The following is a 69032-nucleotide window of genomic DNA, read 5'->3' on the forward strand; positions in this document are numbered from 1 at the left end:
CCAAGCCAGGAGCGATTTCTGAGCGCATAGCCAGAAGCCTGAGCATCACCAGGTGTGGCCCAAAAACGGAAGGAAGGAAGGAAGGAAGGAAGGAAGGAAGGAAGGAAGGAAGGAAGGAAGGAAGGAAGGAAGGAAGGAAGGAAGGAAGGAAGGAAGGAAGGAAGGAAGGAAACTGAAGGGGTTTTTTTTAGAGAGTAGTGCTTTTTTTCTTTAAAAAAAAAAAAGAAAGAAAAGAAAATTAACCATACCAACAATGCTCAGAGATTACTCCTAGTTCTGCACTCATGAATTATTCCTGGAGGTGCTTGGGAGATCCTATTGGATGCCAGGGGTCGAATTTGGGTCAGTCACATGCAAGGCAAGTGCCCTCCACGATGGACTATCGCTCCAGCCCCCAAACAGTCCTTTTCTGAAAAAGGAGTGCTTGGCCCAGTAGGTTCTGAAACCTTGACCCAGGAAGGCAAATAAGCTGCCTGCACTATGAATAGAGGATACAGGGCAGAAATAAAGAACTCCTTCTCCAGAAGTGAAAGAGGGAAACACTTGTGCACCCTAATCTCCAAATAACTGAACAATGTAGGTGCAGGGGTAGGGTGGGGGCAATTTTCCAACCCAGTGGGAAAGTGTCTGAGGGAGCCTCTGCTTCCCAGAGGGCATGGAGCAGCTCAGGAAACTTCTGGAAGAGTCCAGAAGCCTGGGAAGGAGCAGGAGAGAAGAAATGGCAGAACCTGAGGGTGGTCTAAGTGATTTGGGAAAGGCTTTGCACAGCAAGGTGAACATATCTGCCTTGCAGGTGTCTGAACATGCTCTGAGAGCTGGAGTGGTGGGTGCTCTGTATGTGGGAGCCCTGGGTTTATTTAACCCCTCGTACTGTCTGATCTCCCAAGCGCTGTATCAGAAGTATCTCTAGCACTGTGAGTCTCCCCCACAACCCAAAATGGATCTGACTTGGGATTATTTCCTAATTTGGGTTTTTAATTAAATCCACCTGCTCACTGGTCACTGGCGTGAGTGTGTGTGTGTGTGTGTGTGTGTGTGTGTGTGTGTGTGTGTGTAAGGTTCTGGAAACAAAGGAGCCAGTGTGTGTGTGTGTGTGTGTGTGTGTGTGTGTGTGTGTGTGTGTGTGTGTGTGTAAGGTTCTGGAAACAAAGGAGCCAGCAGCTTGCTGACGGGTGAAGACTGGGAGGGAAGAGGAGTCTACTGGGAATGGGAGCTAAGAGCCTCTAAGGAGGTAGCCATGATTTCTGGGAATAAGTGGAGGCAGAGTGGGGTGCAGAGGAGACAGGAGGGGGTCTGAGTCTGTTCCCACGGTGGAAATATTCAAGTACAGGCAGTTTGCGAACTCTCAGAGAAGGGAGCCTGGGACCAGTCAGAGTGATACCTAACTGGAACTGTGAGCCTGGGGAAATGTCTGGAAGGACAGAGGACGGGATGGTGTTAGTCGGGGGGACTGAGAAGATGCCAGGGAGGAAGAAAGTAGGCTAGGAAGAGGCAGCACCCAGCATGTTTTAGTTTGTTTATTTGGTTACTCTCCAATAACTCCTAAATGTCTTCTGGGGTTACTTCTAGAGCTGCTCGAACATTGAACTGGCTTTATGCAAGGCCAGTGCCTGAAGCCCTATGACCTCTCTGGTCCCCCACTGTGTGGATACTAACAAGGGGTGAACGGGGATCTCTCAGAGGTTGACTTTTCCTCATCAAGACAAGTGAGAAGGGGCCGGGCGGTGGCGCTGGAGGTAAGGTGCCTGCCTTGCCTGCGCTAGCCTAGGATGGACCTCGGTTCGATCCCCGGGCGTCCCATATGGTCCCCCAAGAAGCCAGGAGCAACTTCTGAGCACATAGCCAGGAGTAACCCCTGAGCGTCACAGGGTGTGGCCCAAAAACCAAAAAAAAAAAAAAAAAAAAAAAAAGACAAGTGAGAAGGGGGCCAGAGAGATAGCATGGAGGTAAGGCGTTTACCTTTCATGCAGAAGGTCATCAGTTTGAATCCTCTCGTCCCATATGATCCCCCGGGCCTGCCAGGAGCAATTTCTGAGCACGGAGCCAGGAAAAACCCCTGAGCACTGCCGGGTGTGACCCAAAAACCACACAGACAAAAAAAGTGAGAAGACAGGAATGATGGTCAGGAGTTCAGCTCTTTCTGTCTATATTGTTGTGGGGCCCATCCCAGGAATGCTGCGGGTTCTTGTAAGGCCGAGGAGGTTGACTTTGGGGCACCATGCCAGAGATGTGCTTGAGCCCTTGAGTGAGGAAGTAGGGGTGGGAAGGCAATGCAGTCCCTAGTGGGAGGCAAAGTTCATCCCAAGAAATAAACAAAAATGGGAACCCAGAATTACCAAGGCCAAGGCAGGCATTTAGGGAGCATGCAGAGAAGGCAGGGGGTGCTCCCTGGTGCCTGGATAAAACAAGTAGCTTTGGCCTACACAGCATGAAGGGCACTTCTCGAGGCCATAATTCTGGAAGGGAGGCCAGCGACTCAGCTGGGCTGGGAGCCAGATGCAGTGCTTTCGTGTCCCCACACACAGCAGCCAGGCCGCCAGGCCAGTCTTGAAATGAGCCACATCTGGCTGCCCTTGGATAATTTAACTGGTTTGGTCTGCTCAGGGTTCTCAAAGCTGCTCTTCAGGCTGGTGTTTTTATGGAAGGTGCTAATTAAAGCCACATGCTGTTTCTTTCTTAGCTGCTTCTTTTATTTTGGGGTGTGTGTGTGTGTGTGTGTGTGTGTGTGTGTGTGTGTGTATGTTTTCCTTTACAGGGTCACTCCAGGTGTGTGTGTGTGTGTGTGTGTGTGTGTGTGTGTGTGTTTTCCTTTACAGGGTCACTCCAGGCTATGCTTAGAAGCAATTATGCGCTCAGTTCTCAGGGCTTACTCTTGGCTCTGCACTGAGGCTTCAATCCTGGTAGGCTTTGGGGACCATCTGGAGTGGAAGGGATTAAATCTGGGTCAGCTGCATGTAAGGCAAGTACTCACCCCACTGTCCCACCACTCCAGCTGTCATATAAAGCCTTTTAATTTGTTGTTGTTGTTTTGTTTTGGTTTTGGTTTTTTTTGGATCACACCTGGCAGTGCTCAGAGGTTACTCCTGGCTCTACACTCATAAATCGCTCCTAGCAGGCTTGGGGATGCCGGGATTCGAACCACCATCCTTCTGCATACAAGGCAAATGCCCTACCTTCATGCTATCTCTCTGGCCCCAAGCCTTTTAATTTTTTTTGTTTGTTTGTTTTTGTTTGTTTTTGTTTTTGTTTTGGGGTCACACCCGGCAGTGCTCAGGGCTTACTCCTGGCTCCAGGCTCAGAAATCGCTCCTGGCAGGCTCAGGGGAATATATGGAACACCTGGATTCGAACCAATGACCTTCTGCATGAAAGGCAAACGCCTTACCTCCATGCTATCTCTCTAGCCCCCAAGCCTTTTAATTTAATCCTCAAAATTTAGAATTTTAAGGGTCCGAAGCAGTGATACAAGCGGACCTCGGTTCAATCCCCCAGGGTCCCATTTAGTCCCCCAAGCCAAGAGCGATTTCTGAGCATATAGCCAGGAGTTCCTGAGCATCACAGGGTGCGACCCAAAAACAAAAACAAAAAAAAATAAAAATTTAAATTTATTTTTATGACAAATTAAAAAATATTTTTCAAATTTTCATTCTTTTTTGGGGGGGTTGGACCACACCCGACAGCGCTTAGGGGTTACTCTGGCTCTGTGCTCAGAAATCATTTCTGGCAGGCTCAGGAGACCCTATGGGATGCTAGAGATTGAACCCAGGTCAAGACAAATGCCTTACCACTGTGCTATCGCTATAGCCCCTCAATTTGTCATTCTTTTTTTTTTTTTTTTTGGTTTTTGGTTTTTGGGCCACACCCTGTGCCGCTCAGGGGTTACTCCTGGCTATGCGCTCAGAAGTTGCTCCTGGCTTCTTGGGGGACCATATGGGACACCGGGGGATCGAACCGCGGTCCGTCCTAGGCTAGTGCAGGCAAGGCAGGCACCTTACCTCCAGCGCCACCGCCCGGCCCCAATTTGTCATTCTTACTTCCTGTTTTTCTATGTTATTTCCTGCTCCCTTCTATCCTGGAACTAAAAAATTTAGCTTAGGGCCCGGGAAGGTGGCGCTAGAGGTAAGGTGTCTGCCTTGCAAGCGCTAGCGTAGGACGGACCGCGGTTCGATCCCCGGGCGTCCCATATGGTCCCCCCAAGCCAGGGGTGATTTCTGAGCGCATAGCCAGGAGTAACCCCTGAGCATCAAACGGGTGTGGCCCCAAAACAAAACAAAAAAAAAAAACAAACAAAAAATTTAGCTTAGCTTTAGGGCCAGAAAGACAGAACAGTGGGTAAGACACACTTGCCTTGTACATAATCACAGAGTTAAATCCCCAGCACTACATACTTGTCCCCTGACTACTGCCAGGAGTAATCCTTGGATACAGAGGCTTGAGGTTAAGCCCTCTGTGTGTCACCAGATATGATCAAAAACCCTGCTGTGCTCAGGAATTACTCCTTGTGGTGTTCACGAGACCATATGGGATGCCGAGGCTTATATATGAACCTGGGTCAGCCATGTGTAAAACAAATGCCCTCCGTACTATGCTATCACTCCAGCCCCCAGGAAAATAAATCTGAAACATGGAACCAGGGTTGTGGTTACCTCTAAAGTACATGCTTAGTATGTGTGAGGCCCTGGGTTTGAGCCAGGGAAGTGCATGGCAACCCAGTCCCACAGGATATGATCCTGGTGACCTCTGAGACTTGCGGTCTTGATGTAAACCAAAGAAAAATTGGAAGATGTCACAAACAAGCAGTCACCAAGGCATAGGTCTGACCGCAGAGACACGCTATGATGAAGTCACCATGACAGAACATGAGGAAACATGAGGAAACATGAAACATGTGTGTTGGCATTCAGGAATCCTTATCTTAGGCTTCTCTCTCTCTCTCTCTCTCTCTCTCTCTCTCTCTCTCTCTCTCTCTCTCTCTCTCTCTCTCTCTCTCTCTCTCTCTCTCTCTTTCTTTCCAGGAATCACTCCTGGCAGTGCACAGGGAACCAAATGGGATGCCAGGGCTTAAACCCGGGTGGGCCACATGCAGGGCAAACGCCCTCTCTGCCATACTATTGCTCCTGCCCCTAAGCATTTCTAAGCCAGCTTAGCAGCTCTGGGTCACTTCCCTGGTTTGCTCACATGGCTCTTACCCCATCCACCTGGAGAGTTCTTATTGCAAAACTGACATCCTGTTTGCATCACACACAGGGTTTCTCGCTGCCACCACAGCCCACATTCATTCTAGGCACATTGCCTCTCCACTTCTAAGATCACCACACTCCAGAGCTGGAACCATAGTACAGCAGGAAGGCACCTGTCTCGTAAGAGACTGACCAGGATTTCATTTCATATGCTCACCAAGGACTGCCAGGAGTGATTCAGGAGTAACCCTAAGCATACCGGATGTGACCCCTAAACCAAAACCACAACAAAAAAAAATTCCAGAGATGGGAGGGATTAAGGCTCTTGTTTTACCTGTGTCCAACCCCCAGTTCAGACTCCTGAGCATCTGCAGGAGTGAGCTCTGAGTTCAGAGCCAGGAGTAGGTCCCAAATATCACCAGCTGTGACCCCCAAAACTGTCCACGAGAAATAAGTAAATAAAAGAAAACCAATCTATTCTTTTGTCTGTTTGTTTTGTTTTTGGGCCACACTCAGGGACACTCAGGGGTTACTCCTGGCTATGTGCTCAGAAATCGCTCCTGGCTAGGGTGACCATATGGGATGCCGGGGATCAAACCCAGGTCCATCCTGGATTGGGCATGTGCAAGGCAAACACCCTACCACTGTGCTATCATTCCACCTCCCTCTTTTTCTTGGGGGGCCACACCTGGCAGTGCTCAGGGGTTACTCCTAGATCTGTACTCAGAATCACTCCTGGCAGGCTTGGAGGACCATTGGGGATGCTGGGGATCAAACTTGGGACCTTCCTGTGTTGTCTGCCTGCAAGACAAATGCCCTACCGCTGTGCTATCACTCCAGCTCCTCCAATTTATTCTTTTTTGTTTTGTTTTTAGGCCATACCCAGCAATGCTGGATCTGAGTTCAGGGATCACTCCTGATAGTGCATAGGGGACCCTATGGGATGGATGCAGAGGATCAAACCCAAATTGTCTGTGTGCAAGGCAAACATCTTCCCTGTGGTACCATGGCTACAGCCCATTTCCATTTAACTTTATTATTTTTTTTGTTTGTTTTTTGGATTTTCAGGCCACACTTGTTTGATGCTCAGGGGTTACTCCTGGCTAAGCGCTCAGAAATTGCCCCTGGCTTGGGGGGACCATATGGGATGACGGGGGATCGAACCGTGGTCCTTCCTTGGCTAGTGCTTGCAAGGTAGACACCTCACCTCTAGCGCCACCTCGACAGCTCCTCCATTTAATTTTGAATGCTCAAACCAGAAATCTCATGTGGGCCGGAGCAGTGGCGCAAGCAGTAGGATGTTTACCTTGCACGCATTAACCTAGGACAGACAGTGGTTCGATCCCCCTCGTCCCATATAGTCCCCCAACCCAGAAGCGATTTCTGAGCACATAGCTAGGAGAAATCCCTGAGCATCACTGGGTGTGGTTCAAAAATACAAAAAAAAAAAAAAATCTCATGTGACTTAGTCCATTTAAGCCTTTTTTTTTTTTTTTTTTTTTTGGTTTTTGGTTTTTGGGTCACACCCGACAGCACTCAGGGATTACTCCTGGCTCTGTCTGTGCTCAGAAATCGCCCCTGGCAGGCACAGGGGACCATATGAGATGTCAGGATTCGAATCACCATCCTTCTGCATGAAAGGCAAATGACTTACAAGCCTGTACATTCTTTTTGGATTTGGGGCAATATCTGTTGGGGGTGACTCCTGGGGTGCTGGTGGGCAGACAGTGCTGGGAATTGAACCCCAACTTCCTGTTGGCAAACACACTGCTCCAGTGCTCTGAGCCATGGGCCTGGCCTCTGACCAACTCTTTGTTTTCATTGTTGTTTTGGGGCCACACTCTGCAATACTCAGGGCTGACTTCTGGGTCTGTGTTCAGAGGGCTCAGGGGGAACCTGTGGTGCTGAGGATCAAACCCGGGTCATGTGCACAAAACAAGCACCCTGCCTACTGTCCTATGACTCCGGCTCCTGACCAAATCTCTTAAATATGACTCAGGGTTTCCTTGTCCGGAGACACTGAGGTCAAGATTGGCTGGTACTGAGGCCTCTTTCATCATCTCTTCAGCAATAAGAACTCCAGCTGGGATGGGGTGATAGCCCATGAACCTGGGGTTCCAGTTACCTAATTTTCCAATGAACTAAAGAATGAAAACACCCTCTGTCCCCACCCAGGTTTCTTCATCTCTGAACTGGAAACAACTTTTTTTTTTTGTGGGGGGGGTCAGGAGAAGGGAATGAATTTCTGGTAGTGCTTGGGGGAGCCTGCAAATTAAACCCAGATTGACCACAGGTGAGCTAGCTGCTTTAACCATTGCCCCATCCCTCTGGTCCTCTTTAGAGGGTATTTTTTGTTTTATGGACTACACCCAGTGATGCTCAAAGGTTGCTCCTGGCTCTGCACTCAGAAATCACTCCTGGCAGGCTTGGGGGACCATATGGGATGGAACCTGGAACCAAGGCTCAAACCTGGGTCAGCTGTTTGCAAGGCAAGCACCTTACCCACTGTGCTGTCTCTCTGGCCCTTGTAGTGGTTTGTTTTGTTTTGTTTTTGTGTGACTGTTCTGTCATTATTAGCAGTGTTAATTTCCTGCCATTTCTTTTTTTTTTTTAATGACAGACATTTATTAGAATATATAATGGCAATTCTTACACAGTGATATTTTTTTGCGGGGGTCACACCCGGCAGTGCTCAAGGGTTACTCCTGGCTGTGTGCTCAGAAATAGCTCCTGATGGGCACGGGGAATCATATGGGACACCGGGATTTGAACCAACCACTTTTGGTCCTGGATCGGCTGCTTGCAAGGCAAACACTGCTGTACTATCTCTCCAGGCCCTTACACAGTGATATTTAAGGTACACAGTGACATTAAATGAGGGCCTTTCCACCAGCAGTGTTGTCCTCCCTTCATCCCTGTTCCCAAGCATATATCCCTTATCTCCCTTCTTTATCCCCCAGAATGCTAGTGCATCTAAAAGCATGTATGTTAACACTAATGTAAACCTTTTTTTTTTTTGCAGTTCCAGATATTTTTACTAGTGGTTTCTTAAAGGTTTGGAGTCAAAGGAGCACTGTAAAAACAATGTTAGTGTGGCAATTATCGTTTGCATGGGCCCACCAAAGTATGGGGGGCATGGAAAGGAAAAACTTTGGCCTAAGTACAAGGAGACCCTACCCCTGAAGTTTCCTGACATAAGACCATTTCTACACTTGATCTTAGCCAAAAGGCCGAGAAGCGATGACATAAGACCATTTCTAGGCTCCAGGCAAACTAGTTTGTCCAATCCCGGTCATTGTCTGTAGTACCCATACAGTTATATTTTTCACAGTCTCTGTTGCTGATCTCACGTTTCTGTACTGAAGGTCCTGGAATCTGTATATCCTACATTGAAGTCAGGATGGTGTGGAGTGGCGTCTAATTTCAACTCACAATTAATGGGCAATGCAGAAAGCCCTGTCCAGTACGCAGGTTGTTGTTGTTTAAATCTTCTCAGTGTTAAAGGAAGACTCTTTTGAGTAAATTGATGTCAGAGCAGCAGTAGGGTCTTCCCTGGTAGAGGATTGCTTCCAGGTGATGTCATAAACAACGTTGGATGTTTCATAGATAGCTTCCCTGGTTTAGGGGTGACTGGAAAATACCCAAACCTCTGAGGCCTGTGCCAGGTCATCATGTCAATGTTCAGGGTTTGTAAGGTTCCATTGCACCACAAGATTTGTGTGTTCCTATCTCTATTAGATAAGAACTTATTTGTATATATAGTATTTTCCATTTTAATGTGCCCATGCAAACAAGGAATAATGCCACTTGGCGTTATCAGCGCCTAAGGGGGATGCAAGAACAAGCCCAACAATCCAGTGACCTGGTTCAAACATAAGAATTAAACTGAGGGGCCCGGAGAGATAGCACAGCGGCGTTTGCCTTGCAAGCAGCCGATCCAGGACCAAAGGTGGTTGGTTCGAATCCCGGTGTTCCATTTGATCCCCTGTGCCTGCCAGGAGCTATTTCTGAGCAGACAGCCAGGAGTAACCCCTGAGCAATGCCGGGTGTGGCCCAAACCCCCCCCAAAAAAATTAAACTGAGGGACTCTATCACTAAAATTCCTTATTGAACAGTTCACAGCAAGATTGGTGCCTATGGGGATGCTAGAACAAGTCCAACAATCCAACTGACTTGGTTCTTATATAAACGTTAAATAGAGGGACACTTCTACAAACTTCCTTATTTAACAAATAACAAAGGGAAGGAAAGATAGAGAGGGACTCATCTCCTGCCATTTCTAACTCAGAACTTAGAACTGTGTTTGAAAGGAAGACATGTACTCATCCTCACCTCTGGTTCTTCCAGAGTTCGATCCCCTGGAGGTCTCAGAATGTCCATCCCCCAAACCTCTTGCAGATCACAAGACCTGCCATCTAGAGCCACAGAGGTAGCAACTGGAATGCACATGTGTGGCTCTCAGCAGAGTGTAGCCCAATGGAAACCTTTGGAGCCTAAGAACTGCTCTGTGTCAGGGAAGGAGCAATAGCACAATGGGAGGGTGTTTGTTTTCCTTGCAGACAGCTGACCCAGATTCGATCCCCAGCTTCCCATATGGTCCTGAGCCTACTAGGAGTGATTCTTGAGTACAGAGTCAGGAGTAACATCTGAGCATGGCTGGATGTGGCAAAAAAAAAAGGGGGGGTTGTGGAGAGATAGCATGGATGTAGGGCATTTGCCTTGCATGCAGAAGGACAGTGGTTTGAGTCCCAACATCCAATAGGGTCCCCTGAGCCTGCCAGGAGAGATTTCTGAGCATAGAGCCAGGAGTAACCCCTCAGCACTGCCTAGTGTGACCCCCCCCAAAAAAAAAAAGGACAAAAAAAAAAGCACTGTGTCTCTCAGGGCAGCTGGCCTTAGCCATCAATCTGTCCAGGCTGGCTGGACACAAGACCCTGGAACAAGGGACAGTGAGGTTTCAGACCAAGATCTCAGGCCACAGTGTGGACCCCTATTACCCTCTATCAAAGAAATGGTGGCAGAGCAGAGGAAGGCAGTGAAGCCAAGAGGATCTCATGCATCTCATGCAGATGGGTAATCTGACTGGGTCTGGCCCCAACGTGGCGATGAGTCAGAGGCGAGGCGGCCACAAGGGAAAGAACGGAGGAAACGGTCACTTTCCGCAGGTGCCAGATTCAGCTAAAAGCTGAGCTAGAGAAGTTAGGCAGGAAATTGCATGGTAACGGCCCAGAGGAATGGAGCAGGGGGCCCTGAGTCCCCTTGACCCCCATCTGCAAGCATGTGGGCCCAAGTTCAAGCCAGGAAATAACCCATGAGCGTCACTGGGAGTGGCTCAAAAAAAAAAAAGTGGCCGGAGTGATAACACAGTGGTAGGGCGTTTGCCTTGCATGAGGCTGACCCAGGATAGATCTGGGTTCAATCCTCAGTATCCCATATAGTCTCCCAAGCCTGCCAGGAGTGATTTCTGAGTGCTGAGTCAGGAGCAACCCCTGAGTGCCACCAGGTGTAGCCAAAAACAAACAAACAAACAAACAAACAAAAAAATAAAAAGAAAAATGCTACTGAAGGGCTAGAGCAAAAGCACAGCAGAGGGTGCTTGCCTTGGGTTCAATCCATGGCACTCCATAAATCCCCAGAGCCCCACCAGGAGTGATCCCTGAGCCAGGAATAACTGCCAGGAGTGACCAAAAAAAAAACTTAAAAAAGGAAGAAGGGGAGCTGGAGAGATAGCATGGAGGTAAGGCGTTTGCCTAGCATGCAGAAGGATGGTGGTTCAAATTCCGGCATCCCATATGGTCCCCCGAGCCTGCCAGGAGCGATTTCTGAGCATAGAGCCAGGAGTAACCCCTGAGCACTGTTGGGTGTGACTCAAAAATAACAACAACAAAAAAGCCGTCCCCCTCTTTCTTCCCTGACTCCAGGCCTTCCCTGGGTGCCAGCTCAGATGGCCAGAAGTGGGTTCAGGTGGACTCTTAGGGGTCCTCAGGCTTCCCCCTCCCTCCGTACTCCAGGGGGGAGGTGCATGGGGAGGAGGGCAGGCAGATATCTGGCTTCCAGTTTCCCCTGTGATTCTGGAAGCAAGCTCTTGCCAGGTATGGGGTTTGGGGAGTCCCCATGCCAGAGGCCTTCTCCCTAGCCTGGGGAGTGCTGGGATGCTTGACAGGCCCCCAGCCATCCCCCTTTTTCTCCCCTGGACTCCAGACCTTCCCTAGGTGCTGGTCTAGGTGGACTCTATAGGGGTCATCAGGCTTTCCCCCTACCTCTCCCTATACTAATGGGAATGCACTTTGGGAGGAGAGTGGGCCATTCTAGCACTGGTTTATGTTGGGACAGTCACTGGAAATTTTTTCTCCTGTTTTCCTATTGATAGTATTTATGCATATATTTTATATATCCATAATATCCATCTTGTATTGTGACCTTGATACTGCCCTACAAAGCTCATTCCTAATCTTTTACTGCCTCAGTCCCAACCTTTATTTCCCCCCATCTTCCCCTGTAGGTGCAGCTCATGACATGACGCTCACCACATAGATGAGTGCAGTTAGAGAAATAACTACACTGAAAACTATCATAACTATGTGAATGAATGAGGGAAAAAGAAAGCCTGTCTCGAGTACAGGTGTGGGTGGGGTGGGGAGTAGGGAGATCTGGGAAACTGGTGGTGGGAATCTTGCACTGGTGAAGGGGGGTGTTCTTTACATGACTGTAATCATACAACTACAATTATATTTGTAATCACGGTGTTTAAATAAAGATAATTAAAAAAAAAAAAGGAAGAAGGATCGAACACATGAGCCTAAGGCCCCTTTCCTGAGGACACAGAACCTTGTCTTAAGCAGAGAAGTCAGTCCGTGGGGCCCTGCAGGGTACTTGTGTTTTGACTGTCCTTCCACTCATCAGTAGCTCTTGCTCAACAAGCCCAAATGGGCAGGAGACCTTCCTTGGGCCACCCCTGCTCTTTGACCGGCTTGTGAGTGTAAAACTGACCCAGGCCTGGGGTGACTTGCTCCATTGAGAGCTGAGAGTTGCTCAAGAGTTGGAAGATCAGAGCCCGAGTCGGACCCACCCACAGATTCTTGCCTTCCCCATTAGCTACCTTTCAGGAACTGGGGACAAAATAGAGCTAGAGCTGTGTCTTTATCTGCCAAGGGCATTAGGCCAGAAAGGAGAAGGAAGCCCCAAACATGGGTGTTCTTCCCCGTTTTCCTTCGGTAAGACCCAGGAGGAGAGTGAACCCTGAATCATGTAGGACTGGGAGAGGGTCCCCTGCAAACAAGGGTAATAGTAGTGGGGACAATGGATCCTGCATACAGCTTCTTTCATAGCCACTGGCTTCTCTCTCTCTCTCTCTCTCTCTCTCTCTCTCTCTCTCTCTCTCTCTCTCTCTCTCTCTCTCTCTCTCTCTCTCTCTCTCTCTCTCTCTTTCTCTCTCTCTTTCTCTCTCTCCCTCCTTCCCTCCCTCCTCTCTTTTTGGTTTTTGGGTGACACCTGGCAGTGCTCAGGGGTTACTTCTGGCAGGCTCGGGGGACGATATGGGATGCCAGAAATTAAACCACTATCTCCTGGGTTGTCCGCATGTGCGAGGCAAACACCCTACCACTGTGCTATCTCTCCAACCCACTACTGGCTTCTCAACACTGACTGTCTGTAGCTCTGCCATCAAGGTCACAGTGGGCAGATGTTTCCCCCAGAGACTGCTGCGTGCCCACCAGCCACTAAGTCAATGTCACGCTCACACCCCTGCCAAACCAGCTGCCTTCTGCCTTGTTCCCGGGTCTCACCTTCCTCGTGCTGAGTGGAGTGGCATGGCTGTTCGTCCTCTTGGATGCCCGAGTTGTAAAACAAATTAATCTTCAGTAACTCCTGAACAGCGCTGTTATGTTTTTAAACATAAAAACTTCTGTGGGGGGGGGGGACACACCCCAGGGGGCTCTGCGCTAGGAAATCACTCCTGGTAGGCCTTGGGGGAACCACATAGGATGGTAGAGATCGAACCCTGATCAGCCACGTGCAAGACAAACACCCTCCTCTCACTGTACTATTACTCCGGCCCATAAGACAGAAACATTTTAAACCTGCAGATGGAATTAAACCTGCTTGTGGAAAAAAAAAATCCTTTTCCTCAGGAGAAGGTAGAGGGAGAGGATGCAGTGAGTGGTTAAAAAAAAAACAGATGGGGCCGGAGAGATAGCATGGAGGTAAGGCATTTGCCTTTCATGCAGGAGGTCATCGGTTCGAATCCCGGCGTCCCATATGGTCCCCTGTGCCTGCCAGGAGCAATTTCTGAGCACGGAGCCAGGAATAACCCCTGAGCACTGCCGGTGTGACCCAAAAACCACACACACACACACACACACACACACACACACACACACACACACACACACAAACAGCTAAATTTTGGAACATCTCTTCCAGGCCTGGTGCTCTAGATGCAGAGGAACCTCAGAAGACCAGGGACCAAACCTTCATGCTAATCCCCCAGTTGGGGCAATAACTCCCAGCCCTCAGGATGTGACCTCTCTGGAAGAAAGTGTCATGCATTGAGCATGGACTGAGGGGGACCCACATGCAGAAACAGGAAGGCTGAGGCTGGAATGCTGGCCTTCCCCAAACTACCAGCAATCACCAGAACATTCTAGAACATTAATCCTGGCAGCCTGAGGATGAACCCAGTTGACTTGACCAATGCTGGTCTTGGCTTTCTACACATAGAGACAAAGGGGGGGGGTGTCTTTGCTACTGTCCCATGAAGCCCCTGTTTTGAATCTCATTGGGGTGTCCCACCCACCCAGACTCTGGTTATTTGGAGGGTAAGGCACACCCAGTGTTCTCAGGAATTAATCCTGGGGGGGCTCAGGGGATCATTATGGGGTACAGGAAATTGAACCTGGGTCAGCTATGCACAAGGCACAAGGTCCTCACTGCTGTCCAACTGTTCTGGTCATGTGGCTACTGCGTGGAGCCTTTCCCACTGCTATAGAGGCAGGACATTCCCTGTGGGGTCTCTGCTTGTCAAGGGTGATTCCGGATTCCTCCGGGAGTGGCTCAAAAGGAATTTTCTGAGTCCACTTGGCCTACCTAATGTCAGAATGCTAGATTTTGGATTCTCTTCTCTCGTTTCCACTTTGGGGACACTCCTGGTAGTGGTCAGGGCTGATCCCTGACTCAATGCTTGGGAGGGACCATGTGGTGCCCTGGCTAGAAGCTGGGACTCCTCTTGTGAAAGGTGTGCTCTACCCTCCGAGCTCTCTGGCCCTGATTGCTCAAACAACTCTGGTCAGTTTTGTTTTTGTTTCTCAAGACTTTATTAGGTTTAAACTCCCTTCTTTCTGCTGTTGTGCACACCTGGTTGCAGGGCTTCCTGGGTTGTGATGTAAAGGGCAACTAACTGTTGTTTGTACATGAAGGGCGATATTCCGAAGGCAGATTTGGGGTGATATTCAGGGGCCCAGAGGATTATTCCTGGCTTGGAAATTGGGGATCACTCCCAGGGAGGTTTAGGGGACCAACAGTGCTTGAGATCAAACCTGGGGCCCCCACATGAAAAGCATGTGCTAAGGCCAGAGCCATAGTACAGCGGGGAGGTCCTGTGCCTTATCTGCACCAACCTGGGTTCAATCTCCTGCATCCCACATGGTCTCCAGAGTCTGCCAGGAGTGATTCCTAAAAGCAGAGCCAGGAGTAACCCCAGGCCATTGCTGGGTGTGGCCCCAAAACACAATAAATCAAGACAAAAAAAAAAAGCAAAGAATGTGTTTCAGAGGGCCAGAGAGAGGATTCTGGGCTAATCGCATATTTTGCATGCAGGTCCCAGGTTCAATCCCTTGCATTATATGGCCCCTGAACCAGGAGCAGTCCCCCAGCATGGCTAGGTGTTACAAAACAAAAAGCATGCATATGTCCCAGCCCTTTGAGCCAGTTCCCTGAGCTATAGACTTTTAAGAATAGTTATCATGGGCAGGGCCTTAATACACACCAGACCCAGGTATGATCACTGACACCTTAGAGGGGGCCCAAATACCGCCATGATTGATTCCTGAGCACAAAGCCAGAAGTGGTTCCTCAAGTACCAGTGAGGGTGGCCCCCAAAACAAAACAACAGAAAAGTTACAATCTAGAAGTCTGGGTGGGAGGCACAGGACAGACACAGCTGTGCTCTCAGACCTCATTTCTTACACAGCTGGATCATGTATTATTTACAGCAAATGAATCCACTAAGAATTAAGTTGCTGGGCCGGAGAGATAGCATGGAGGTAGTGAGTTTGCCTTGCATGCAGAAGGATGGTGGTTCGAATCCCGGCATCCCATATGGTCCCCTGAGCCTGCGAGGGGCGATTTCTGAGCATAGAGCCAGGAGTAACCACTGAGCGCTGCCGGATGTGACCCCCCCCCACAAAAAAAAAAAGTTGCTGACTTATCAGTAGCTCAAATCTAGAGCAGCTTCAGTTTATTGCTTCAGCCGGGTTCTTCTGCTGGCAGACCTGCACTCCAGGCTGCAGTGTCTCTGTGGGCCCTTTACAGCATGGCCGATGCCCTAGAAAGCTTTGAAACTTAGTGGTCAAGATTTTTTGTTTGTTTATGGGCCATACCTGTGATGCTCGGGGGTTACTCCTGGCTATGCGCTCAGAAATTGCTCCTGGCTTGGGGAACCATATGGGACACCAGGGGATTGAACACAGTCTGTCCTTGGTTAGCCGCATGCAAGGCAAATGCTCTACCGCTTGCGACACCTCTCTGGCCCCAGTGGTCAGGATTTTGCAGTTCACTGGGACTCTGGGTGGATGCCAATTTGAGCACCCAGGACAATCCCTTTCACCTTGCTCTGGACACCTGGCTGAGGAGTGTGGTAAGAGGAACATCAGGTGATGGCAAGGCCTCTCACTGAGCCTGGGCTGGCTTCCTGCCAGCCGTGGTACAGGGGACAGCACATAGGCAGGCACCTCAGGCTTGTTTTTGCTTCCTTTAGGCAGATGGAACTCGGGGCATCGCATGTGTAACACAGACCATCTCGGAGCCACCTTCCTGGCCAGGACCAAGGCTGCTTTGGTCTGTCATACATACTGGCACCAGGTGAGAACCATGCTTTCGAGGCATGGTGGGAAACTCCAGGCTCCCAAGTAGAGAGGTCCTTGCCCAGGCCACCAACAGGCCACGTGCCAACCAGAGCAGTCCTTTGGGGTCCAAAATGGAGCCCTGCCCACTGTGTTACCATCACTCCACCTCCCAGAGTTTTGAAATTTGTGGCCACACCAGAATTTCTGGCCCCCACTTTCTTGGCAGTGTTGGGGAGTGTGCAGTACGGTGGCTTGTGCACGCAAAGCCCATGGTGTGGCCCTTCACACTGACTGTCCTCCTATAACCCTAGTTTTAGAGCCTTTTGGCCCTGGGAGGAGAGAACTTCCTACAGTTCTGACTCTGGAAGCTGCTTGTCTCTTTGGTCACTTGGATTAGGGAGTTGTGAGGTGCTCGGTTCGGACTTCAAGTTCTCCTTGAGCAGTGTGGCCACGTGTGGGGCAGAGTCCTTGATGGCCTTCTGGATGCTGTGCAGGTCCCAATGGCTGCGCAGGAGGGCCTGGGCCAGAGTGAAGCAGCCATCACGCGTGCGCCGTACCTGCGTGCAAACGGCGCTGCTCTTTAGCTCCAGGCCCAGCTCGTGTACCAGCCGGCGCAGCTCCTTCTGCGTCTCGTGCATGCACTGCACCTCTGTGGAGACATGCAGCTAATGACGTTCAGTCAGTGACCCTGCCACGCTGCCAACCCACCCGCAGTTCATGGGTGTCCGGGAAGCCAGTAAAGGGGCTCAGCACCACCCAAGTCCCTAGAGATCTGCATCTATCGAGTTGGAGAAACACTGCTCTGGGGTTTGTGTGAAAGAGAGTTGGGAGGCATTATCAGTGATCAGGGACTCAGCATCTAGCACCAGGAAAGTCTGACTTAGTGCTAAAGAGAAAGTCTGGAGAGCCAGAGTATAGCAGGAAGGGTGTTTGTCTTAAACACAACCAGCCCAGGTTTGATCCCTGGCATCCTGTATGTCCTGGATGGGCATCCCTGAGCCTACCAGGAGTGATTTCTGAGTGCAGAGCCAGGAGTAACTCCTGAGCATTGGCAGGTGTGGCCCCAAAATAAAAGAAAAGGTGCTAACTGTGGGATCAAAAGAGGAGGAAGCAGCAAGGGGGAACAGAGAAAAGGAATGGAGACACTTAAGCCCATGACAGCACTGGGGAATTCAGTGGTTTTGTTTCTTGTTTTTGGTGGACTTGGGACCCTATGGAGAGTCAAAGGTCAAACCCTGGTCACCTACATCCAGGCAAAAACCTTGCTTTTTGGTTTTTGGGTCATACCTGGCAGCACTCAAGGATTACTCCTTGTTCTGTGCTCAGAAATCGCTCCTGGCTCAGGGGACCGACCATACGGGTTGCTGGGATTCGAACCACTGTCAGTCCTGGATTGGCTATGTGCAAGGCAAACGCCCTACCTCTGTGCTATCTCCTCTCCCCCCCCCCCCCATAAAAGCTTACCCACTGTATCATCTCCCTGACCTGCTTTTTTGGGTCCTTTTTTTTGTGCTCAGGGACTAGACCCAGGTCAACTGCAGAGCATGTAAGATGTAAGTTGGGTCAAAAGACTGGAGTGTAAACCATTGTGCCAGGGAAGCCTCTGGACACAGTCTCTGTTCACTAAGCTCTGGCCTTGGGAGAGATGGCCTAGGGACACTGACAGCAGAGGTCAGGGCTGTCCCAAGTCAGCCTCTGCCAGGGTCATCCCCTAAGACTGCCAAGACCAAGGATCCCATCTTGCTGCTCCAATTTCCAGTGGGGACCACATACCTAAGATGAACTCTGGAGGTGCAAAGTGGAGGCAGCGGATGCCGGTTATCAGCATCGGCGACTCGGTCATGGGCCGGACAAGGCCCTTCACGGCCATCTCATAGGCCTCCTGCGTCTGAAGGTCTAGGTTGGAGTACCTGGAGGTGAGGAGGGGTGAGATGGTCTGGGCTGACCAACTGCCCACACAGATACCTGGCCTGAAGGTCCCCACTTCCTGTACCCCCATCTCCTCCAAACAGCCTTTTCCACAGCCCCTCCAGCACTCCCTATGCACACCCACCACATGCACAGTCCCTCCCTCATCCAGCCCAGTTGTCCGGCTCCTTGTAGCATCCCCAGAGTCTGGCCATGTCCTCTGAGCTGCAGGTGCTGCTGTATGGCTCTGAGAGGGCCCGAACACCTGCCAGATGGCCTGGAGTTCTGTGGGCAACTCAGGTTCTTGCAGTGTGGTGGGATGGGATCCACTTACTTCACCAGCGCCTTTTGGTGGGAGCCCTGGACCATAGCCAGGATTCGGTCCAGCTTCTCTCTGGTTATGTGGTCTGGAAAAGCACGAGGGAGGGAGTCAGTCAGCACACAAGTGCATGCTGAGGATGGGGAAAACCCCATTTCTCCAATCTGCACTGGGGAGAGGGTCACAAGCACCCTCTGAGCATTGAGTTGATTTTTTTGGGGGTCACACCCGACGTTGCTCAGGGTGTGTGTTGCTCCTGGCTGTCTGCTCAGAAGTAGCTCCTGGCAGGCACGGTGGACCATATGGGACACTGGGATTCGAACCAACCACCTTTGGTCCTGGATCGGCTGCTTGCAAGGCAAATGCCGCTGTGCTATCTCTCCAGGCCCCCCTCTGAGCATTGAGAGTCCAGTGAGAATTTTTCTTTTTTTTTTTTCTTTTTGGATTTTGGGTCACACCCAGCAGTGCTCAGGGGTTACTCCTGGCTTTACACTCATATATCACTCCTGGAATGCTTGGGGAACCATATGGGATGCCGGGATTTGAATCACCATCCTTCTGAATGCAAGGCAAATGTCCTACCTCCATGCTATCTCTCCAGCCCCTTGTTTTTGTTTTTTTGTTTGTTTGTTTGTTTGTTTTTTGGTTTTTGAGGCCACACCCGTTTGATGCTCAGGGGTTACTCCTGGCTAAGCGCTCAGAAATTGCCCCTATGGGGGGACCATATGGGACACCGGGGGATTGAACCGCGGTCCGTCCTTGGCTAGCGCTTGCAAGGCAGACACCTTACCTCTAGCGCCACCTCACCGGCCCCTGTTTTTGTTTTCTGACCTAGCCATGCTCAGGGGTCACTCCTGGTGACAGGGAACCCTATGGGATGCCAAGGATTGAACCCGGGTTGGCCGCACGCAAGGTAACCACCCTTCCCCACTATCACTGTGGCTCCTGCGAGAATCTTAGAGAGGATCCGTAATCTCCTCTCATAAAGAAACTCATGTACTCAGAGAGGTTTTATTTGTCTGTTTTGAGGACATGCTAAGAGGTTACTCCTGGCTTTGCTTTGGGGTCACCGAGGACCAGCAGGACCTGGGATGTCTCATATTCACATTGGATGAACAATCCTGAAAACTATTTCACAGCTCTGAACTCAATGCTATTTGGGGGGCCGGAGAGAGCACCGAGGTAGGACGTTTGCCTTGCACGACACCAATCCAGGATGAACGGCAGTTCGAATTCCAGCATCCCAGAGGGTCCCCATGCCTGCCAGAAGCAATATCTGAGCACAAAGCCAGGAGTAACCCGAGTGCCGCCAAGTGTGGGGGAAGAGGTGGGACATACCCACTGTGCTCAGGAGCCAAAACTAGCTGTGTACTCAGGGGTAGCTTTTAATTTTTAATTTTTAATTTTTGTTTGTTTGTTTGTTTTTGGGCCACACCCGGTGATGCTCAGGGGTTACTCCTGGCTGTCTGCTCAGAAATAGCTCCTAGCAGGCACGGGGGACCATATGGGACACCGAGATTTGAACCAACCACCTTAGGTCCTGGATTGGCTGCTTGCAAGGCAAACACCACTGTGCTATCTCTCCGGGCCCTATTTTTAATTTTTATGGGGCCACACTGCAATGCTCAGAGCTTACTCCTGGTGGGAATCGGGGAACTCTATGGAGTAGTGGAGACTGAACTTGGGTCAGCCACATCCAAGTACAGCCCTCCCGGCTGTACTATCTCTTAGGCTCTCTCAGTACTCACTTCCGAAGGTTTTGGGGGGGACACCATATGCACAATCAGGAAAGGAATTGGGGCCGAGTGCATAAAAAAACAAGTGTCTTACGCTCTGTACTTTCTTCCAAGCCATTAAACTAAACTGTTTTTGAAGATATTTGAAGGCTGTAGAGATAGGCTGGAATGATAGTACAGTGGGTAGGATGTTTGCCTTGCACGCAGCCAACCCAGGTTCAATCACCAGCATCTATGGTCCCTGAGTACCCTTAGGAGTTATCTTTGAGTGTAAAGCCAGGAGTCAGCCCTGAGCATCACTGGGTGTGGCCCAGAACCCAAAAAGGGTGCTAATGTCCAACTGAATTCTATCCTTGAAACCACACCTGGTCTTCCCAAGTTCCGCCAGGAGGAACCTCTGAGTCCAGAGCCAGGATGAGCCCTGAGCACAGATGTGTGCTACCCAGCCCCTCAAATAAAGCCCAGAAAGAAGGCGGACAGAATGTGACTGCCCCAGTGGTCTCAGGTTGGGCTCCAAGGTCTCAGTTCAACACTTTTTTTTTTTTTTGCTTTTGCTTTTGTGCTATACCTAATGGTGCTCATGCTTTCATGGGGCCTAAACCTGGATTCTTTTTTTTTTTTTTTTTTTTTTTGGTTTTTGGGCCACACCCGTTTGATGCTCAGGGGTTACTCCTGGCTATGTGCTCAGAAATCGCCCCTGGCTTGGGGGAACCATATGGGACGCCGGGGGATCGAACCGCGGTCCTTCCTTGGCTAGCGCTTGCAAGGCAGACACCTTACCTCCAGCGCCACCTACCCGGCCCCTAAACCTGGATTCTTTAAGTAAAGCAGACAATTCTGCCATGAGCTATCTCCTTGCCCCATGTTCATAGTTTTCTATAAAAGATACAGAGGTGGGGCTGGAGCAGTGTCGCAGTGGTGGGGCATTACCTTGCATATGGCTGACCTAGGACGGACTGCAGTTTGATTCTCTGATGTCCCATATGGGGTCCCCCAAGTCAGGAATAATTTTTGAGCACATAGCCAGGAGTAACCCCTGAGCATCATCAGGTGTGGCCCCAAAACAAAAACAAAAATGACAACAACAACAACAACAAAAAAGATATAGAGGTATCCATATGTACTGCCTGGCAGACAATCTTTATTGAGACTGGGGACCCCATCTGATTCACTTATGGCCCCTCAAATGTTGGGCACATGCTTAGTGGTTCCAAAGACTGTCAAAAAAAAATCTTGTCCAACCATCTACCCATCATCCACTCACCTATCCACCATTCATCAATCCATCGAGCTACCCACTCACCCATTATCCATTTATCCACCTACCTACCCCCTCATCCATCCACCTAACTCATCTACCCAGTAATCATCTATTCATCCACTTATTCATTTACCTATCATTCAAAAATTCAATATTCATCCATCCATCCACTTGTCTACCCAGTATTAATCATCCACCCACCCAGTATCATCAACCCCTCCATCCACCCACCCATCTACCCAATCACCTACTCAGTATCCCTCCATTCACCCATTATCCATCCTATCCTCCATCCCACCCTATGAATCCAAGCATCCACACCAACCCGACCCCACTCACCTCTCCTTCCCTCTCACCATCCATTCACACCAATTCATGTGTCCCCCTGTAACCCCTCTGCCTATGCTTTGGTGCCCCTGGGGATGAAGAAAGGGATCATGAGCAGGTCGTGACTAGCATCCTTCCAGCTTACAGATGAGGCCAGAGAAGCTTCCCCGGGTGAGAAGGCACAGATGCTTGAAAGGCAGAAAGGACTGTCCAAAGGCCCTGAAGCCATTCTGGACTTGGGGTGTAGGGGATCCCTGAGAAGGGCTGTGCCACTGAGATCCTGCAGCCCCTGCTCTCACCGTACGTTGTCTTCTCCACCAGCCGCCCAGTCTCACTGAAGTCATCAGTGGCTTTGCCCAGGAGGCCGCGCACAGTATAGTCCTGAGGAATGAGGAGTGATGCTAAGAGGCCTGCTGCGTGGGATGCACAGAATGGGACAGGACGGAGGCTATGGACAATGGGGTCTTCCCTCAGGAAGCTCGGCCTTCGCCCCTGGGAAGGACACCAGCTTCTCCCAACTCTATACCTACCACCTGGTCACACAGCCATGGCCACCCTCAGTCAACCAATGCTGTCATATTTGATGGCATCTCCTGGGACCCCTCCAAGAGGATCCTGGCAGTGACTTGCTTCTGCCATAAGTGCCAGCAGGACACTGACACATCAGTCTGAGCCAGGTGAGCCTTGACAAGATGCCAGAGATGACCTGAGGGCTAGTCACCAGATCTATTTTCAAAACAGCCTCTGGGGTCCTATATCTAGCCTTCTGGATCTTTCCACTTTCATTTGTCTCTCTCTTCTTTTTTTGGTTTGTTTTTGGTCCACACCCAGTGGTATTCACAGGATTCACTTACTCTTGGCTCTGTACTCGGGGATCATTCCTGGCAAGGTTCTGAGAAACATATGGAATGCCGGGGATTGAATCCAGATCGGCCATATGCCAAGGCAAGCACCTTCCCCCAGGCACTGTCTCTCTAGAGGGCCCCATAATTTACAACTGGTTTCTTGTATTTTTGTTTGTTTGTTTGTTTGGGGACCTCACCAGTGGTGACTGGTGCCAGGGACCAACCCAGAGCCCTGCTCAAGGCCAGGTACCAAGCCAGCCCTTTGAGCTACTTCTCCATCTTTATTCCCATTTGAGACGAAGAAAGGCGAGGTCAGCTAGATTTTGTGTCATTGGGTCTTGCTGCAGAACCTGTACTTGTGGCTACAAGTGCCTGTGTCTGCTCCATCTGCTCAAGGCTGTGCCGGCAGGGACAGGGCACCCTTGGAAGCCAAGATGGGACTCCCAGCATTGCAAAGACACAAACCTGCCATGGCTGAGTGGGGTGGGGTGGGGTACACAGAACTCCTGGGTACTCAGTCTTGGGCCCAGAAAGAGGATGTGGTAAACAGAGACCTAATAGAGACCCTACCTTGGTGACGTGAGCATCATGAAGATGTGTGAGGAGCCGGCATCCATGTCCCACGCCGAGCACTGGAAGGGATGGGGCTCAGGTCACATCGGCTTTGGGGCCAGCAGTGGAGATGGGGGGCTCCTCCTGCATGGGGGCCCAGACTGAGTCCCAGCAGACAAGAAAACGTGGGACCCTGGGCTCTGGGCCTGCAAGCATTTGCACCATGGCCATCATGTAAGCTGGGACCTCCACACACCCCTAGCGGCTGCTCTGACCCTCAGGTGTCATGGAGACCCAGGGCAGTGGGAGCAGCTAGCACCACATCGAGGGGCCAGGGAGGTGACTCAGAAGTATAGGACCCGGGGTTGGGTCCCCTGGTCATGACTAGAATGGGTCCTGAGGACACCGAGCTAGGAGCAACCCTGATATGGACCCAAAACAAAAACCCACTAAAAAATGGGGGGGAGGGAAGAGAAAGGGGAGGGAGAGAGAGACAGAGACACAGAGAGAGAGAGAGAGAGAGAGAGAGAGAGAGAGATCTAGTTAATGAGAACAGAATGGACTGCATGGGGAGCCTCAAGTTCATGTGTCTCCAGAGAGCAGGACAAAGGACAGAAACCAGAACACATGAGCAAGCCGGGGACAAGGTGGCTCATGACTCAGGGCTGTGTTGGGGACCTCAAAGTGATGCCCAGAGCCCACAGTGTGGCCAGCATCAGGCCCAGGAAGGCAGTTGGAAATATTCCCATGCACACAGCCCTGGACACAGCTCTGAAAGCCCAGAACCACATTCTTCATCTATAAAATCCACATTGTGGGGCCCAGAAAAGGGCACAATTGGCTGAGTGCAAAGGGTTGGGTACAAGGACCTGTATAATTAGCATATGGGATGCCTGGGCACCATCCTCAACACCACCCTGAATGATTCCCCCAGCACTAAACTAAACTCAATAACCCCCTAACTACACACCAAGTCTGTGGAGGTGAATGCAGATGCCAAGAAGCTTTGAAGCCTCAGAACAGCAGGAATCAGCCCTAGATACAGATGGGGCTGGGGATACCCCGTTGTACCAGTCACCTCTACTCTGACAAGACTAGGAACAGGGAGGAGGTGGAAAAAAGCTGGCTGCCGGGTCAAATCCTGCTAGTCCCTCACATATGTACCACTCCACCCCCAGGGTTGCCACCATACCCACCAAGCACCCCTGAAGAGGGGGTGTCAAGCCGGTGTCCCACACCAATCTTCAGGCTGGTGAAGGCTGGTCCACGCACTGTGGAGAGAGAACTTTCTTTGTCCTGGCTGAGGTACCTTTGGATGAGGCTAACACACACTCTTGGGGTCCCCCACTGTGAACAGGGCACCCAGACTATGAGGAGGTGATCAGGAAGGGATATACCTCTCTCTAATGTCCTAATACCACCAATGTCTATTGTGAAAAGGGGTCCCCTTGGAGCTGGAACAACAGCACAGGGAGTAAAACATCTGCCTTGAAAGTGGCTGACCTGGTTTCAATCCCCAGCATCCCTTATGGTACCCCAAGCCTGTCAGGAATAATTTCTGAGTGTAGAGCCAGAAGTAACCCCTAAGCGCTGCCAGGTGTGGCTCAAAAACAAACAAAACAGAGGTCGGAGAGAGGGCACAGTGGTAGGGCATTTGCCTTGCATGCAGCTGACAAACAGTGGTTCGATTTCTGGCATCCCCCAAGCTTGTCAGGAGCGATTTCTGAGTGCAGAGCCACGAATAACCCCTGAACGCTATTGAGTGTGACTCAAAAACCAAAAAAAAAAAAAAAAAAAAAGGAGGTGGCTCAGGACACTGGCCAGAGAGCCGGTCTCATCAGAAATGAGAGGAACAGGGGCCAGAGAGATACCATAGAGGTAACGTGTTTGCCTTGCATGCAGAAGGATGGTGGTTTGAATCCCAGCATCCCATATGGTCCCCCGAGACTGCCAGGAACAATTTCTGAGCCTAGAGCCAGAAGTAACCCCTGAGCGCTGCCGGGTGTGACCCATAAAAACAAAAAAAGGAATGTGATGAGGATCAAAGAAAATGCCAACACAAGTCCTGGAGCCAAAGCAACAACACAGCAGGAGGGGCGCTGGTCTTGCAAGGGGCCAATCTGGGTTCAATCCCTGGCACCTGATGTGGTCCCCTGAACCCTACCAGGAGTGATCCCTGAGCACTGCCAGGCATGTCCCCAAACCTGACATGCTTGTTACATGCTGACACAACTTCCAGGACTGAAGATGGTGATGGGGCAGCAGGGAAGGCACCAGACCCTAGTTTAGAACTTTGGCACAACACCCGAAGCCCAGGAGGCCCCCAGCACCGCTGAGGGCTGTTATTAATCCCAACTCCTCGGGGTCCCCAGGGCCATATCTTCGGGTTCTCACACTAAACCACTGGGCGGCTAAATTTGAAACCCAAAACGGCTCCCAAAGCAGCCTGAGGAGCTCACTATTGAGAACACTGAGGACAGCCACACCCTGTCTCTGCTCTGCTGTCTCCCACTGCTTTAGGGCCCAATATTCCTTTCCTCTGGAATCTCCTGAATATAATTGTTCATTTCACCAGCTCCTACTCCAGCTCCTAGTGAAAATAATGGTGGCAGATACATCCCAGAACGTCTGGCTGATACCTTGTGACATTGTCAGGAAAGGAGGGTGCTGGAGTATTAGCACAGTGGATAGGGCACTTACCTACATGCAGCTGATCTTGGGTCCTCCCTGGCATCCCATATCCCAAGTCCTCCAGGAGGCATTCCTAAATACAGAGCTAGGAGTAACCCCTAAGCACCACTGGTAGAGCCCAAAAAAGGAAAAAAAATAATGGGGAAGAAAGATTCCCCTTTTCGGCATGAATTACTGCAGACCAATGCCACTTTCACTACGCTACAGCAGAAAGGAAATGGCGCAGCTCCACAACTTCACCTTATTTCAAGCCACCAAATATTTTTCAGATTTATAAATCCTGAACTGTAAGGCCACACGTGGCTGTGTGACACTTCGATATTTTAGAGTCGTGTCAGTTCAGTAGTATGCCAGAAAATATGATGGGAAAGTTCCATAGTAATCTGGCAAGTTCTGGAAGCCTAAACAGAAACACAGAAGCTCGACAAGCACCAATCACAGCCCAACAAATCCTTAGAACTGACTTTGATTACTCCATGGAGAGTTAGAACAATCACTTCAAATTTACCTTGGTTTTATTTATTTACTTTTTTTTTTTTTTTTTGAGTCATATCTAGTAGTGCTCAGGGCTGAGCATAGGGCCAGGAGTAATCCCTGAACGCTGCCGGGTGTGACCCAAAATGAAGGAAGGGAGGGAGGGAGGGAGGGAAGGAGAGAGGGAGGAAGGAAGGAAGGAAGGAAGGAAGGAAGGAAGGAAGGAAGGAAGGAAGGAAGGAAGGAAGGAAGGAAGGAAGGAAGGGAGGGAGGGAGGGAGGGAGGGAGGGAGGGAGGGAGGGAGGGAGGGAGGGAGGGAGGAAAGAAGGGAGGGAGGAAGGAAGGGAGGGAGGGAGGGAGGGAGGAAAGAAGGGAGGGAGGAAAGAAGGGAGGGAAGAAGTGAGGAAGGGAGGGAGGGAGGGAGGGAAGAAGGGAGGAAGGGAGGGAGGAAGGAAGGAAAGGTGGGTGGGTGGGAGGGAGGGAGAGGGAGGGAGAGAGGGAGAGGGGGAGAGGGAGGGAGGGAGAGAGGGAGAGGGGGAGAGAGAGGGAGGAAGTGAGGGAGGGAGAGAGGGAGGAAGGAAGGAAAAGAAATTACTTGGGGCTAGCGAGGTGGCGCTAGAGGTAAGGTGTCTGCCTTGCAAGCGCTAGCCAAGGATCAGGACCACGGTTCGATTCCCCGGTGTCCCATATGGTCCCCCAAGCCAGGGGCAATTTCTGAGCACTTAGCCAGAAGTAACCCCTGAGCATCAAACAGGTGTGGCCGAAAAACCAAAACAAAAAACAAAAAACAAGGGACTGAAGAGATAGCATGGAGGTAAGGCATTTGCCTTTCATGCAGAAGGTCGTTGGTTCAAATTCCAGCATCCCATATGGTCCCCTGTGCCTGCCGGTGGTTATTTCTGAACATAGAACCAGGAGCAACCCCTGAGCACTGCCGGGTGTGACTTAAAAACAAAACAAAACAAAACAAAAAAAAAAAACCGGGCCGGGCGGTGGCACTAGAGGTAAGGTGCCTGCCTTGCCTGCGCTAGCCTTGGATGGACCGAGGTTCCATCCCCCGGTGTCCCATATGGTCCCCCAAGCCAGGAGCGACTTCTGAGCGCATAGCCAGAGTAACCCTTGAGCGTCACAGGGTGTGGCCCAAAAACCAAAAAAAAAAAAAAAAAAAACCAGAAATTACTCCTGGCGGTGCTCAGGAGTCTATATAGGATGCTGGGTATCAAACCCAAGTTGGCTGCAAGTCAAATGCCCTACCTGCTGTACAATCAATCACTCTGGCCCTGTCAAATTTACCTTGTTGATCTAAGTTTTGATACTTCCATTTGCTTTGGTATTATAATAAAAAACGTGAAGTAATTAATTTGTGGTTGCAAGGGGGTAGGATAGGGTGATGGGTGGGAAATAGGGGACATTGAAGGGAAGGTCACACTAGTGGTGAGATTGGTGTTGGAACATTTAATGCCTCAAACAACTGTATTATGAACAACTTGGTAATACACAATGTTATAATAAAATGAGAAAAAATTGTTCAATTTATTTTGTTATCTCCAGAAAAAAAATTTTTTTTGAGAGGCAGAGTTCTGTTCTCTGGGATCACTCCTGGCAAGCTCAGGGATGGCTGGAGACAGCCATGCACAAGGTAAGCACTTTCATCTCTGTGCTAGCTCTCCAGGCCCTACTTTTCCTCCTTTATTTTGGTTTTTGGGCCACACCCGGCAGCGCTCAGGGGTTACTCCTTTTTTTTTTTGGGGGGGGGTCACACCCAGCAGCGCTGAGGGGTTACTCCTGGCTCTATGCTCAGAAATCGCTCCTGGCAGGCTCAGGGGACCATATGGGATGCCGGGATTCAAACCACCGAACCTTCTGCATGAAAGGCAAACACCTTACCTACATGCTATCTCTCCGGCCCCTCAGGGGTTACTCCTAATTCTGTGCTCAGAAATCGCTCCTGGCAGGTTTGGGGGGAGCATATGGAATGCCAGGGATTGAACTGAGGTGGGCTGTGTGCAAAGCAAACAAATACCCTACCTGGCTGTGCTATCTCTCTGGCCCCTGCCTTTTCTTCTTTTTATTCTTCCCTTTTTCTTTTTTTGTTTTGTTTTTGGGCAACACCTGGCAGTGCTCAGGTGTTAATCCTGGCTTTTCGCTCCGAAATCACTCCTAGCATTGCTCAGGGGTTGCCAGAAATTTAACCTGAGACTGCATACAAGGCAAACACTTTACCCTCTGTGTTATCATTCTGGCCTCTGAACCACTGCTTTTTGTTTGTTTTACTTTTGTACCACAGCCTGTGATGCTCAGTGGTTACTGCTGACCCTGCACTCAGGAATCAACCCTGACAGTGCTCAGGGAACCATATAAAATGCCCAGAATCAAATCTAGGTCAGCTGAGTGCAAGGCAAGTGCCCTACCTGCTGGGCCATTCATTCCTCCCACCCCTGAGCCACTGCTTGGTTGGTTGGTTTGAGGCCATACCGAGAGGTGCTCAGGCCTTCCTGCCTTCCCATGTAAATATGCCTTACCCAGCGGATGGTTGGTGAGGGAAGGCACACTGGTGGCCGTGAGTGTGAGCTCCTTATCTTCGCTGCCCTCCAGGGGACCTAGTAGGAAGCGCACGCGCTGCTGGGGTTCAGGAGGTGGAGCCCCAGCATTGAGACCTGAAAACAAACAAGGAAGGGCAAGTCTGGTCAATTGTGGCAGTAGGTTAAGGAGGAGAAAGGCAAGAGCCAGAAGCAAGCCTGCTGAGTAGGAAGGGAATGACAGCCCCAAGGAAACAGCCAGCAGAATTGCTGGGAAAGGCTCAACAGGGAAGGGTTTGCAATAAGTTTTGCAATACAAGACGCCTATTTGCAACAGGTTTCATTCCCGACCCAGAAAAGGGAAAGGAAAGGAAGATCCAAAGGGAAGGCAGAAGGAACCTAGATTCAAATCCAGCCTCTACCACCTATCCAGTCACGTGGCTCCACTTAATGGGGTCGGAGCCTGGTTCCAGGTGCTCACCCTTCAGAAGCTGCAGCTCCACGGTCTCCCGCAGGTGTTCCCATTTCAACCCGGGGGGCTTGTAGGCCGCGAAGAGCCCGTGGAGTTTCGCCAGGCCAGAAAACCCCATTCCTGCAGCCTGGCTCACAGCAAAGCAGGCCCTGAACGGAAGTGCCGTACGGTTCCCACTACCACAATGGCCGCCTACATATGGAGGCCGCCATGTTCCGAAACCGGAAGTGCGCCCGTTTTAGCATCCCGGTGGGAAACTTGTAGCGGCAAAGGAAATAGGGTCCGGCTCTGAACTCTCAAACAAACTATACTTCGCGTCGTCTAGGGAAAACTTTGAGTTCTGTCAAGTAAGGATAAATGTTATATCTGTGGAAGTCAGTAATAAACAGGGCAGCAGGATTTCCTTTTCATCTTTAGAGGGAAAAAATTCCTTTTGTGTCCATCAGTATTTGTCTTCCCGCTGCACGGTAATTTCTCAACCCGAGAGGGAGCTATGCTATTTGATCCTTCCGGCGATCCGTTCCAGCTTGGCCCCGCCCACACTCGCTGTCATCTGTAGAGCTACCTGCAGGCATGGCGACGTTGCTCCCCGGGGTCCTGCGCCCCTGGTTCGTACTCCGGGGCCGCAGCCGCTGGGCTCCAGGCAAGTTGGTGGAAGAGACTGGTTGGAAGTTTTGGGGCTCCCCGGGAAACCCCTGTTTGACATTTGACCTTTGACCTCTGCCTTTATCCTTAATCCGCAGAGGTGCCCATCCGAGCTGCGAGCTTTGCTGCGGCCCAGCTCTACCCCGATCATATTCCCACCTCGCCGCTGCAGAAGGCGCTGCTGGCCCTGGGCTCGGCTGGCATGGCCCTCTACGACCCCTACCGGCACGGTGAGGTTTGGCATTAGAAACCCTAATAGTAAAATAAAAATAAAAGTTCTAAATGGCCCGGACCAGTGGCACAAGCGGGGGTGTCTGCCTTTGCATGAGCTGACCTAGGGCAGACCTGGGTTCGATTCCCCCGGCTTTCCAGATGGTCCCCTCAAGTCAGGGGTGATTTCTGAATGCATAGCCAGGAGGAACCCCTGAGTGTTACCGGGTGTGGTCCCTAAACAACAACAACCCAATAGGTTGCCCACCTGAACGTCACCGGGTGTGGCCCCAAGACAACAACAAACAACAAAAACCCATAGGTTGCCCACCTCTGGATGAGCCTCCTTGACCACCTGTCAGTGGGTATCTGGAAGAGCGAGTTGGCACAGGGTCCCCAAGCCTGGCTGCAACGCATCGCTTCATCCCAGGCCACTAGGGTAAAAGTGCAGCCCTCCCTCGGGGGCCGCGGATTTGAATTTGCTCATGGGGAGGCACCAGAGGAAGGAGCGTGTCGTTGCGCTTCTGTGTTTTTAAACTAGTTCCAGACAAGAGGAGAAGTCCTGGAAGAAGCAAATGTCTTGGCAGCATTCCACTGCTAACATCTCACTAGGAATCAAACGTGATAAAGGCAAGGATTGTTCTATTCTCTTAGGGGAGACCCTGGCCCTCCAGATATGCTCAATAATGTTAGTTGCTTGTGGGAATCCTGGGATTCTACAGTCCCTTCCGGAATTAAGCGTGGAAAGACTTTGCTCCTAATAAAAATCATCACTTATAGAGCACTCACTTACTTTGGCCATTGAACTCCCCCACCTCTTTGGTTTATGGGCCACATCTGGCAGTGCTTCAGAGTTAGTCCTGGCTCTGTGCTCAGGGATCACCCCAAGTGGTGCCAAGGATCAACCTAGAGTCCCTTCTTGCTCGATACTCAATGCTTGCAAAGCAAGCGCCTTAACCCTTGTAACTAATACTTCACCCCACTACTATTTCAGTGAATGATGCTCTTGGCTTCCTACGCCAACCCTTAAGAATGGCATTCAGTGTACTTCATAAAGTAGGACATCGAGGGTTAACGAAATAGTACAATGGGTATGCCTTGTTTGCAACTGACCTGGGTTTAATCCCTGGCATCCCAGATGGTCCCCTGCACACCATCAGGAGTGATTGCAGAGCCTCCTAGAAGTAAGCCCCGAGCATCATTTGAGTGTGACCCAAAAACTAAAGAGAAAACAGAAGTGGGACATCAAGGCTGGGATAGGTGGAACCTTTTGCACAACATTAACTGGAAAAACAATTACAACCTAACCTTGGTCCCACACTGTTATGTCATCACTTGATCTGTCATAAGTCTGTTGGGACAATGGCTGTGAAAGTGATTTCCAATACCTTTGAGTATTCAGCACTGTCCCAGGGAACCTAATATTCTTAGTGATCTGAAGTAGATTCCCTGATTTCCTGCAGTGCTCATGGCTCAGAAGCCCAGGTCAACTGTGCCCCACTTTACTATCTGGGCAGCTGATTCTCAGTCCGGCCAACTCTCCCCTCAGTCCTTCCTGTGATTTTGCCTTTTTCAGATATGGTTGCAGTTCTAGGAGAAACCACAGGACTCCGAGCCCTGAAGGTGCTCCGGGAACAGATGAGGGGGCACCCAGAGGGTGCTCAGATCCTGCAGTAAGTGCTTGGTGTCCCTGGGTTGGGAACCCTGCCCTCTGGGAGAAATGACACAATCTACTGGGGTGCAAGTGGTAGTGTAGTTAGGGTCCCGTGAAATTTCAGTCATTGTTCACACTGACTCTGGGGTACAGTGCCATGGCTTCCCACAATGCCTTTTGTGGGAACCTCATCGCCATGGGGGCCTCTTGCCTCAATTGTGCCCTGCAGGCTGGAACCTTGTCTGTGGTTTGCATTATTATGGTCTAGGGCCTTTTCCAGTGTTCAGGATGACCACAGCAACACTTACCCTAACAGTTCAGTGCTTACAATATGGCGTCGCTCAGGCTTGGTGGTGCTGGAGACCTCCAAGGTCTTTGGTGGCCTATATGGTGTTGGGCTTAGGACTTTTGTCCTGTTATGTGCAAAGCAGGTGCCCTGACTGGTAAACTTTCTCCCAAACCCCAGGATCTACACTTGTAGCTTGTGGTGGTTCCCTTACTCCATGCTAAGTAACCAGAGCTCCACTGGGACCTGGGTGTGTGGGTCTCTGCACCTTCACCTCTCCTTGTTTTGGTGGGTCTTTGCCACACACATACCCTGGAGCTAACTTTGACCTTCCGCTTTACAGGGAGCGTCCCCGGATCTCCCTGTCCAACCTGAACCTGGGGAGACTCCGAAGCCTCCCAGAAGGCTCACTAGGCCGCGAGTATCTGCGTTTCCTGGATGAGAATGTGAGTTGCCAGCTTCTGAGGCTTCCCAGTAGCCTCACTGGGTCATACCCGCCACCCACCTAGTGCCATAGCATTGTGGCTTTCCCTCAGACTGGCAAAGGTGCTAGAACTCTGGCTGCACATGGTTCCATTGGCAGCAGTCATCAGCCTACCAATGTCCAGCTTCTGTGTCATCCTCCCCGACCCCACCCTGAACCCTTCTGCATCATGACTACCCCTCTTTAAAAGATGCGAGGTCAGGCTCAGAGCAGTATTGCTGAATTTGCACAGTCAGTATTGATGGGACACCAACCCTGGTGATGCGTTTCAAGCTGCAGCTTGTGTCCCTTGTCCCAGGAAGTGGCAGCATGCAACACGGGCCAGGCCCAGCCACCCCAGAGGTGGCTCTTGAGCTCCTTTTGTTGAACATCTTCCCTGTAGAGATTATAGGGTCTTATACTTGCTACCTGTCAAGTTAGACAGGTAGATGACAAGGCAGGAAAATAAGAAAATGTTCAAATAAAGCTTTGAGGGGCCAGAGAGATAGCACAACAGTAGGGCATTTACCTGGCATGCGGCTGACTCGGGTCAGACCTGAGTTTGATTCCCAGCATCCCATATGGTGCCCATGCCTGCCAGGAGCAATTTCTGAGCATAGAGCCAGGAGTAACCCCTGAGCTCCACCAGGTATGGCCCAAAACCAAAACAAAACAAAAACAAACAAACAAACAAAAACACCTACCTAAAAGCAAAAACAGAACAGATTCATTCTGGGCCAGAGCTATAATACAGTGGGTAAGATACTTGTTGAGTATCATTGGGTGTGGCTCAGCCCTTCTCCCTCAAAAATACAAAAATGGAGGGACCAGAGCGATAGCACAACGGTAAGACGTTTGCCTTCCACTTGGCTAGCACAGGATGGACCTCGATTTGAATCCCGGCATCTCATATGGTCCCCCAAGCCTGCCAGGAGCGACTTCTGAGTGCAGAGCCAAGAGTAACTCCTGGGCACCAACAGATGTGACCCAAAACAAACAAAAACAAAAATACGAAAAGTGGCACAGGTGAAGAATGGTCTGGGAAGGAGCTTAGGGCAGAGCACTTGCCTCACATGGACAAAGCCCTGGGCTTCCTCCCTAGCCGTGTTCAGGGCTAGGAGACAGCTGGGCTGGAGGAGTGATACAGCCAGCTGGAGGGTAGCCAGGCCAAGCCCTGGGGTTGTAGACAAGACTCTTGCGCTTTGTAATCAGAGCAGTAGGAATTGCGGGTGAGTGATTTTTCAGTGGCCATTTAGATACCTCCAGGCTGCCTCCTGCCCCCTTCCTCAGTCCTCAAGGGTATGTGTGTGATGGGGCTTGGCCTGGCAGCTAGTGGGGTGTATAGTGGAGGGGAGACACTGGGGGCTATCCTCCTGGGTGCCCCAGACCTGAGCCTCCTGGTTCTTCATGGTGTGTGCGTGTGTGTTTGAGTGTGCATTAAGAGATGTGGAACAGGGCCCGGAGAGATAGCACAGAGGTGTTTGCCTTGCAATCAGCCGATCCAGGACCAAAGGTGGTTGGTTCGAATCCTGGTGTCCCATATGGTCCCCCATGCCTGCTAGGAGCTATTTCTGAGCAGACAGCCAGGAGTAACCCCTGAGCACCACCGGGTGTGACCCAAAATCCAAAAAAAGAGATGTGGAACAGGGCTGTAGAGATAGCATGGAGGTAGGGCATTTGCCTTGCATGCAGAAAGACGGTAGTTCAAATCCCAGCATCCCATATGGTCCCCTGAGCCTGCCATGAGTTATTTCTGAGCGTAGAGCTCGGAGTAACCCCTGAGTGCTGCCGGGTGTGACCCAAAAACCAAAAAAAAGGAGATGTGGAAAAGACTCACTAAAGTCCCTCTCGATGCCAGCAGCACCCCTGAGATTGTGACTAGACATTGCAGGTGGCTCTGTAGAGGATGGACTGCTCTGGAAGGTTCTTTTGTTTGTTTGCTTGTTTGTTTGTTTGTTTTTGGGGTCACACCTGGCAGCAATCAGGGGTTACTCCTGGCTCTGTGCTCAGAAATCGCTCCTGGCAGGCTCAGGGGACCATATGGGATGCCGGGATTCGAACCATCGACCTTCTGCATGAAAGGCAAGCATCTTTTTTTTTTTTTTTTTGGTTTTTGGGCCACACCCGGCAGTGCTCAGGGGTTACTCCTGGCTGTCTGCTCAGAAATAGCTCCTGGCAGGCACAGGGGACCATATGGGACACCGGGATTCGAACCAACCACCTTTGGTCCTGGATTGGCTGCTTGCAAGGCAAACACCGCTGTGCTATCTCTCCGGGCCCGAAAGGCAAGCATCTTATCACCATGCTATCTCTCCGGTCCATGGCAATAAACACAGTTTGATCCCCAGCATCCCATAGTGTCCCCTGAGCACTGCCAGGAGCAATCCCTGAGTGCAGACCCAGGAGTAAGCCAGGAGTACTGTCTTGTTTGTCTCCTTCTTCCCCACTTCCTCCATCTCTTCCTCCCTTCTCCTTTCCTCCACCCTTGAGGCCTTACCTGTCCTACTCCCTCTATTTCACCCACTACTGAGCTGTCCCAGATGCCACCCAGGCAGGCACAGCTCCTCCTGAGGTTCCCCTGAGCTTCACACCCTACAGATAGGCTGGAGGAGGCAGCATGGCCTCAGCCCTAAGGTTGTGGAGCAGGGACAGCAGAGAAACACCCAACTCCCTGTGGAAAAGTAGGCCAAGGTTCGTGGGCTGTCACCCTTCCAGATCTGACCAGGGGGAGGGACAAGCATCATACTCTGACATCAGGATCTTGACCTGGCCTAGTGGTGGCTGGCCCTGTGTCCTCTTCTTATCTCACGGCCAAGCTCTGTGCTGCCTCCAGCTTCAGCAAACATTTACATATCTCGCTCCTAACTGCTGATGGATGTCGGTCCAGCTAGAACTGCCACACATCCAAGATCCCGATGCCAACTTTACGTTTGGGCGGTGGCCCTCCCTCCAGGAGTCCTGCTGTCCCACTATACAGAGAAGCAGGCATAGACCAGCCTACTTTGGGCCTTTAGAAATGCCATCCTGGAGCCAGAGCAATAGGACAGCTGGGAGAGCTTTGCTTGCAAGCAGCTACCATATTTGGTCCCCGCACCTGATATGGCCCCAAGCCCTGTAAAGAGCAATTCTAGTAATTCTTGAGTGCAGAGCCAAGAGTAATGAGGAGCACCATTGGGTGTGGCTCCTCAAAAAACAAACAAGCGCTAAAGTGATAGTACAGAAGAGAGGGATCTTGCCTTCCATGTGGCTGCCTGACCTGGGTCCAATCCCCTTGCATCCAGTATGGTCTTCAAGCACTGCCAAAAGTGTTTCCTGAGTGAAGAGCCAGGAGTAACCCAGAACATCAGATGTGACCCAAAAACAACAACAACAACAAAAGCCCAGAAATGCCACCCATCAGTTTGCACATCGGGTGAGGGGATTTACCAATCCCCTTGGGATCTGTGATCCTTGTGGTCTCCATGGCTGTGTCCCCAGTCTTTGAACAGGCCTAGGCCCTGCTTTGGGACCTGCACAGCCATGGCTTCCGAAGGCAGGTCCTGGATTGTTCAGGTGCCACTGAATACTCAGAGTAGAGTGTGGGTAGAAGAGAATGGTTGGCATTACAGCCTGGCATCAGGATTGAGAGCAGACTCTCAGTTTATTCAGGCTTAGGGGGAGTGACAGTGGACACCGCTGGAAAGTAGACAGTGGTCATCAGAGCCCACTGACCCTTCACTAGGGAAAGGAGAGGGGTGTGTGTGTAGGGGGAGGTTTGAGCTACATCCAGTGGTGCTCAGACCTTACTAGACCCTCTGAGGGTGCTGGGAATCGAACCTGGGTCACCCTGCCTGCTGTACTGTCTCTCCAGACCCAATTATTTTTGGTTTTGTTTTCATAATCAGCCTTTCCAAAATACTCTGTGTTCTTACTTTTCACTTTCTATTTTTTGTTTTGTTTTGTTTTTGAGTCACACCTGGCAGCGCTCAGGGGTTACTCCTGGCTCTACGCTCAGCAATCACTCCTGGCAGGCTCAGGGGACCATATGAGATGCCGGGATTCGAACTACCATCCTTCTGCATGCAAGGCAAACACTCTACCTCCATGCTATCTCTCCGGCTTCTTACTTTTCACTTTCTGTGAGGCTCATGGTCAAGCACTTATTTCACTCTTGGAGGCACCATCACAGATCAACGCTCAGAACACGCATGACCTTGCTTGTTGCTGCCAGGACCTTCCTACTCACACACTGACCATCCACATTCAGGCAGCTGAGCATGGGCAGAGGCAAGGAGTGGTGAGCCTGGATTCAGACCCACTCAATGCAAGGGTCAGGCTGGCCTCCCCGAAGAGAGGTGCTAGGCATTTTCTAGGCAATGATGAGGGAGATGTAACTGGACACAACGGGGCTGTGATTGGCTCCTGCTAAACCTTGTTTATTTGTTTTTGGTTTGGGGTAACACTCAGTGGTGAAATCAGCAGGGATTTGGAGTTGGGTGGGATGGATGAAAGGCTGATTAGGAGGTACAAATTCAGCTGGTGTATGGTTTTCAGAGGGTCTCTCCAGACACCCGTGCACCCACCCGATTCGTGGATGACGAGGAATTGGCATATGTGATCCAGCGGTACCGAGAGATCCATGACATGCTCCACACGCTGCTGGGCATGCCCACCAACATCCTGGGTGAGTGCCCTGCGCTGACATCGGGGAGGGGGTGGGGAACCGAGGAGACAAGCTTGGCTCTGCCAACAGCCTGACCCGGCCACACCTGCCGGTGTCATCCATGAATTAGCCCCTGTCCAATCCCTGTCTGCTCCCCAGATGTCCCTGCCACTCTGTGCCTGGCACCTCACTAAGGTGGCAGCTAATTGGCCTCGGGGTGCCCCATACTCAAACCTCCAGCTGCTCCCCAAAGCCTGTAGGAACCAGCCTGGATCCCCCTAGCCTGGCTTGGGGTGTGAGGAATTCTCTGCCCATCCATCTGACTTTTCATTCCATCAAACCCAGTGGTGGTATTGAAAAGGGCTGGGTAGGCCTGAGCCTGGTAGAGGCCAGAGGAAAGTAGGGGCTTCCCTGGGGCCCCCAATCACTGAGACTTCATCTCTCCTCTGGCTGTCCCATGGGCCCCCTGTTTACCCCCTCTGTTACCCCCCAGGGGAGATCGTGGTGAAGTGGTTCGAGGCTGTACAGACACGACTGCCCATGTGCATCTTGGGGGCGCTCTTTGGCCCCGTGCGTCTCAGCATACAGTAAGTATTTCCCGGGGTAGGGCTGGGGTGCTGTGAGGCCCAGTGGGTGGACCGGGCTGGGCCAGGAGAACTAAGCCCAAGTTTTCTTGCCCAGTACTAGACTGTAGGAGAAGCAGCAGCAGGGCACAGAGGCAGGCCTGCCCTGGCTATGGATGAGGCAGGAGCCATGCACAGGAAACTCAATGCAATGGGCTGTAGGGGGTCTTGCTTCTGGGGTCTTCCTGGAATTGAGGGTCCCTAGCTCAATGGGGGGCTTAGTGGTTACTGTTGTGTAGAAGGCAGGAATGCTCACGATGTCACCCCCACCTCATCCTGTCCCCTTGTCCCAGGAGCCAACGCCTGCTGGTCTCAGATCTCATCCCCTGGGCTGTGGAGAGTGGACGACGTTCACCCTGTGTCCTCAACCTGTACTATGAGCACCGCTGGGAGCAACCCCTGAAGGCGCTTCGGGAAGAACTGGGCATCACTGATCCCCCTCGTATCCCCCGTAAATGGCCTCGCTCCTGAGCCCACCTGGGGATTTTCTCTCCACACACAGATCCAGGGGTCCTTTCCATCTTCATCAAAGGTCTTCAAGGCTCTGAGAGTACCTCGTGGGACCAGAAGTCATTGATCCAGTTGGAATTGAGGGCGCACAGGCTGCTCCCTGATGCCAGACTGGGGGGAGGGGGTGTCCCAGGTGCTAGCCATTTCACTGGCCTGAGAAGTGGCGGCCTGGGGGCCAGTGAGTGTCCCCAGTGAGAATAAAGGGATAAAGGGTCATTTCTACATGTCTGTCTGCTGTTTCTTTTGTTTGTTTTTGGGCCACACCTAGTGACTAATGCTCATGGGTTACTCCTGGCTCTGCACGAAGAAATCGCTCCTGGCTTGGGAGACCATATGGGACACAGGGGGATCAAACTGCAGTCGTCCTAGGTCAGCGCATGCACGGCAAATGCCCTACCGCTGCGCTACCGCTCCAGCCCCTGTCTGCTGTTCCTGCCTCAACAAACATCAGAGTAACCCTTTGCATCTAGGGAGAGGAAAACCATCCCCCTTGCTCACTGGCCATGCCAGGGCTCTCAAGAAGGGCACCAAGCATGAGCCGTTTTCACTGTGCCCTTCGAGGTGGGCCCCGGGCATCTTCTGGTTAGAAGTGGAGGAAATAAAGATCCACAGATGTGCCCAGAATGGCCAGGACTTTCAAGTTCAAGGGGCCAGCTCTCCCGGTGCCAGTAAGGCCAGTAAGGCCCCAGGTCGGCACAGAATCGTCCCGTGATGCCCCCTGGGAGACTCAGGTCTGGCACGCCATTGCCTCTCTTTTGCCACCAGCAGTGAGGGCTCCAGTTTACATAGGATGGTGTCTGGCAGTGCCAGGTACTGGAGTTGTGCTCTGGGGTGCAAGTCTTGAATGTCCTTAATAGGTGAGTGGCGCTGAGCCAGGGATCAAACTGGGGCCTCCACACCCTGCACTCTCCCCCCTTGACCCTATTTCTCTACCACTCTGGAATGTCCTTCATTCATTGACAAGGTCTATTTGTATTTGTTTTTGGGCCACACTGCAAATCCTGGGTGCTCAGGGGTTACTCCTGGCTCAGAGCCGAAGAATTACTCGGCAGGGCCAAAAAGATAGCATGGAGGTAGGGTGTTTACCTTGCATGCAGAAGGACGATGGTTCGAATCTCAGCATCCCATATGGTCCCCCGAGCCTACCAGGAGCGATTTCTGAGCGTGAGGTCAGGAGTAACCCCTGAGTGCTGCCGGGTGTGACACAAAAACAAAACAAAACAAAACAAAAAAAAAAAAACAACAGAAAAAAAGAATTATTCGGCAGGCTCAGGGGATCATATGGGATGCTGGGGATGAAAACCGGTCAGCCATGGGCAGAAGAGATAGCATTGAGGTACGGCATTTACCTTGCATGCAGAAGGTCGGTGGTTCGAATCCCAGAGCCTGCCAGGAGCGATTTCTGAGCATAGAGCCAGGAGTAACCCCAGAGCACTGCCGAGTGTGACTCAAAAACCAAAAAAAAAAAAAGAACCCAGTCAGCTATGTGCCAGGCAAACACCCTACCTGCTGTACTATCTATCATTCTGGCCTCTCATTGACAAGGTCTGGAGGGGCTGGAGAGATAGCATGGAGGTAAGGTGTTTGCCTTTCATGCAGAAGGTTGTCGGTTTGAATCCCGGCATCCCATATGGTCCCGAGCCTGCCAGGAGTGATTTCTGAGCATAGAGCCAGGAGTGATCCCTGAGCGCTGCTGGGTGTGACCCAAAAACAAACAAACAAACAAACAAAAAAGACAAGGTCTGGAGCTGCTCTCAGTGGCTAAGAGCTCAGTTACCCTCTTCAGTGCCTGGGACAAGGCCTGGCACATCGTGAGGGCTCAGTCCTGCAAGATGAATGAGTGCTGGCCCATCATGAGCACCCTGTTCTGAGTGCCTGTAGTCTCCACACTTCAGAGGAAACTCTGTCCTCATGTGGGGCATGTGCCATGATGTTGCACCTGAGTCCCTCAGCCAAGTGCATATTCTCTTACCCACTGCTTCAGCAGGCTTTGAGGGGACAGGCATGGAAGGCAGGTGGCTCTGCAACACAGAAGTTATTCCTTCTCTGGGGAGCCTGTTGGTTCACCTGCAAAACGTAGAGCACGCATATGTGGCCAGCAAGAAATGCCAGTGGACACATGCAGGCAAGCCACAACCCAGAGGGGATGCCACAGCTCGAGCCCAAAGCCACTGGCATGGATGGGGGAGCTTTGACCTGGTGGCAGGACCAACCCATGTCAGCCCAGCTTTCTCAGACAAACATAATTGCTGGTGGGTCTAGAGATTTGAACACTGACATTGATTCTCCATATGGCAGATGGGGTTCTAGGTGTGGAAAATGGCCACTGTTGGGGCCGAAAATGATAGAACAGTAGGAACGGTGCTTGCCTTGTAAGCTCCCTACCTAGGTTCTATTCCCAGCATCCCATATGGTCCTCCAAACCTGCCAGGAGTAACACAGAGCCGGGTATGGCTCAAAAATAAAACCAAGGGCCCAGAGAGATAGCACAGTGGCATTTGCCTTGCAAGCAGCCAATCTAGGACCAAAGGTGGTTGGTTCAAATCCCAGTGTCCCATATGGTCCCCCGTGCCTTCCAGGAGCTATTTCTGAGCAGACAGCCAGGAGTAATCCCTGAGCACTGCCGGGTGTGGCCCAAAAACCAAAAATAAAATAAAATAAAATAAAATAAAATAAAATAAAATAAAATAAAATAAAATAAAAGCAAATGTGAGGCCAGAGAGATAGCTTTGAGGTAGAGCATTTCCCTGCATGCATAAGGATGGTAGTTCAAATCCCAGCATCCCATATGGTCCCCGAGTCTGCCAGGAGCGATTTCTGAGCGTAGAGCCAGGAGTAACCCCTGAGTGCCTCCAGGTTTGGCCCCCAAACAAAACAAAACAAAACAAAAAGTACATCTTATGAATTATCACCTCAATAGATCTAACTCCCACTAAATTGGATACTATTTTGATATCCAGGGATGACTCTAAGTTCAGTGTTCAGGAACTATCTTCCTAGGTTCAGCCACCATAAGAACCTTCACTACCTTGCCTGGAGAATGCTCAGCTTATGTCACTCCTTTCCAACCACTTTCCCAGTCCCTGATCTCCACAAATGTTGTCCCAGTGATTAGAGGCTGATGGAGACCTTGCAGCTCTTCCACCTACATGCTAGCCTTGTATGGAGCACCCACAAGTGACTGCTCTCTCATGGAGGGTACACCCATTTTACAGATGAGGACACTGAGGCTTGCTGGAAGACAACATCTACCTCAGATGTAATCTAGATACCTCTGACCAGAAAACAAAGCGAGTCTCAACCACTTGCTGAGCGGTGATGGAAGGGCCCCTTTGAGAGAACCCACACATTCTGGTGATCCAAGTCCAGTCTTTCAGTGTGGCCAGCTGGACCATAAGCAACTTGAGTTTTGGGGAAGTTGGTTTCTTTTCTTTTTTTTCTTGGTTTTTGGAACATACCTGGCAATGCTTAGGTGTTACTCCTGTCTCTATTCAGGGATCACTCTTGGCAGGACTTGGGAGGCCATAATGGGGTGCCAGGAGTCAAACTCAGGTCAGCCGTGTACAAGACAAATGTCCTCCCTGCTGCACTATCTCTCCAGTCCCAGGTTTTCTTTTTTTTGTTTTTGTTTTTGTTTTGTTTTGTTTTGTTTTGTTTTTGTTGTTTTTGGTTTCTTTAGTTTTTGTTTAGGGTCACACCAGTGGCACCAGGGGAATGTGTGGTGCTGGGAACTGAACCCAGGGATCCATGATACATAGTTTGTGCTCCAGACCTTTGAGCATCTCTCCAGCCCAACAAGCTCAGTGACTCTTGGGGAAGAGGCCTCCCCAGTGATAATGGGGGGCCCAGGGCTACATCAGGCTATCCTGAGGAGTTCAGGTTCGAACTTGGGACTTTGTACGTGCCAGGTGTGTGCTCTAGTCCTATGTCACCTTCCTCGCCCAAAGCTCTAAGCAACTTGAGGGCAGAGGTGGCTTCTCTTTAAGTCCCCTGCCTTCTTCCCTTAGGCTGACTGAGAGTTTGAGGTGGCTCTGCCATGGCCTCACCCAGGTGGCCAGCTCCAGAGTCTCACTATATCTGGCCTCAGCCATTACTATGACAATAATTATATTTAGGGCCTTGGATCCTGGATCCTGAGAAAGGAGAAGTTTAGAACCTTCGATTCACTCCACATTTATGGAGCTTTGGCCAGTAGCTGGGCCTGTGAGTCCAGTCAGAAATCTAAAACTTGATCTGTGTGGGCAGATCTAAAACTCGATCTGTGTGAACTCTGGTCAATGAGCCTATGAGCCACAATTAATGTCAGTCATCATTGCACATGCCTCCCCTGACTCCATCTATGTCAACCCTGTGACAGGAGGATGTCCTTGAGATTAGATAAAAAATGAAGACTTTGGAGCCAGAGAGATAGTACTGCAGGGAGAATGCTGGCCTTACACAGGACAGACCCAGGTTTGATCCCTGGCACATCACATAGTCCCTTAAGCCCCCCCACCAGGAATGATGAGCAAAGAGCCAGAAGCCCTAAGCGCCAAAAACAAAAACAAAGAAAAAAAAAAAAAAGAAAATGAAGAAAAGAGCCAGAGCAATAATATAGCAAGGAGGGCATTTGCCTTGCATACAAGTGACTTGAGTTTGATTCCTGGCTCCCCTTGATCCCTTGAGCTCCACTAGGAGTGATCCCTGAGTGCAGAGCGGAACCTGAGCATGGCCTGGTGTGGCCTGTCACCCCTCCAGAAAAAGAAAAAGAAATGAAGACTTGAAGGGCCAGAGATGTGGCCCTAGGGACACCCACAGACCCTGGGAGGTTGGGATCAATCCCCAAGATCAGTGGGAATGGTGGGGGTTGGGACGATGGGCAGGAGAGAACTGACTTATTCAGAGCAGGTTTCTCAGGCATATCCAAGGCTCAGATCTCTGGCATCACAGAATGCCCAGAGCACAGCCAGAAGTGACCCAAAGCACTGAGTCAGGAGTTGACTCTGGACCTTTTGAAGTAGCAATTAAAAAAAAAAAATGGGGTCGAACAAAGGGCTGGAGTGATAGCACAGCAAGTAGGATGTTTGCCTTGCTTGGGGCTGACTTGGGTTTGCTCCCTGGCATCCCATATGAGCCCTCAAGCAGAGCCAGAAGTAACTCCTGAGTACCACAGAGGATGGCCCCCCAAAAATAACAAAAACAAAATGAAAGAAAGAAGAGCCAGACAGATAGCACAGAGATAGGGCATTTGCCTTGCAAGCGGCCGACCTAGGGCCAATGGTAGTTCGAATCCCGGTATCCCATATGGTCCCCTGTGCCTGCCAGGAGCGACTTCTGAGCAGAGAGCCAGGAGTAACCCCTGAGCGCTGCCAGGTGTGGCCCAAAAACAAAAACAAAAAACAAAACAAAACAAAATAAAAGGAAGAAAAACATTTAGAGGGCAGAGCAACAGGGCAGCCCTAATCCTAGGGTTCTTGCCTCACAAGCAGTCAACTCAGGTTTGATTCCCAACACCTCAAGGGTTGCCCAAGCCCTGCCAGGAGTGACCCCTGAGTGCAGAGCCAGGAATCAGCCCTGAGCACTTCTGGGTGTGGCCTCAGAACCAAAATAAAAAATAAAATAAAATAAAAGACACATAGACTTTGAACTTGCTTTGTTTCTTTTTTTCTTTTTAGTTTGGGGCCACACCTAGTTATGTACAAGGAACATGCAGGGCCAGGGATCAGCCTCTAGCAAGTAAATCAGGCACACCAGCCTTTTGAGCAGATATTCTCCCAGCCCAGGAAATGGAACTTTTGGGTTTAGAAGTCAAAACCAGCTATGCTCAGTGCTTGCTCCTGGCTCTGTGCTCAGGGATCACTCCTTATGAGGGTCAGCTAACTAACTGAATCCTGGATGGCTGTGTGGAAGGCAAGTGCCTACCCCACTGTACTATTTCTCTGGCACCTGAGATTTTGAACTTCCTTTATTTGGGGGAGTGGGGTTGCACCACAGCCAGTGGTGCTCAGGGTTACTCTGTACTCTATGCTCAGAAATTGCTCCTGGCCAGCTGGGGACCAGTATGGGATTGAATCCTGGCTGGTCTCATGTAGGTCATGTGCAAGGCAAATGTCCTACTACTGTGCTATTGCTCTGGCCCTGATTTTGAACTTTCAACTGATAAGACAGCTGAAGTCTTTTGTTGTTGTTATTTGGGGGGGCACACCCAGTGGCGCTCAGGGGTTACTCTTGGCAAGCTCCTCGGGACCATATGGAATGCCGGGAATTGAACCCAAGTTGGTCCTGGGTCAGCCGCAAGCTAGGCAAATGGCCTCCCCACTGTGCTATTGCTCTAGCCAGTTTTTGTTTGTTTGTATGCTAGTCGGTGGTTGGTCCACAATTTCTCGTGCTCAGGAGTTACTCCTGGCTCTGAGCTCAGGAATTATTCCTGGCTAGGCTCCAGGGACCATATGGGATGCCAGGAATCAAACTCAGGTTTGCCACTTACCAGGCAATGCCCTCCCCACAGTACTCACTCCAGGCAATGCCCTTCCCACAGTACTCACTCCAAGTCTTTTGGTGAAGAGACAACCAGAGCCCTGAAGGCAAAGCCCCCGGACAAAGCGCTGAAGAGAGAGTTCTAAATCCTTATCAGGCTAAAATTTCATTTTTAATTCCGCTGAAAAGCCACTTCCCTCCAGTGCACCTTTTAAGCGTGCTACTGGACTAAAGGATTAGGATCGTTTAGGGTTGAGAGTAAATCCTAGAAGCTACTACGGTCCATAACTGAAGAGGAACCAGGCCCGGGAGCTGTTATGTGACAGCTCAAGGCAGGGGAAGCCAGTGGCTATGCCAAGCTGCAGTGGTCAGAGACTAGAGGTTGCCCCATCTCTGCCTTCTGTGTGGCAGATCCTGATGAGATAACCAGACGAACAAGGAAGGATTCCTGAACTAAATACTGGATGACAGTCTCTTCGTGGCCTCCCTCCCATACCTGATCCAGGTCCTGGCAAGGGTAAAAACAAAACAAAACAAAACAAAAACAAAAAACAAAACACAACAAATCCAAGCGCCTTCTAGATGGACTGACTGACAGCACCTCAAAAACCTCTGCCACAATCAAAGCCACATTTATCAATCAGTTGCGCCACAAGCCAGAGTCAGAGCCAGAGGCTGCCCGAGGCTCACCCCCAGCTTGGGGTGTGGCCTGGGGGGGGTGTGGAAAACCTGTGCCAAAAGCCTTGGGCCGGGCTTGGCGTGACGTCGGAAGCTCCGTGGCCGGTAGATGCAGGAGGGTGTGCAGACACTGGGAGGGGTGGAGCTGGGGGGCTCGGGGAGGGGTGGGGTGCAGAATAATTTCTACGGCGCGGACTACAAATCCCGGCATGCAGCGCGGCAGGCTCGGGGCTCCGCGGCTGCGCAGTGCGCGCTGGGCCCGGGCGGCGTCGGGGCGAGCGAGAGTGTGTATGCATGCAGCGTCCTTTTGGGGAATAAATTCCACGGCGCGGACTACAAGTCCCGGCATGCCCCACGGCGGGAACGGGACTCCGCGCCTGCGCAGAGCGCGCTGGGCCCGGGCGGCGTTTGACAGGCGGGCTCGCTCGCGGTGCTGCTGCGGGCCGGCGCAGCCGGTTTCGGGGGGCAGGCGGGCGGGCGGGCGGCGGGGGCGGAGCGGCGCTGCGGGGTGGGGCGGGGCCGGGCGGCGGGGCGAGGCTGGGCGCGCAGCCGGGCCATGCAGGGCGCAGAACGGACGCGGCGCTGCTGAGGACCGGCCGTGCTCCGAGCCGAGCCGAGCGCCCCAGAGGCGGCTGATGCGCCCCAAGTCCCACACAACGCAGCCGGGCCCGCATCGCCACGGGTGAGTGTGCGGGGATCTGTAGAGAATAAAGGGGGGCATGGATCCCGGATCCCGGTCCTTGAGTCTCCCCTCCACCCCAGCTCGGGCTCCCCCGCTTGTACCCCCCCCCTCAGTCCAGGCTGGGCCAGCTCGGGCTCCCCCAGTTTGGGCCCCGCACGGTGCCGCAGCCTCCGGGGAACTGGAGCCTCCGCAGCCTCCCGCAGGCCTCCTGCAATCCCGGTGCTTGCCCACCTGTCACGGGCCTTGGATTGGAAAAGGCCTGGGGACCCCCCCCCAGGGCAGGGCAGGCTAGGCACCGGGGATGGGGGGGTTCTGGCTCACCCCACCTTGCCCTGGGGTTGGCCCAGGACAGGATACTCCTGGTCCAGACCCCCGGACTGCATCCATCCATCCCGCAGCAGACACGCCCGCTCTCCATCCTCATGACCTTCAGCCCCTCGATGGAGATAAAGCGGGGTCCCCCAGGCACAACAGAATGCCAGGCCCGAAAGCGTGACAAGCCGGGCAAGCCTCCCCCTCTCAGCTCGGCCTGGACCCCCTCCAACTCTGGGACCCCCATCCTTAGGAACTGACCCAGGGCGGGGTGCATCCTGCAGGTTTCTTTCCCCCCACCCTAAACCCCCAGGCTCCTTTTCCTGTCTCTCCCCTTCTCCTTCTTCTGTCACCTTCTCCCCCCCTCCACCTGCCCGGGCTCACCTCTGAGCTCGCTCGCTCTGGATGGAATCTGTTTGTTCCGGCGCCCTCTATGGGCTCCGCAGAGGCGCTGCTGCTGAACCCCTTTCCTGAGTTCCTTTCATGGGGCTCCGGGCCCGAGGGATGCTTGTGGGCAAGGCCAGGTGACAGGTGATCGATCCCCCCCCCCTCCCCTGTGCCCTCCCTGTTCTCTGAATGTGGGGGAATCGAGTTTCAAGACGCTTGGGTCTGCATTGCTCATTCACCCCTGCCTCTTGGATGAGAAACTGCAAATGTGCAAATTTGCACAGGAGAAGCACCCCAAATCGATGTGATGCACCCATTCCACAGAGAGGACTGGAAGACCATCCTCCCCCCAAGGTCCCTGGCGTGTCACAGATGTGTGACTCTCCCCACTTTTGTTTTTGGGTCACACCCGGCAGCAGTGCTCAGGAGTTACTCCTGGCTCTGTGCTCTTAAGTCACTCCTGGCAGGCTCAGGGGACCTTATGGGATGCCGGGATTCGAACTTGTGTTGGCCTTGTGCAAGGCAAATGCCTTACCACTGTGCTATTGCTCCGGCCCCATGTGACTCACCTTTTTGTGCTCACCACTGGGACAGTTTTTTGCTTGTTGGTGTTTTCACCTGAAACTCTCAGTGGTCTGAGAAGCCCACCTTTCAATCAGTAGAGTGAGAGCAGATAGGATGTGGAACAGGACAAGGCCAACCAGACGTCTCAGGGTTCACCGGCTGCCCTGTGCCCACAGGTCACCATGCTTTTCGGAGCATCTCTGCTGGGCCTGCTTTTATTCTCCAAGTTGGTCTTGAAGCTGCCCTGGACCCAGGTGGGCTTCTCGCTTCTACTCTTCTACCTGGGCTCTGGCGGCTGGCGCTTCGTCCGAGTCTTCATCAAGACCATCCGGCGAGATGTCTTGTGAGTATGATGACCCCGGGGTCTTGCATGTAGTTCTGAGCTCCCTATCTCCCAAATCCCCAGACAAGATGCCTTGGCTCGTACTGTCCAAAGGCTCCCTGGGTCCCCAAGTCACAGGTTCTAATTCACACTCTGACGATGGTCCCGACTGGACCTCCTTAGCCCTCCTGGATTTTCTCTTGCCTTGGGCTGGAGCCATAGTACTGCCAGTCAGGCACTTGCCTTGCTTGCAGCTGACCTCAGTTCAATCCTCAGCATCCCATATGGTCCCTCAAGTTCACCAGGAATGATCCTTGAGCACAGAGCCAGGAGAAAGCTCTGAGCTCTGCCAGGTGTGGCCCAAAAAGCAACCCAACCTCTCAAAAAAAAAAAAGTGGTGGCCTGGTGCAGACACTGCACCCTAGGCATGTTGGCTGTTGGGGTCTGGAAGAGACACTAGTTCTAGTGGGAACCCTAGATAGTGCTAGACTTAGTGCTAGACCTAGACTAGTGCTAGTGGGTGAAAGGGAGGCCCAGAGCAGTAAGTGTGGGAACCAGCTAGCAAGAACCCCAAAGAGAGGCAGCTCTGGGCAGAGCCTCAACTGGCTCAGGAAAGGTGACCACCAGGCCTGGATGTGGGCTCTGTGCTATCTGACCAGAGATGGGAAGGACACAGGAAACCCCAGACAGGCAGCACCATAGGAGCAGCCTGCTTAAGGGGCACTTGGGACCCAGCACAAGTGACCTATGCCCAGAAGAGGCATCTGAGTGCTGGCTACCAAGTCGATTGCTGGAACTTTTGAGGGACTCCGCAGAAAGAGGCACTGCAAGTCCCAGGCTCCCCAGGGCACAGCGAGGGTTCTGGCCAATGTCTGGTGGAAGGGAAGGGGCAGCTGCTTCAGGAACCATAGGCAGAACCAGCCTGGCATCATGAGGAGGCAGGGAGCAGGGAGTTGAGGGGTAGCAGCTGAGATTCTTCAAGTGTATTTTATTTATTTATTTATTTACTTGTTTTGGGGCCACATCCAGGTGCGCTCAGGGGTTATTCCTGGCTCTGCACTCAGAAATTACTTCTGGCAGGCTTGAGGGATCGTATGGGATGCCAGGAATTGAACCCGAGTCAGCCACGTGCAAGGCAAATGCCCTCCCCACTGTGCTGTCATTTCAGACCCTCTTCAAGTGTACTTAACATATGTCTCAGTGTGTTACCAAGCTGCCCTTGGTGGACAGGACACCCCCATCCACCACCCCATCTTGCTCGGCTCCTGGTTGGACAAACAGCAAACACTTTCTTTCTTTGCTATGTCCCTCGGAGCTGTGGACAGTCCGTTACCAAGAAGTTAGTAGTTGGGCTTCAGGCCCCATGTACTAGAAGGCTGGGCAGAGCAGTGGCCTCCCGGCAGACCTTAGAGGGGAACAGTGCGTATGCCTCAGAGCCTGAGAATCCAGGGTTCCAGTCTCAGCTCCACTCTGGCACAGCAGATTCTAAGAAACCTCAGCCCTGGGCCAGAGAGATAGCATGGAGGCAGGGCATTTGCCTTGCATGCAGAAGGATGGTGGTTCAAATCCCGGAATCCCATACAGTCCCCCAAGCCTGCCAGGAGCGATTTGTGAGCGTAGAGCCAGGAGTAACCCCTGAGTGTTGCCGGGTGTGACCCAAAAACCAAAACGAGAAAAAAAAGAAAAGAAAAGAAACCTCAGCCCCCCTCAACTCGGCTTCCTGCCCTGTGGCCCGGGAAAGCCCTGGTTTCTGCCTCTGCGCAGGGAGAGAGAGGACTAGGACCCTGTGTCTGTGACTGTGCCCTCCAGCCCCATTCAGGTGCAGGGCCAGGGATAAAGAGGTGAGGACTCCCTCCACTCCAGCAGTTCCGCTCCCTCTCACTCCCCCCCCAGTGGCGGCCTGGTGCTCCTGAGGGTGAAGCGCAAAGTGCGGCGCTACCTGAAGGAACGATGGACAGTGCCCACTCTGTTCGCCGCCACGGTCCGGCGCCACCCTGACAAGACGGCCCTGATCTTCGAAGGCACCGATACCCACTGGACCTTCCGCCAGCTGGACGAATACTCCAATGGCGTCGCTAACTTCCTAAAGGCCCAGGGCCTGGTCTCAGGCGATGCTGTGGCCCTCTTCATGGAGAACCGCAATGAGTTTGTGGGCTTGTGGCTGGGCATGGCCAAGCTGGGCGTGGAGGCCGCACTCATCAACACCAACCTCAGGCGGGATGCCCTGCGCCACTGTCTTACCACCTCTAAGGCACGGGCCCTGATCTTCAGCAGCGAGATGGCCCCAGGTGAACCCCCCAGGGGAGCAGAGGTGGTGGGGAGGCACTGACCACAACGCCCTTTCATCCTAGAGACAGGGTAAGGAACTTGGAGACCCCTGTGATTAGCACCCCTGGAGTCTGGGAGCTAATGTGAACTCAGCCACTGGTCACCCAGAAAGGCCAAGGATGGGGCTTGATGGCTATGCCTCAGTTTCCTCGCTGTGGTTTTTGCACCTCCAAGAATTCCCCATGAGGCTCCCACCCAGGGCTCCTATGCCCACCTGAGAGGTGGACACAGGATGAGACACTCTCTGGCCCCCCCAAGCTTTTTCTATACTGGCCACGTTGGGGCTGGGCAGTCATTGTTGCCTTAGCGTGTCCTCCAAGAGGAGACTGAGGTGGAGGGGGGAGGCGCCACCCCTACGTCTTGGCGCTGGAATCCGAGATTGATCCCGGGCTGCCCCGCAGTGGCCTGGTCTCTGTCCAAGCACTGCTGTGGTGTGGGACAGGCTAGGGAGATGTGGAAAGGGGAGGACAGGTGCAGGGAGGGCGAGGGCTGGAACAGGGGGCCAGAGGGCATGGGTGAGAATCTGGGCACAGGACCTCTGTGTGCCTATTCCCCCACACACACACAGGAACATCCCCAGCATTACGCACTGTCTGTGTCCCCCTGGGCCTGTCCCTGTCAGGTGTAGCTCCCAGATGTGGGCATCGAACATAAATGGGCAAAGGTTTCTGGACTCCAGGGGATTTTTTTCCCCACTTTCTACTGTGATTGAGGGAGACCAGGTACATTCACACAGTCCAAATCTTCTGTTTCCCCATCTGTGAAAAAAGGCCTTGGTGGGGCAAGGACAAAGAGCAGCGAGTCACTGTAGTTTGCCTGCAGTGGTTCTGGGGCTAGGGGTGTTCCCACTAGCCCATTGACTTTGTCCCCCTTTTTTTGCCCCACAGCTGTAGTCGAGATCCAGGATAGCCTAGATCCCTCACTTGGACTCTTCTGCTCTGGCCCCTGGGAGCCTAGCACTGTGCCCAGCAGCACGAAGCACCTGGACCCCCTGTTGGAAGATGCCCCCAAGCACCAGCCCGGTCGCCCAGACAAGGGTTTTACAGGTGGGCCCCTAAGCGAGGCTTGGTCTCCGGCCTGGACGGCTGCTCAGCTTCCACACACTGGAGTAGGGTCCCCTTCCTTTTCCTCCAGAGACACTGGGGTCATCTGTGGGTTACTGAGCCCCCAGTGTGCTGGGAAGTGAACCCCAGACTTCATTCCTTGTCTTTATTGTTCAAACATTCCTCATACTGAGTACATGTGGGATCCCATGAGATGGGGGACCCTACTTGGCCAGTCCAACTGGGCCAGGACCCGCACACATTCCTCTACCCTGTAGTATGCCCCCAGGGTACAGTAGAGGGATCCCCGGAGCTGGACTGTCTTCCAAGTTGGTGTTTCTGATGTTCCTTCAACCATAAAGTTGGCGCTGCTCAGGGCTGGAGCAATAGCATAGCAAAGAGGGTATTTTCCTTGCATGCAGCCAACACAGGGTTGATCCTGGCATTCTATATAGTCAACTGAGCCTGCTAGGAGTGATTTCTGAGCGCAAAGCCAGGAGTAACCCCTGAGCACCTAAGGGTGTGACTCAAAACCTAAAATAAACAAACAAACAAAAAAGACCCACCTGTGAACCAGGAGCCTGTGGCTTGCAGTTGGCATGAAATCGGGATCTGCGGGCCCGGAGAGATAGCACAGCGGCATTTGCCTTGCAAGCAGCCGATCCAGGACCAAAGGTGGTTGGTTCAAATCCCGGTGTCCCATATGGTCCCCCGTGCCTGCCAGGAGCTATTTCTGAGCAGATAGCCAGGAGTAACCCCTGAGCACCACTGGGTGTGGCCCAAAAACCAAAAAAAAAAAAAAAAAAAAGAAAGAAAGAAATCAGGATCTGCATGGGCAGGGTGTCAGGGTGACAGGGCTGCTAGGAAAGCTGTGCCAGAGCACAGTGGCAGCACCAACACAGAGCCACCTCAGCTCTTCCCAGGACAGTTTCTGTCCTCCAGCGGGGTGCTAGGTGCTATGGGGCTGGTGTTTACTTTGTATGTGGACCAACACCAAGGAAGGGACACAGGTCTGCTGGGTGTGGCACACCCCACTTCCTGCACCCAGTGTCCCTCGCTCTCGACCTCAGACCCTCCTCCCCCCAGTTCCCACACCTCATACTTAGGTCTAGCTGTTGTGATCTTCTTGGTGATCCTCTGGTATGGGCGGAATTGGGGGACCCAGGAAATGTGGGTTGCAGAGACAGATGCAGGTACGTAGGATTCCAGAAGGAGATGTGGCAACAATGTGGGTGTGGATGGCCAGTCACATACAAAAATGTCTATCTATCCTCCTGACTCAGCCGCCCCCTTGTCTGTTTTCCTCAGATAAGCTCTTCTACATCTACACATCAGGCACTACCGGGCTCCCCAAAGCCGCCATCGTGGTGCACAGCAGGTAGGAGGTGTGAAGAGGGGGCAGGGGAGTCTCCTTTGCCTTTCTGGGTCCCAGTGCTCAGCCCCCTGTCCCCACAGGTACTACCGAATGGCTGCGCTGGTGTACTATGGCTTCCGCATGCGGTCCAACGACATCGTCTACAACTGCCTGCCCCTTTATCACTCGGCAGGTGACCGCCCCAGCCCCACGGGTCACTGCTGTGGAGATGCAGGAGTTTTGGAAGGAATCTGGGTGCAGGGGACAGAGCGATAGCACAGCAGGGAGGACATTTGCCTTGCCAACCAGGATTTGATCCCCGCCATTCCCTATAGTCCTCCGAGCCTGCCAGGAATCATTTCTGAGTGCAGAGCCAGGAGTAGTCCCTGAGCTCTACTGGATGTGGCCTAAGGGAAAAATAAATGAATCTGGGTGCAAATCCAAATGGAGGCTCCTGACCTCTCCCCGGGGGAGTTTATCTCTCTTTCCAAGGTCACAGTGAGGACATGAGCCAGCCTGATAAGGTGTCTGGGGCTTGCAACCTGCACTGCTGGGGTGCGATCCCCCACTGCCCCGTGGGTTGTAATCACAGCTGACAGGTGGGAAACAGGCCCCTAGCCCCCATCCCCATGATGCATATCCAGAAAGAGGAGGAGGAAGAGTCAGGTGGGAGATCCAGGAGCCTGAGAAACTGCCCAGATTGCCCTGGCCAGCCAAGGGGCAACATTCTAGGAGGGGGAGCAGGAGTTGAGGGGGTAGGGTGAAGGCCACCCTCCTTGGGGACAAAGCTTGGAGGGGACCCATGTCCCATAAGGCCTAAGGAGAGACAGATATGGGGTAGGTTGGACTGGATAGGAGGGTCCAGTGTTGCTGACTCCCGCCACCCCCTTCAGGGAACATCGTGGGCATCGGGCAGTGTCTGATCCATGGCATGACTGTAGTGATCCGCAAGAAGTTCTCGGCCTCCCGCTTCTGGGATGACTGTGTCAAGTACAACTGTACGGTGAGTGATGGGGTGAGGGCACCCCCAAAACCCATGGAAGGCCCCCGATCCCTGCGGGCATCTCCCCCCACTACCATCGGGGACCCTTGAGGCCCCAGCTGGGTGGGGAAAGGCCCCTAGGTAGGATGTTGGGTTTCCCAAGGGTTGTTGGGGAAGGAGCATCCCTTGGGGTCAGCCTCATGCCATTGCTGCTCCCCAACAGATTGTGCAGTACATCGGGGAGCTGTGTCGATATCTCCTGAACCAGCCGCCCCGGGAGGCAGAGCAGCAGCACCGGGTGCGCATTGCCCTGGGCAATGGCCTTCGCCCATCTATTTGGACTGACTTTGCAGGCCGCTTCCGCATCCCCCAAGTGGCCGAGTTCTACGGAGCCACCGAGTGCAATTGCAGCCTGGGGAACTTCGACAGCCAGGTTCGGGGGCGTGGGCGGCAGAGGCTGCTGGGTGGGCTTGGGGCCAGGCCAGGGCCAGATGCACTGGGAAAGGGGGTGGCATCACCTGGGCGTACCCAAGCCCAAGCTGTGACCTTTGCAGGTGGGAGCCTGTGGCTTCAACAGCCGTATCCTGTCCTTCGTCTACCCTATCCGGCTGGTCCGTGTCAACGAGGACACCATGGAGCTGATCCGAGGGCCCGATGGTGTCTGCATTCCTTGTGAGCCAGGTCTGTCCTGGGCTAGTCTGGGGGCAGAGGCAGAAGAGTTGATCCAGGAGGGAAATGCGGTGGGGAGACTGGGGGACTCATCTCTGGGCAGTGGCCATTAGTCAGCTCTTTCCTTTGGGCTCTGAGTCCTTTCTCCCACCCACCATAGATCTATTGTCTATCTATCCATCAGTCCATCTTTTCATCTGCCCACACACTCACTCATCCATCCATCCATCCATTCATCCTTCCATCCATTCGTCCACCCCCACCCATTCATTCTATTTCTCCTCCCATCTCTATCTGTTCATCTGTCCATCATATATCCAGTGTTCATCCATATATCCATCCATCCCATCCCTCTTTTCTTTCTCCAGCTATTCATCTGTCTGTCTGTCATATATCCATTGTCTATCCATACCTCATTTCATCCTTTCACCATCCATTTCTCCCTCCCTCTCTCCATCTATCCATCCATCTACCATCTACCCCTTGTCTATCCATCTATTCATCCATCTTTCCACCATATATCTGTTGTCTCATACAATAGACCATCCTTCCGTTTATTCATTCATCTGTCCATCTAAACATGCATCTATTTATACATCAATTTTTGGGATGGGTCACACTCAATGATGCTCAGGATTTATGCCTGGCTCTGCACTCAAGAATTACTCCTGGGGGGCGGAGAGATAGCATGGACCAGAGAGATAGCACAGCGGTAGGGCATTTGCCTTGCATGCAGAAGGACTGTGGTTCAAATCCAGGTGTCCCATATGGTCCTCCAGGCCTGCCAGGAGCAACTTCTGAGTACAGAGCCAGAAGTAGCCCCTGAGTGCTGCCGGGTGTGACCCAAAAAAACAAACAAACGGAGAGATAGCACAGCAGCTTTTGCCTTGCAAGCAGCCGATCCAGGACCAAAGGTGGTTGGTTCGAATACCGGTGTCCCATATGGTCCCTCGTGCCTGCCAGGAGCTATTTCTGAGCAGACAGCCAGGAGTAACCCCTGAGCACCGCCGGGTGTGGCCCAAAAAAAAAAAAAAAAAAAAAAAAAAACGAACAAAAAGAATTATTGGGGCCAGAGGAGAGATAGCATAGAGGTATAGAGGTAAGGCATTTGCCTTTAATGCAGAAGGTCATTGGTTCGAATCCCGGCATCCCATATGGTCCTCTGAGTAAGCTTGCCAGGAGCCATTTCTGAGCATAGAGCCAGGAGTAACCCCTGAGCGCTGCCAGGTGTGACCCAAAAAAAAAAAAAAAAAAAAAAACAACAAAACAAAAAAAACAAAAAAAAAGAATTACTCCTGACAGTGCTCAGGGAACCATATGGAATGCCAGGGGATCAAATCCTTATGCATAGAAAACACCCTACTGTTGCTCTAGCCCTCCATCAACCCATTTATACCATTTATATCATTCCTCCACCCATCTAGCATCCATCTACCCATCAATCTACCACCTATCCTTTGCTCATTAACTCATCCACTCTGCCTCCACCTGCCCACTAAGTATTCTACCATCATTTCTCTTACCCATCCATCCCTTCATCCACCAGTTATCTAGCCACCTCTTTTGTTTATTTGTTTGTTTGTTTTGGGGCCACACCCAGCGGTGCTCAGGATTTACTCCTGCTATCTGCTCAGAAATAGCTCCTGGCAGGCACAGGGGACCATATGGGACGCTGGGATTCAAACCAATCACTTTAGGTCCTGGATCGGCTGCTTGCAAGGCAAACACCGCTGTGCTATCTCTCTGACCCCTAGCCACCTCTTGCGTTCACCAACCCATATGTTCTCCACCACTCCACCCAGCCATCTGTCCATCTGTCCAGTTAGGTTTGTGTTGGAGGCCCCAGGGCTGCCTGCCCATTGGCAGATAAAGCTAGTGACAACCACACCTTTGGGCTGTACTGAGGATCACAGCCTGGGAGATGAGTATACTTGGCTTGGCATGTATCAGGGTCCCAGAGCCCCAGGTTCCAGCACAGTCTGACCTCCCAGGGACTGGGAAATCCTCCAAAATTTAAGAGCTCAAAGTTGTAAAGCTTGGAACAAGGAGATGATTCCAAGCAATGGAGAACATGCCTGGCATGTGCAGGTCTCTGAATTCAATCCCCGGCACCTCTCAGACATCCCTACAACCTTCCAAAGCTAGCATTGTGTGGCCCTGGTAGTCCTCAAGGCTCATGCTAAAGACTCAGCTTGGAGCAGAGACTCCCACCAATGGGAAGATGCCCCTCAGTTTTTGTTCTTATATCTAGCAATGCTCAGGGATCACTCCTGGCTCTGCACTCAGGAATCACTCCTGGTAGACTTGAGAGACCTTTTGATGTCAGGGATTGAACTTGGGTCAGCTATGTGCAAGACAAGCACCCTAGCTGCTGTACTATCATTCCAACCCCATATATTGCTCCAACATAATATATATATACATATATATGTATGTATGTGTATGATATATACTTTTCTGTTTTTGTTTTGGGGGCCACACCCAGCAGCGCTCAGGGGTGACTCCTGGCTCTGCACTCAGAAATCACTCCTGGCAGGCTCGAGGAACCATAAGGGATGCCAGGGATCTAGCCCAAGTCAGTCGTGGACAGGGCAAATGCCTTACCCACTGTGATATCGCTACAGTCTCATATAAATACACATTTTTAAAAAATAAAAAGAACAAAAAGGCCTGGAGCCAGAGAGAGAGAGCACAAAAAGAGAGCACAGCAGGTTGTATTTGCCATCCATGCAGCTGACTCGGGTTTGGTACCCATCATCCCATATGGTCCCCCTGAGCCTGCCAGGAGTGATTCCTGAGCGCAGAACCAGGAATAACTCCTGAGTACCACTGGGTGTGGCCAAATAAAGCACAAAGCACAAAGGGGCCAGACAATAGTATAGGAGCTTTCCTTGAATCCAGTGGATCCCACTTCAATCCTGGCACAGCAGAGGATTTGCTTTTTGGTCTTTGCCAGCATGGAGGTCAGAGAGAAGATGGCTGAAAGGAGTTAAGACGCAGGGCAACCTAAGAATGGCATGCGTAAATGGTTAGCAGCCACATCTGTTGGCTAGGGCTGAATAAAGATGTTTTCTCTCTGGAAAAAAAAAAAAGGATTCCTGAGTCCACCATGAGTGAGTGCAGAGTCAGGAGTAAGCCCTAAGTACCGCTGGGTAGGGCCCCCAAACCAAAAAAATTAAACCAATTAAAAAAATAAATAAAAGGGTCCAGAGAGATAGCATGGAGGTAAGGCATTTGCCTTGCATGCAGAAGAATGGTGGTTCAAATCCCGGCATCCCACATGGTCCCTTGTGCCTGCTAGGGGCGATCGATTTTCTGAGCATAGAGCCAGAAGTAATGCCTGAGCGCTGCCGGGTGTGACCCAAAAAACAAAACAAAAATAAATAAATAAGGGGCCGGGTAGGTGGCGCTGGAGGTAAGGTGTCTGCCTTGCAAGCGCTAGCCCAGGAAGGACCGCGGTTCGATCCCCCGGCGTCCCATATGGTCCCCCCAAGCCAGGGGCGATTTCTGAGCACATAGCCAGGAGTAACCCCTGAGCGTCAAACGGGTGTGGCCCAAAAACCAAAAAAAAAAATAAATAAATAAATAAATAAAGGGACCGGAGAGATAGCATGGAGGTAAGGCATTTGCCTTGCATGCAGAAGGACGGTGGTTCGAATCCTGGCATCCCAAATGGTCTCCCAAGCCTGCCAGGAGCGATTTCTGAGCGTAGAGCCAGGAGTAACTCCTGACCACTGCTGCCAGGTGTGACCCAAAAACCAAAATAAATAAATAAGTAAATAAAGGGGCTGGAGGGGCCGGGCGGTGGCGCTGGAGGTAAGGTGCCTGCCTTGCCTGCACTAGCCTAGGACGGACCGCGGTTCGATTCCCCCGGCGTCCCATATGGTCCCCCAAGAAGCCAGGAGCAACTTCTGAGCGCATAGCCAGGAGTAACCCCTGAGCGTCAGAGGGTGTGGCCCAAAAACCAAAAAAAAAAAAAAAAATAAAGGGGCTGGAGCGATGGCACAAGTGGTAGGGCATTTATTTGCCTTGAATACGCTGACCTAGGATGGAGCGCGGTTAGATCCCCCAGCATCCCATATGGTTCCCCAAGCAAGGAGCAATTTCTGAGTGCATAGCCAGAAGTAATTCCTGAATGTCACTGGGTATGGCTCAAAAATAAATAAATAAATAAATAAATAAATAAATAAATAAATAAATAAATAGCCATAAACCTCTCTGGGCATAGACATGGCCCAGAAGTGCCGCTTGGCCATTGGCCCTTGCAGAGCAGAAGAGCCCAGACAGTCGCAGGCTTAACCAGGGACAGGTGCAGAGTTGGGGAAACTGAATACAAGTGGGACGTCCAGATACAGAGAGCATCAGGTGAGGGGCAGGCGACAGAGGAGGCCCCCCACAAGACACCCCTGACCTCCCACCTGTCTCCAGGGGAGCCGGGCCAGCTGGTGGGCCGCATCATCCAGAAGGACCCCCTGCGCCGGTTCGATGGCTACCTCAACCAGAGCGCCAACAACAAGAAGATCGCCACAGACGTCTTCAAGAAGGGGGATCAGGCCTACCTCACGGGTGAGGGGAATGAGTGGCAAGAGGAAGTGCGCCCCCTGCATCTTTGCACCCCCAATGCTTCTGGACGACCCCTCTCACCCCCCACCCGGGCCCCCCATCCACAGGCGACGTGCTGGTGATGGACGAGCTGGGCTACCTGTACTTCCGAGACCGCACTGGGGACACCTACCGCTGGAAAGGCGAGAATGTGTCCACCACCGAGGTCGAGGGCACCCTCAGCCGCCTGCTGGACATGGCCGATGTGGCCGTGTATGGTGTCGAGGTGCCAGGTAAGGAGGGGTAATTGCGGGCCACAGGGGAGAGATGGGGAGTCCCCTCCTCCACCATTCATCACTACTACCTCACAGAGCCACCGTTTGCCCCTCACTGCCTGTCTCTGCTGCCTTCCCCAGGAACCGAAGGCCGGGCTGGCATGGCAGCTGTGGCCAACCCCACGGGCACCTGTGACCTGCAGCACTTTGCACAGAGCCTGCAGAAGGAGCTGCCGCTGTACGCACGCCCCATCTTCCTGCGCTTTCTGCCTGAGCTGCACAAGACAGGTGTGGCCCCTGGGGGACCAGGGATGGGACTAGGGCCAGCGGGATCCCAGTCCTTGCCCCTGTACTCTCTCTCTCTCTTTCCGGGCCATTTCTTTTTCAGTAAAACTGGACAGGGCTGGGCCCAGATATGCCTCTCCCAGCATGCTGTGACTCTTCCTGGGGCTTCTCAGCCTACTGAGAAGCCAGGCTGACTCTCCTACCTCTGACTCTATGGGCTCAGTCCTGGCAGTGCTGGGTAGGGTTGCGTAGATGGTGTCTGGGATCAAACCCAGGTAGCCAAATCAGTCTCTGTCTGTCTCTCTGTCTCTCCTCACATCATAGTCGCAGTCGCTCTGGCCATACCTTTTTTTTTTTTTTTGGGTTTTTGGGCCACACCCGTTTGATGCTCAGGGGTTACTTCTGGCTATGTGCTCAGAAATCGCCCCTGGCTTGGGGGGACCATATGGGACGCCGGGGGATCGAACCGATGTCTGTTCCTTGGCTAGCGCTTGTAAGGCAGACACCTTACCTCTAGCGCCACCTTCCCGGCCCCAATACCTTTTTTTTTTGGTCTTTGGTTTTTCAGTCACACCTGGGAACACTCAGAGGTTACTCCTGGCTCTGTGCTCAGTTGCTTCTGGCAGGCTCGAGGGACCATATGGGATGCCAGGAATTGAACCGTGGTCTGTCTGGGGTTGGTTGTGTGCAAGGCAAACACCCCATCTGGCCATACCTGGCCATATCAGGCTCTGGCCCCATCTGGCCATACCTGAGTGCTACCTTCTGGCCTTGCCTGCTGGCTAAGATATCAATCCAGAGGGAACAGAGAGATAGCACAGTGGTGTTTGCCTTGCAAGCAGCCGATCCAGGACCTAAGGTGGTTGGTTCAAATCCCGGCGTTCCATATGGTCCCCCATGCCTGCCAGGAGCTATTTCTGAGCAGATAGCCAGGAGTAACCTCAGAACACTGCCGGGTGTGGCCCAAAAAACAAACAAACAAGCAAGCAAAAAAAGATATCAACCCAGAGATGGTTTTCTCTCCTGGTGCCATCAGATGATGGCAGCTGCATTCTTCTAAGGATGGGGATTGAGGCTACTGCTGCCATTTTAGAAGCTTGACACCCACCCAGGCATGGGTAGTCTCTGGGGCTGATGTGAAGTGTGTATGTGGAGAGGGACCTCTAGCCTCTGACCCTGAACTCTGACCGCCCCCCTCCACAGGGACCTACAAACTGCAAAAGACAGATCTTCGGAAGGAGGCCTTCGATCCAGCTGTGGTGAAAGACCCACTGTTTTACCTGGATGCCCGGAAGGGCCGCTATGTCCCCCTGGACCAGGAGGCCTACACACGCATCCAGTCCGGCGAGGAGAAGCTGTGAGGTGCCCCCTGTGGCCCTCTGAGGCCGGCAGCTGCTGGATTCAGAACCCCATCTCCCGTCCAGAGGGGGTTCTGGGGTGCCACACCAAAGCAAACAGGGCCAGCCCCCCGCCCCTCCTAGGGCTGGCCGCCTTCTCCCCCAAACTGCCAAGTGACTCACTGCCGCCTCTCCTGCCCCCATGGGCTTTCTGTGAAAGACAGTGGTCGAGGTGACTTCTGGGGGTCCTCCTGGCAAGGCCCTTGTGCCCTAGGCAGAGACTGACTGGCCCTGCCGGCTGAGGTCTTGGGTCCAAGCAAGGGGAGGCGGAAGGGTGTCTGGCTCATCCAGAGCAGGGGACCTTCGTGGGCCCAGCGCCAAAGCGCCCAGACTCAGGAAGCCGGCAGAGTTAGGGAGGGAGAAAGGGGGAGAAGGGGAGATGTGAGCGTGGACGGATCCCATCGATGGTCCTGACACGCTGCACCAGTGGTCCTGGGCCCAGCCTGCAGCACCCGGTGGCCACCAGGCTGTCACTTGGGCTGGGCTTTTGCACTGGTGGGTCTCTGTCCCTTCCACCGTCCCTCATCTCAGTCCTGGCCTAGCTACAAGGAGGAGGGGTGGGGGGTACTCAGGGGCCAATAAACTCCACCTTCACCCCTACCAGCCTGTGTGCCTGTGATCTGGGTGCCTCCCTGCCCGCCTGCCCTCTCAGCCCTTCCCCAGCCTGGATTCGGAAGGACAGACATCAGAGGCAGCGCAAGTGCCACCAAGGAACCTGTGGCTATGTGCAAGGGGCCCCATCAGTGAACAGAGGGGTGGGCTGGCCCACAAAGAGAGGTGGCTTTGTGGCGGAGCACCCCAAAGGAGGACCCAAACACTGAGCTGGGGCAGGACCATGATTTCTGGATCTGTTCAGGGTGGGTCCAGTTGGCTCTGGGCAGTGCCCAGGGAAGTTTCTAGAACAGGCCCTGCGCTGGAGTCACTTGCTATGCAGAGGATCCTGCACACTTGTGACCCACATTGGGGTTTCTCTTCCCAGTTTAGCCAACCCCACCCACCATTAGCTCCCTCGGCTGAGGTCACTCAGCACTGTGGGGGCTGGAATGCCCTCTCGGCCCACGCCCTGCTCCCACCCCCGGGCAGAGCTGAAGCCTCCATTCCACACGTGCCTGCCAGGCCAACTGGCTTACGCCCTCCTCCGCTGACTGCGACTGTGTGGGCGGGCGGGGGATAGCTGGGATGGGGAATCTGGGGGTGCCTCTTAGGGGAGTGGCATCTAATCTGGGGCCTCACTGGGGAGGCAGCCCGGGTATGGAAGAAGAGACAGCTGGTGTAGTTGGTGTTAGGGCGGCAGGAACAGGCAGGGCTGCCGTGCCTGTAAGTGATCAGCAGAGGGCGCACGGAGCTTGTAAAATCCCATGCTGACAATGGAAACAGGGGGCCGGGTCTAGGACCCGGTTCTGCCCCCAGCCAGGTACTCAAGCCAGAGATGAGATCTCCTGGGGGGTCTTTGAGGGGCTGCTAAGAGGCCGGAAATGGTTGGCAGCTTGGCTTGCTCTTATTTGGGGGCCACATCCCGCAGTGCTTAGGGATTACTCCTGTTGGTGTTTTGGAAATTATCATTGGATGAGAGAATGGATCCTGGATCAGCCACATGCAAAGAAAAGGCCTTACCCATTGTACTTGTCACTCTAGCCCCACGTCTTTTTTGCTTCTAGAGCCACCCCAGTGATGCTCAGGGGTTACTCCTGGCTCTGCACGCAGAAATCACTCCTGGAAGAACTCAAGGAACCATATAGGGTGCTTGGGAACAAACTTGGGTCAGCCTTAGTTTGGCTTTGTGCCCTAAAGTCTCAGCGGCAGAGGAGCCATCTCCAATGGAAAGAGGTCCTCAAGAACCCCATCCCTCCAGGTTCCCAAGAGACATTATGGGGCAGTAGCTAAGGCACAACTTGGGAAGGGAAACAGCTCAATGAAGTGGAGCATCAGCTTTTTGGCAAAGAAGGGAGGCACTCAGTCATGTTTAGGGGTCACTCCCGGCTGCTCAGTGGACCATCATATGTGGTGCAGGGGTTTACAGGTGTTTTACCCATGCGGCAATCCTCTAGGCCCAGAACACCAATTTTGCATGCAACATGCCTGGGTCCGTCCATCCCTAGCACCACATGGTCCCCCCAGTACGGAGCCAGGATTTGGTACTAAGCACTACCAGGTGCCTTTGAAACCAACCAAAGCTCCAGCTGGAAGTCAGATGCTCATGCACAAGTTCACTGCCCAACGAGCCTGTTTGTTCTGTAAAAGGAGGTTTTGGGATTTCCACCCTTTCGTGATCCTGCAAAAGTGTGACATGAAGGTCACCCGAGCTTGGTTCAAGAGAGATAGAAAGGGACCGGAGTGGTGGAGCAGGCGGTAGGGCGTTCCTTGCACGTGCTAACCTAGGACAGACCACGGTTTGATTCCCTGGTATCCCAAGCCAGGAGTGACTTCTGAGCGCATAGCCAGGAGTAACCCCTGAGTGACACTGGGTGTGGTCCAAAAATAGGGGGGAAAAGGAAGAGAGAGAGAGAGAGAGAGAGAGAGAGAGAGAGAGAGAGAGAGAGAGAGAGAGAGAGTTGGTCTGGGGAGGAGGTTCATTTGAGACTTAGTTCATCCTGACACCATTAAAAAAAAGAAGTGGGCCCAGAGAGATAGCGCAGGGGTGTTTGCCTTGCAAGCAGCCAATCCAGGACCAAAGGTGGTTGGTTCGAATCCCAGTGTCCCATATGGTCCCCCGTGCCTGCCAGGAGTTATTTCTGAACAGACAGCATCGCCGGGTGTCAGAGAGATAGGACAGCAGCAGGTAAGGCACTTGCCTTGCAATCAGCCAAGCTAGCCTGATCCCTATTCCACCTTATGGTCACCAGCCCTGCAGGAGTGATTACTGAGTACAAAACCAGGAGTAAGCCCCTGGCACCACCAGGTTTGTCCCCACCCCCCTAAAAAAGAATTTGATATGGGGCCGGAGAGATAGCATGGGGGTAAAGCGTTTGCCTTTCATGCAGGAGGTCATCGGTTCGAATCCCGGCATCCCATATGGTCCCCCGTGCCTGCCAGGAGCAATTTCTGAGCCTGGAGCCAGGAATAACCCCTGAGCACTGCCGGGTGTGACCCAAAAACCACAAAAAAAAAAAAAAAAAAAGAATTTGATATGAAGTCCCAGAGATTAGAAGAGGAAACTAGGTGGATCACCACATCACATGGTTCCCCAGCATTGCCTGGGAGACATCACCCTTCCCATACTAGTCCTCAGTTTCTTTCTCTGCATCTGTTCCCCTCAGGTCCCTTCCACACGGGGTAGGATACTGAATCCTCCCTATACGTGTGTAGCAGGTGCTCAGTGCTTGTGGGGGAAGTTGACACCTCCACCTGGCTTGGATGGGACTTCAGAAGGTCTGAACTGGGCAGATTTGGGGGGGGCTGGAGAACTTCATTTAAATATTTATTTATTTATTTGGTTTTTGGGTCACACCTGGTGGCACGCAGGAGTTACTCTTGGTTTTGTGCTTAAAAATCACTCATGGCAGGACCTGGGGACCGTATAGGATGTCAGGGATAAAACCTGGGTCACTTGAATACAAGGCAAATGCCCTATCGCTGTGCTATCACTCCGTTTTTTTTGTTTTTTTTTTGTTTGTTTTTTTTGTTTGTTTGTTTGTTTGTTTGTTTTTTGTTTTTTTTTTTGGTTTTTGGGTCACACCCAGCATTGCTCAGGGGTTACTCCTGGCTGTCCGCTCAGAAATAGCTCCTGGCAGGCACGGGGGACCATATGGGACACCGGGATTCGAACCAACCACCTTTGGTCCTGGATCTGCCGTTTGCAAGGCAAACGCCGCTGTGCTATCTCTCCGGGCCCTCCGTTTTGTTTTTTAATGGTGCCAATGGAGGAACTAAGGAGTTGGACCACTTGGGGTGCCAGGGATCTAACCTAGCTAGCCTCAGGCGGGGCAAGGGCTATAACCTCTGTGGGATCTCTCCATCTCTCCAATCCCTCTGGCCCTCCCACCTGGGAATGTTCTAAAGACCTCCAGGGGAGGGGGCTAACCTGCCTCAGGAACTCCTCTAGGTGGGGAGGGAGCAGAGAAGGTGCCGAGGAAGCCCGGTCTGGGTGCTCTGAGCTCACAGAAGGGGTGCCCTGAAGGAAGCAATATCCTTTCTCTATTTCAGGAGAACTTCATTCAGGGGCTGGGGCCAGAGTGATAGAACAGCAGATAGGGGCGTTTGCCTTGCAAGTGACCCATGTGGGTTTAGATCCCTGGCATACGGAGTAAATTCTGAGCGCAGAGCCAGAAAGTAACCCCTAGGCACTGCTGGAGTAGCTCAAAAGCCAATAATAATAATTTTTTTTTTCGTTCCAGAGCCTGATGGGTCAGGTCAGATAAATTTGAGGTGAGGGCCCGGAGAGATAGCACAGTGGCGTTTGCCTTGCAAGCAGCTGATCCAGGACCAAAGGTGGTTGGTTCGAATCCCGGTGTCCCATATGGTCCCCTGTGCCTGCCAGGAGCTATTTCTGAGCAGACAACCAGGAGTAACCCCTGAGCAATGCCGGGTGTGGCCCAAAAACAAAAACAAACAAACAAAAATTGAGGTGAGAGGGAAAAGGGGACCCCTTTGTGGCCCCTAAACCTGAGCCCTTGCTTCCTGAGGCTGCTAGTTGCCTGGGGAAGTTCTGGCCAGGGCCCACAGGGCTCCTTCCACTGGAGCTTTGAAACTTGGAGCATCCGTTGCTCTGCACAGTGCCCTGTGTCCTTGGTCTGGCCCAGCCAGGCGGGTCTACTAAGGACTCCAGAGGTTGTGTGGGATGGAGCTGAGCCTCGAACCCCTGGTCCCAGTACAGCATCACAGGCACAGAGAAGATAGGCAAGAAGGGGCCCGACCATCGGCATCCCCGGAGGTCCCAAGCCCGCCCTGGGGACAGGCAAGTGGCCACCGGGGCCTGTGCTGGGCGTATCGCTTTCAGGGCCTGGGAAGAAGGTTAAATAGCTCCGAGCGGCCCATTGAGCCGGCAGCGGCCGTGCGGGAGGCGCCGGGGTGACTTTCAAAGGGGCCCCGGCAGGGCCGCCGGCGGCTTCCCCCGCTTCCTCCCGGCCTAATGATATTCCCCGCTCGGCCCCCGGCTTTGGCGGCAGTTTAACCCGCGCCGGGCGGGTTCTTTTCTCACTGATCTCAGCTTGACACCCGATTAGCACAAGAATGGGAGGAGGAAGCCTGCGAGAGGCGCCTCCCAGCCTCCCGGGGCGCACCGGGGAGCAGGCGGCAGACAAAGGGCAGCGGGCAGAGGGGCGCCCTCGCCTCCCCCACCGACCCCGCCTTTGTCCCTCCCGGAGCTGCTCTGGGCTGGCCGGCCTGCTGCACTGGGAGAGTGGCCAGTGGGGCCTGGGGTCCTCGGTGGTGGGGATCCCCGGGGAAGGCCTGTGGGTGAGGGTTGGCTGTGTCTCCCCCTCAGCCTCCCCATGAGGAGCCAATCTGGTGTGGCCTAAATGGTGTCTTGATGGGGCCATTTGTGGACCCTAAGGATCCCCCCCACAAGGAAGACTAACTTGGGCTAACTAACTAACTAACTAACTAACTAACTAACTAACTAACTAACTAACTCCTGCTGGTCCAAAGATCCCAGTTGAGCTAGTGCTGTAGTTGCTTAAAAAGGTGGGCAGGGGCACAGCGGTAGGGCGTTTGTCTTGCATGCAGCCAATCCAGGATGACGGTGGTTCTAATCCAGGCATCCCATATGGTCCCCCGTGCCTGCCAGGAGTGATTTTTTAATTGCAGAGCTAGGAGTAACTTCTGAGCACTGCCGGGTGTGACCCCAAAAATTAACAAAACAAAATAGAGAAGGGCCAGAGAGATAGCAAGGAGGTGGGGCGTTTGCCTTGCATGAATAAAGACAGTGGTTCGAATTCTGGCATCCCATGTGGTCCCCAGAACCTGCCAGGAGTGATTTCTGAGCTCATAGCTAGGAGTTACCCCTGAATGCTGCCGGTGTGACCCAAAAACCAAAAAAAAAAAAAAAAAAAAAAAAAGAAGCTGGGCAGGGACCAGAGTGATAACACAGCAGGAGGTCATTTGCTTTGTACTCGGTCTAGCCAGGATGGACCAGGTTTTATCCTCGGCATCCTATATAGTTACCTGAGCCTGACAGGAGCAATTTCTGAGAGCAGAGCCAGGAGTAACCCCTAAGTGCCACCAGATGTGGTCCCCAAACACCACCCCCCAAATAAAGAAGAAGCTGGTCAGGCTTAGGCCTGAGAGACAGTACCTCAGAGACGGGGCCTGCCTTCCAAGCCAGCAACCTGGTTCAATTCTCCAAAATCCTATAAACCTTATAAGGTGAGCCAAGTTCTGCAGAAGTAAGCCCTGAGCACAGTCAGGTGTGGCCCTGAAGCAAACAATAACAACAAAACTAAAAACCAAACAACAACAAAAGGGTAGGTTTGAGGCCTGAGATACAGCAGCATTTGCCTTGCATACAATTCACTGGAGTTCTATCTCCAACACCTCACATGGTCCCCTGAGCCAGCCAGAAGTAATACCTGAGCACTGCCAGGTGAATGCCTTCCTCTCCCTGCCCTCACCAAAAGCAATGCAGGCTAGGGGCCAGAGAGGTAGCACAAGGTAAGGCGTTTGCACTACATGCAGCCAAACTGGGAGGGATCTGTTTTGATTCCGGCATTTCCGGCATTTCATATGGTCCCCCAGACTGCCAGTGGAGATTTCAGGAGTGACCCCTGAGCTCCATTGGGTATGGCCCAGAAACCAATCAATCAATCAATAAAAGTTTGAAGAAAAAAAAAAGCAACGCAGCTAGATTCCTCTAAGAAGGAGAAAGCCTGTCATTCAGATCCATAAGTCAGGGGGCTTCCCAGGTGGAGAAGAGGAAGGACTCCCTCCTCACAGGGAAGACAGGATCTCTGCTCCCCCATCTAGTGTCCTGCCTCTTTCCACTGCCACCTCCCACAATTCTTTTGCATTTGGCTAAGATGGGACTTGCTCTGGGCTCCAGAATCCATCCCAACATTTCTGGCACTGTGAACCCCTGTACCTTTTAAAGCATCACTCCCCAGGAAGACATAATTTTCTGACCACCCCTCCTCCCAGCAGGTGTGCTCAGAGAATGTAAATGTGGGTCAGATGAAGGGAGCCCTTCCCCCATTCTTTTTTTTTGGGGGGGGGACCACACCCAGTGATGCTCAGGGTTTACTCCTGGTTATGTGCTCAGAAATCGCTCCTGGCTTGGGGGGCCACATGGGACGATCAAACCACAGTCCTCTAGCGCGGGCAAGGCAGACACCTTACCCCTTGTGCCACAGCTCCAGCCCCTTTTCCCCCATTCTTTTTTTTTTCTTTTTTTGGTTTTTGTTTTTTGGGTTACACCCGGCAGTGCTCAGGGGTTACTCCTGGCTCTACACTCAGAAATCGCTCCTTACAGGCTCAGGAAACCATAAGGGATGCCAGGATTTGAACCAGTCTTTCTGCATGCAAGGCAAATGTCTTACCTCCATGCTATCTCTCCAGCCCCTTTTCTCCCATTCTAAGGTCCAAGAATGTCTCACTTTGATGGGTGGGTTGGGACCAGAGATGGGATTGCAACTGGGCTTGGTGCATGCAAGGGGCTTCAATTTGGCCCAGAATTGAACTAAGAGTGAGGATTATGCCAGAGGAAAACCCATTCATCTGCCAAGCAGAGGCCGTAGGCTAGTGATGGGGTAGTGACTGGCAGAAGGGATTTGGGTGGGGTGTGAAAACCCTGCTTAGGGATCTACACAGAATCTGCAACAAAAATGGGCGAGAATGAAGAACAGGGGGCTTGCAATGGTGTGCTCCGGAGAGTCAGGGGATCCAGGAGCCACTGTTTCAGGAAGGAGGAGGCCTGGGCTCTCAGCACATTTTATTCAAGAAGGCCAGGCCCAAAGATTTTTCTGGGGATTTGCCCAGACAAAAGGGCAAATTCAACAAGTGGAATCCGGATATAAAGCCGGCAGCTGAACTCCTAGCTTTTTCTGGGCCACACCCTGTAATGCTCAAGAGCTTTTCTGCAGAATGAGTTCAGTGCTGGAAAAAAAAAAAAAAGTAGTAGGCATGAGGCCGGAGAGCTAGGGCGTTTGCTTTGCATTTGGCCAACCCAGGACACGGTGGGTGGTTCGATTCCTGGCATCTCATATGGTCCCCAAGCCTGCCAGGGGTAATTTCTGAGTGCAGAGCCAGGAGTAACCTGAGCACCACCGGTTGTGACCCCCCAAAACAAACAAACAAACAAACAACAACAACAACAAGTAGTAAGCAGCACTGAGAGAAATCTTAACGATCTGAGCCCATGCTCAAGGGACCAGGGTTCAAACTCCAGCACTGACCAGCATTTCCACCAGGTATCCACCCTCAAAAATTCTAAGCACAGAGCAGGGAATAA

At 52.3% G+C, this 69032-nt stretch overlaps 3 protein-coding genes across 5 annotated transcripts; 2 read left to right on the forward strand and 1 right to left on the reverse strand.

The window, feature by feature from the left end:
* Window positions 1–16286: 16286 nt before the first annotated feature.
* TRUB2 (TruB pseudouridine synthase family member 2) lies at window positions 16287–29560 on the reverse strand. Of its 3 annotated transcripts, XM_049774241.1 has the most exons (9): window positions 29353–29560; window positions 28875–29009; window positions 24384–24458; window positions 23206–23267; window positions 22090–22171; window positions 18482–18554; window positions 18013–18149; window positions 16836–16888; window positions 16287–16757 (listed from the first exon to the last, which is right to left on the reverse strand). In XM_049774241.1, the coding sequence occupies exons 1-9, from the start codon at window positions 29459–29461 to the stop codon at window positions 16587–16589; spliced, it is 897 nt and encodes a 298-aa protein (XP_049630198.1). In that variant the 5' UTR covers window positions 29462–29560; the 3' UTR covers window positions 16287–16586. The 3 variants fall into 3 exon arrangements, with proteins under 3 accessions (XP_049630198.1, XP_049630199.1, XP_049630197.1); XM_049774242.1 differs by lacking the exon at window positions 16836–16888; XM_049774240.1 differs by having other exon boundaries at window positions 16287–16888.
* Window positions 29554–38494, forward strand: COQ4 (coenzyme Q4). The gene is made up of 8 exons (XM_049773816.1): window positions 29554–29592; window positions 29903–29990; window positions 30087–30218; window positions 31775–31871; window positions 32482–32584; window positions 37135–37264; window positions 37737–37830; window positions 38160–38494. The coding sequence occupies exons 1-8, from the start codon at window positions 29554–29556 to the stop codon at window positions 38335–38337; spliced, it is 861 nt and encodes a 286-aa protein (XP_049629773.1). The 3' UTR covers window positions 38338–38494.
* A 7552-nt stretch (window positions 38495–46046) lies between these two features.
* Window positions 46047–61250, forward strand: SLC27A4 (solute carrier family 27 member 4). Its single transcript, XM_049774020.1, has 13 exons — window positions 46047–46192; window positions 47632–47798; window positions 49671–50065; window positions 50993–51151; window positions 52457–52526; window positions 52604–52695; window positions 53396–53505; window positions 53708–53917; window positions 54039–54165; window positions 58582–58719; window positions 58824–58988; window positions 59112–59258; window positions 60459–61250. The coding sequence occupies exons 2-13, from the start codon at window positions 47638–47640 to the stop codon at window positions 60614–60616; spliced, it is 1932 nt and encodes a 643-aa protein (XP_049629977.1). The 5' UTR covers window positions 46047–46192; window positions 47632–47637; the 3' UTR covers window positions 60617–61250.
* Window positions 61251–69032: the final 7782 nt, after the last annotated feature.

The sequence above is a fragment of the Suncus etruscus genome, chromosome 5, assembly GCF_024139225.1.
Source record: "Suncus etruscus isolate mSunEtr1 chromosome 5, mSunEtr1.pri.cur, whole genome shotgun sequence".
NCBI classification, from domain to species: Eukaryota; Metazoa; Chordata; class Mammalia; order Eulipotyphla; family Soricidae; genus Suncus; species Suncus etruscus.

Coding starts and splice junctions, on each gene's coding strand:
- COQ4 (XM_049773816.1), top strand. CDS start 29,554: ATGTTCCGAAACCGGAAGTGCGCCCGTTTTAGCATCCCG. Junction 30,219..31,774: donor CTACGACCCCTACCGGCACG/GTGAGGTTTGGC, acceptor TGCCTTTTTCAG/ATATGGTTGCAGTTCTAGGA. Junction 32,585..37,134: donor TGCGTTTCCTGGATGAGAAT/GTGAGTTGCCAG, acceptor TATGGTTTTCAG/AGGGTCTCTCCAGACACCCG.
- TRUB2 (XM_049774240.1), bottom strand. CDS start 29,461: ATGGGGTTTTCTGGCCTGGCGAAACTCCACGGGCTCTTCGCGGCCTAC. Junction 29,010..29,352: donor GGAGCTGCAGCTTCTGAAGG/GTGAGCACCTGG, acceptor GTTTGTTTTCAG/GTCTCAATGCTGGGGCTCCA. Junction 18,555..22,089: donor GGTGGAGAAGACAACGTACG/GTGAGAGCAGGG, acceptor GTGCTTTTCCAG/ACCACATAACCAGAGAGAAG.
- SLC27A4 (XM_049774020.1), top strand. CDS start 47,638: ATGCTTTTCGGAGCATCTCTGCTGGGCCTGCTTTTATTCTCCAAGTTG. Junction 52,527..52,603: donor GCCATCGTGGTGCACAGCAG/GTAGGAGGTGTG, acceptor CTGTCCCCACAG/GTACTACCGAATGGCTGCGC. Junction 53,506..53,707: donor GTGTCAAGTACAACTGTACG/GTGAGTGATGGG, acceptor GCTCCCCAACAG/ATTGTGCAGTACATCGGGGA.